This window comes from Protomyctophum bolini (assembly GCF_963924005.1).
Source record: "Protomyctophum bolini genome assembly, chromosome: 6".
NCBI classification, from domain to species: domain Eukaryota; kingdom Metazoa; phylum Chordata; class Actinopteri; order Myctophiformes; family Myctophidae; genus Protomyctophum; species Protomyctophum bolini.
Genome location: NC_137867.1, coordinates 32,242,762 through 32,314,850, shown reverse-complemented (window position 1 = coordinate 32,314,850; position 72,089 = coordinate 32,242,762). Strand labels below are relative to the sequence as shown.

Below are 72,089 nucleotides of genomic sequence, written 5' to 3'. Positions count from 1 at the left end.
ACCCAAGGGATCCACTCTCAAGCCACTGCTATACCTTTTTTCATTGTGTCTACTGCTTTCCTGACCTCCACCTACCACCATTATGTCCTTGATGCTAATAAAGATGGAATTGGTGTTCTTCATCTTGAGTAGGATGGTTCCAGGGTGTAAGCCTCGGCTGCACCAACGTACGTTATCATCCTTCATGCAGTTTAGAGTGGCCCGCAGAAAAGCCCTTGATGTACTTCTAGTTGTTCTGTGGAGAATATAATGACAATAAATTTGAGGCAATTATAATAGTGATGCTAAGCATTTAATGACAATGGGCAGGGTTGCTGAACAAACAGATATTTGTGATTAAGTCATTTGCCATTCGGATCCTTGCTTGTTAACCACTTCAACCGTAGCGTCCCTATTTTGGACATGTCACAAAAACAGCAGATCCATACGTTCATAGGCCCTCATTTATCAACGCGATTTACACCCAAAAATGAACGTACGCCGAAATCACTGCAATTTTCATTTATCATTCAAAGCGTGACTTTGAACTTTGACGTACGCCACGCCAAAACTCATGTCTCGTCTTGAGCTGTTGTTCTGTCGTATAGACAAGCGGAGCAACATTGTCTGACCAGCTGTCACAGGCATCTAAACATATGTCAAATGTTTAGCTAAGCTAAGGTAAGCAATTACGACGTGACCGTACGCCAAAACCCACGCTCAAATGCAGAATTTACACTCCATTGATAAATGAAGGCCATAGTCTCGCGTAGCCTATAGTCTCGCGTATCCAGACAACTATTCCACAATCTCCGAATGCTAGTCTGGAACTACACCTCCCGAAATCCGAGTAAAGAAGCTTTTACCAAGCTATATATGCTTAGATGATTTCGATTTATATTAGGATATATTTGTGATATGACTGATTGTGGGGGTTACCAGAGATGGAGTACTTGTAGAGAGGCTGGGGAATTGGGAATTAATTGGCTTTACTAAATTGGGACTTGAAGGGGAGAAAATGGTTTTCTTTTGTCTTGAAGGGGCATGTTTTGCCCAACAACATAGTCATTTATTTCATTATGTCTGCCCATGATCTCTGTGATTTATATGTTTGTTACCTCTGAGTCACTGACACTAAAATCTGATGTTTTCATTTTCTTTCTTTCTATGAACCTGTGACTTGACATCCATACCGTTGGAAAGATGAAACGGAAGTTGGGAGGAGGATTCACTTCCACTTTATCGCTTGCTCATGATCAGAGCTTCCCAAAATTGCGAGAGGCAACAGTCTGGCAAAGTAAGAGGCGAGACTAATGGGGGGAGAGCATTGTGACGCGTTCAGTAGGATTTTGGTTTATTTGGGTGCCATCTTGCTGCCTACATGTAGGCAAGTAGGATGCTAGACTACTTGGCTGCCAGTCTGTAGTTCATACATTTGCTTGTCAGTGACACTGGTGTGTATTCTGTCACTGCAGTACACCATCTTCCATCTCTACTATCTTTGACTTGTCACAACTCTTCTACTCTATGGCTCTGGATCGACGGCGGTATTATTATTATTCATTGTTCGAGTGTTCTGATCTGATAGCCGCCTCCCCTCCCCTCACGTCAAAACAGTTCTCAATGTTTACATCTTACTTGACGAGAAGACATGTGGACATACTGTATCCTTATGGAACGAAAAACACCACGAGAGTGACGAGTGATGAGTGATGTGTTCTCTCCACAGTAAATAAATAATCTGTCTGTATGCGATCTGACCATTATTATTTTTATTACACTGTCCTCAAACAGGTAGGACAGGTAGATCTAGCAGGTTTGAGGACAGGTAGATCTAGCAGATCTAGAGCAGAGCATACATGTGTTTGGGAATGTTGCTGAAGGTTATGTTATTTTGTCAGCTGACACCCAAATCAAATAATTATTTGATATATCCGACAGTCAACGCACTGCAAGGCTACAATGGAAGCATAATTCTGACGGCCCACGTGGAATGGACAAGTTAGGGTATAAACTAACAGGGCAGACCCATTACTGTTGTGGATCAGGTTATGTTATTTTGTCATCTGACACCCAAACCATACAGTGTTTATTGAATTATTTTATATCTATAATGGTCTATGTCTCTACAGTGAGGCTGGAAAATGTAGCCTCGCAGCCTACTAGGCTAGCCTACTGGTAGGCAAGAAAATGTCAACCAGAATAACCCGTTCTGAGTGAAACTCCTTATATGCACTGGCCCTATACGCTCATGATATACTGCGTTGTGGCAAATGTGATTTGCTTGTAAATTGGCTATTTTCGGCGAAGAGATTTGGTGTCGAGACAAAAAAGGAAGGGGCCAAGGATGGACCCCAAGGGGACCCTGGTCAAAGAAGTATAGGCTATACAGTTTAAGTGGTTAAGTATTAACGCCATCTCTAAGAAATATATATGGGCTGTATTTTGCGTGTCTTAAGTACCAGGTCTTATTCCCTAACTTGAGTAAACTAAAGACCTGGAGGCGTGATCAATGCTCTTTGGCCACTCAGAATAGCCAAATGGCATTGATCACGCCTCCAGGTCTTTAGTTTACTCAAGTTAGGGAATAAGACCTGGTACTTAAGACACGCAAAATACAGCCTACACCAAATACCTCAATGCAATGACTTATGCATTAAAATATTTATAACAGTTCTCTCATAAATCAGATGGTAACTAGCCTTATAATACAGTTGGATAAATAGAAGCACCCGAGGTATAGTTTTTCTTCCTCTTCAATTAAATTAATACAATGAACAAAGGTTGCAACTGAGTTATCTGGTGCCAAGTCGTTTTTCGATGTTCAGTGTGACTTTTGAGATATAAATTTCAGGTGCAAATGTGGTTCCTCTCAATCCTCTGTCAATCTATATAGCAACAATGGAAATGCTTTCTCTAGAATCAAATGAACTTTTCCCCATGTACTTCTGAAGCTTGTATAGACCAATTATTTGTTTACAAACATTGGGATCTGGGCCGGTGAGCCGGTTTAACGTGAGAGCAGATCAACTTGAAATCGCCTCGCCTCGCGACGGAGGCGCGCCGTGTCTGGTGGCCTTGAGCCACGTAAGGCACCGCCGAGCGAGGCGCTAGCCGAGCGAGTCGCCGTGCCGAGCGTTGCGACGGCCACCAGACCCGACTCAGCGCCGTCCGAGTTATGTCCCGATAGGCAGAGAATAGTATATATTAGTAGCCCCTAGTTTCATTTGCGAGGACAGCTACGCGTTCTGTCGCCGTTAGAACATCTGCGCCGAAGACGCCGTTTCCACGGCGACGGATGATGTCATTTCATTTTGATCTGATTTCATCCAAATCTGATACACCGGCGCACGGGTGACTGTTTCATGTAATCAATTCCCAACAGATCTCAAAACCTGTTGTTTTGGGGAGTGCTGGTTTCAGTCCATTCAACTTCAACCTCCTCTTGTGAGTTGGCTAGTGAGATGCACCCTAGGAGAGACAATTATACTTCAAAGCGCAACAATTAACAGTGTTGCGCACAGAGAACAGCTGATATACAAGTCACATCGCATGATCGCATCACAGATGCAATGCAACTGTTGTGCGCGTAGAGGTCTGCGTGCGCGACACCATCACGGGACCGTCCCGATTCGCCCCGTCGGGACGAAGCATAAATTATACCGTGGACAAACAAACAGGCACTGCTGCCGTGATCATGAGCGCACCTCCCGTTCTTATGACAGCGCTATCTCTGGTGAGTCTGGTCCATAGCCTTCTACTGCTAGCATTGCTAGGTGTGGTTTTGAGGACAACTGTTTTGAATTGCTATTATTGTTCAAACACAACAGAAACCAAGGACTATTATATTTAAAGGGCGAGAGATCACAATAAAAATCCTAATCATTCTTCCTCCACACTGGGAGAAACCGCATCTGAAAGTTTGATGGGGCATTTTTTACACGTGAGTGCAGTTAGAACTTTTCCATTGCATCTTATGAGAGGAAGGGTTCTTGTGCTGCCGCTATGCGTGCCATCCTGTTTCTTATCAGTGTGACGTCGTCTCTTGTGTCTGTCTCTGTTCCTTTTCCCTCCCCTATGTTTTTGTCTGCCTTATTACAACTAGTCAGTCCAGTTCATTCAATCAGTCAGTCAACTCCGCCTCTCACCACCGGTTCGTCCTCTATTCACCGGTCCACCAATTGGTGGACTGATTTAAATAGGGCAATGGCTGTAGCTGTTATGTAGCCTACTTTTCTTTCCCCCCTTCTGCCATGCTTCTACCATTCTCTAACAAAGTTTTCTGTTCCCTAATTTGATGCCTAACAAAAACATTGACAAGCCATCCATCCCTTTAAAAATGTACACAAGTAGGTGATCTTTCTGTTAGTTTACATCAACTCTGTTAGTTCATGTACACACTATGAGTATGATGGTGACTGCCACAGGTTGTAACTTCTGTTTGTTGTTGGTTGGTGTAGGAAGCGCGGTTTCTGTTTCTGTTTTGCTACGTTAGCTCTTTATTTTATTTAGACAGTGGTTTTCGCACCACCAATCCCTTTCCCTGTGCTTTTCCATATTGGCCTTACAGTTACAATAACAAAAAGCACTGCTAACGTACCCATTTGTTAGCACAATTTACTTAGTATTTAATTAAACACATCTGTCTTGTTTCAATCTATCCTTTTGGTATATGTTACTGAAATGTCCCTCTTCCCCAGACAACAAGCTGAACCTCCAAAAATAAATTGAAGCAATTATTTATTTACTGTGGTGACATCTTATTATTCAACAAACCACAATATATGCACCTCTTAGTGTTTGTGGAATATTTCTTTGGTATGTTATATGAATAAGGGGAAATGAAACGGGTAAAACAAATCATTGTGTTGTGTCACTATTGCATAATTGACTGCAAAGCGTCATAAAAATACACTGTAGACGTTATGAGCTACTTTCTGTCAAAGAATTCCATGCAGATGAACACCAACACAAAAAATAATCACCTGCATGGAATTTCTCAATGTGTTGTCAATAGAGGGTATTGCAACTCTAGATTCAAACCATTATAAAACATATAGTGTTTCAAATTGTGGCTAGCAGAGAGACTGGATCACACAATTGATTGATTTGTTTTGTTAACAAAAATGCGCAGCTTCATGGTCCTGCAGAATATAGACATACAAAACATGTAAAGTTTTCTAATTCAGATTTATGATTTGAAATGGATTTTTACAATATAATTATTGTAAAATACTAGTTTACAATATATCTAGAATTTCATCGGAATTCAACACATTGTTGCAATATCTTATGCACCTGATCATGAGTGAACATACCACTCACCAATGTATACATTCAAAGTGTAACATCTTAACCTGTTTAATCCCAATGTAGTTTGATAGCCATATCATTAGTTTTAAAAGCATTTGAAAATACAAATTACAGATCAAGTACTGTAGAGTACTTTTTGACGGCCCTAAGTTGCTCTGTTGTTGAATATATATCTCTTGTCAATGATCCCATAAAAACTACGGTACCTATTTACCCTATTGACTGGCTGGAAATTAAACATTTTCAGTGACTGTACCTGTATGTTTTGTCAGAAAACAGTATATGCCGTATGGAGGATGGAGGTGACTAGAGATGCTGCTGGAGGGCTCGTCCTAGGATGAACTAGAGAGAGAGGGGGCTCTATCTCTTTATCCATGGGTTCCAAAGTTTTACCCTCGCCATCACTTACACAACTGATGATGTGAAATAGAAGACTGCTCAAAGTAGGAACCTACTTGTTTTATATTTTCTTTCTTTGCTGCTGCTGCTTGTTGTAAGCTGTGTGTATATTAATGAGTTTCAAGTTGTACTATTGTTATTTTGGGACACAATGTCTTGGTGGCTGATGTTCAGTGACTGTTTTGTTTTCTGGCCCTGGAATTGAAGGCTGAAGTGAATCTACTGTGTGTATGTTGAGTTGTATAGGCGTTGAAGGTAGTGAGTTGTAACAAGGAACACTGCATGTTCACTTGGAATTTAAGATGATGATGTGGATCTGTTGTGGCTATTGTCGAAGCTTATGAGTTATGACAGGATGGCTGTATTGGTTCATGACTGGCTTGGTGGCAGAACCTATTCCATGTCATTACATCACGGGCAGCTGTTGCTCAGGAGGTAGAGCAGGTCGAAGTGTCTTTGGGCAAGACACTGAACCCTACATTGTCTCCAATGAGTTGGTCGGTGCTAGCTTGCCAACCATTGGTGTGTGAATGTGGGAAGTGAGGACGTTGGCGTCGACTGTTCGCCACTTCATCTCCCAATGTATGAATGAATGAACCATTGTAAAGCACTTTGAGCACTTGGAAAAGTGCTATAAAAATTATTATAAAGTCCTAGACTTTTTTATTGTGTCTCATTCTCCAGATGGCTCTGTGTTATTACTTTTAAACTTAACCAAACCAAAACAGTGGTCACAAATGTGACCGGTGGGATTAAACCGGTTAAAACATTAGTTTTAAGTGTTCCTGAACACCCTTTATATGCAGTAAAATCCTCTGTTAATGATGTGCACAATAAAAAGCTATTTAACTCATAGCGGGCAAGGGATGGTAAAATCAGAGGGTTGAGCAGTTCTGGGCTGGCATTCACCATGATCCAGAGGTAATGTCCACTGTTGTCAGAACAATAGGGAGGCAAATTAACTAATTACTCGATAAACTAATTACTCATTGTTCTCATAGGTTATGTTGTGGTAGGGGGACTGTTGAAGCAGCATTACAGTAGCATGGATAAAAACCCTTGGCATTCAAGTTAATTTTAAAGGTGACATCCAGTCTGCAAAAGGGTGGAGCTAAATAACGTATTTTTTGCTGTTCAGTGGACAGGGTAACTTAAAAAATGAAATAAAAAAGTTATAATTCACCTATATAATAATAGTATTTATTTCATAATACTAAACTTCACTTTTAAATTGGATTATTCATGTTCGACAAGAAAGAAAGAAAGAAAGATAGAAATTAAGAAAGATGGAGTCTCTGCATGGTGGTTTTGGTTCAGACTACAAAACATCTATAAAATAATAGTCTCCTGTCTGTCCTGTAAATACTGAGTGAAGGTCAGGTCAGCCTACGAGGAGTAACTTTTGATTGGTATCCCTCAGCAAGTTTGAGGCGATGCACCGGTGGCTCTTTTCCAAGGCAACATCCATACAAAGGTCCATCAGTTTGTTGTCAGCATTACTTAGATTACTTTAGTAGCAATTTGATAAAAAGGTACAATAAATATTAATAATATAGCTATACAATATGCATCCATTTTTCACCACTGTTGTATTTGACAAGCTCACAGCACGTTTCAACGCAACACATGAGCTTGTTGATCACCTATTTTCAGAAAAAAGATTTCCCCACAATACGGATGCTGGGGTTTAAGTGGTTAAGCTGTCAGGCTAGACAGAAGTTCTAAATGATGTCAAAATGTAGCATCACCTTTCAAAAGGTTAGACGTTGGACGGAGCATGTATTGCACTTAAAACTTAACATACCCATGCAAAAATTTAACCATACTACTAACCCCAGGCTTCTTGTGCCCCACTGACCCCACCCAAGGTCTTCCTTGGCAATTATAATAGATGAGTTAGGATGATGTCTTGATGTGAGGTATCATGTTTTTATTGATATTCTACCAAGCTGACTTTCTGTGCACATTATGTTTGTTCATTGTTTTACTCAAACTCAATTTCTGGTCTGAGTGATGTTACTGAGCCGTGTTCGGGATGTATGTAAACAGCAGGTGTCTTGTCTGTTCTTTCTGGGACACAAATGGCCAACATATTTATTTGCTGGTGCCACTACAAAAACATGGCTGTGCTGACTCTGAATCAGCACAAAATAATTATGTTAAGAATCTGCTCTATACAATTGGTGTAGACTATTTTACTCTTGAAAGGCAAGAAAGAAAAGTCAGAATCTACAGGCTGAGAGACCCGTGTAAAGGGTCAAGGTACTTGCTATCAGGGAAATATCACCTAAATTCCTCCTCCTCCCTCCTTCCGTTTGCTTACAGGGAGGGAAGAAAATTAAAATAATCCATGGGGGGTGTGTATGTGTTATACCAAACAGGATAAGGGAGTTCCACTGCCAGCAGAGATATGATACCTTTTATTATCCAGCCGATCCAAAAATCAAGGATTTATTAATCTGATGCTTGAGAATCTTAATTCAATCCCTTTACCTCTTAGAGGGCTCATCAGACATACCAAAACTGCCAAACTCCTGCTGGTAGACATTGTCAATAGTCACGCTATACCACCCCCCTGTTATTGGTCAATAAGGACTTCTTGTGCTAAACTAATTTATATGCATAAAAAAAAATAACAGACTGACTGGAGTTTGTTATGAAGTAGATGTATGCACACCATAATTCACTTCTTCTCTAAACATGAGTCACGATTACTTTCGCTTCCAGGCTGACGTAGGAGTTCACTGCCAAGGGGATTTATACCCATGTATTATGTTTCCAGCACTCACGTTTATGATGGATTTCTCTGAAAGACCAATGGAAGCGTCTATGGGCCTATACAGCAAAGCAAATATGACTATGACAAATGATTTGTTGATTTTCTTTGACAGATATTGTAATTAGTGTTTGATTTGTCAGGCCTTGAATGATGAAATGCTATTTTCTTTGTTGTTGTTTTTTGAGCGGGGGGTACCCCATTATGCATTATTAGTCTGTAAGCATTGTGTAACTGAGGAAGGGATGCTGTCTAGAGAGCAGCAACTAATGATTATTGACAACTTGGATGAAAAATGGTGGAAAGGCAGAGTTGAGTTATTGAGTTAGTATAAAAAACAAGCACATTCCACAGCCTATACTCTGAGCTTGGCATTGAGGTGCAAATAGGATTCATCCTACCATGCGAAACCACAAGACACCAAGAACAAAATAAGGCCTGTAAAAATAAGGGATGGGACGAGTGATTAAAAACCCACTCACAATAATCGTATCGCAGAGATTTTAATTGTTGAAATCGCTTTTGAGCTTCAGTACCACTTAAACCCTCTATACTGCACTTGATGAAACAAACCTGTAAAGATCCAATTTGATACGCTATACACAAATATATTCGCCAAAAATAGCCAATAGGCTAAGTATGCTCCTTCTAACGTCTGAACATTTTGTTCTGAAAGGGAGGTAATGTACCTGTAACTACAAATTGACAATAGTCAAGCTCATGCACCTCCTTTAATTTGGGTGATACTGATAGCATGCTTCTGTTTCAGCCCAAGTATCACCCCTAGATGTCCTGACTCTCCAAACAATAGTTAGTAAAACCTGTCCGAACCCCGACGTCAGAAGGAGTATGTATTTGCAGACGGTGACACACAGTCACAGACAGGCAGACCTGACCGACACATTTCAACTGGTCACGACTGTGGTGAATGTTGTGGATTTTAGCCTATAGGCGTGAAGCCATTTCAGTCGTTATCATGACAAAATTTCAATAATGAGAATATATTTTACGGCCCGCATACGTAAACATTAGACATGTTAGGCCTAATATTTCTATTGCTACGAAACCTGTGGCTATAGTCATCTGGACGTAAGCAAGATAAGAAGTTAATGTGTAAATTTAGATCTGATAATGATAAACCTTGCATGTTCAAATCATGTATACCCTGTATGCATACCCATTACCCAATGTATGCCACTGATGGTTGCTTTTAATTATTAAATCATCATTTACATGTATACTGACATAATCAAGGATTTTGTGTCTTTTGTCAATATTTTTAGGAATAACATTATTATATGAACCTTATATGCTGTATTCAGTAGAATGAAAAATTCTCCTTTGAAAATTTCAATCCTGAGATTATAGATTCACACAAAAATATCACTTTATAGTTCATAAATGGAACTGAAATGCAGCTCTGACCCTAAAAATGGATCGCAGCAGATTGAAAAGAGGAAAGTGTCTCATTTGAGGAAAATAAAACATGGAAGTATCTCAGGACTGTCTCTCTGTGTGCGTGTGCATGCGTGTGTGCGTGCATGCATCGGTCGCAGTAAAATTATAATGAAAACGTATTTGTGGACATAAAAGAGCTGAAAATGAGATTTCTGAAGCAGAACCCACGAAACCCATCTGCCATTGATTTCCACACACTCCCACATAAGCACATAAACTCTGAAATGTTTAGGCAGCAACACAACATGACAACATGACACAACATGTTAAAAGTGCTTGTTATTGTATGTAAAAAACGGCTTGTTGCTCTTTATTTGTGTGTTTTTGAGGGACGTCTGGCTTTCAGACATGTCATGTTGGCAGCCAAGTCTATGGACTTTTAATGTTTTGTCTTATTCATGCTCCCCCATCATCAAGCCCCCACAAATCAACATGCCCCCCCCAAAAATCTGCAAAAAAGCAAAGATGTGCTTGTTGCTCTTTCAGGAATGATACATAAACTTCCCTTAATGATTACATCTGGTTTCAGTATTTATGATGTATTCTCTATTATTAAGGTTATTGTAGCGGTCAGTTTGTATTGGGGGTGGGGAGGGGGGCGGAGCAGGGGTTGTGAAACATGGCCAAAGCAGTTAGTTCATATTGTGTAGTCCTATTATAGCCAATGTACTAATGTCAAATTTCAGTTGCACTAATTTCTTAACAACTGCAAAATGAACAAACTAATGCAATGATAATAATAATAGATAAATGCATTAGCTTTCTATTATTATCAAAACAATTACTTGAAAGGAAAGAAATTAAATTAAATTTACCTCTGGCTTGCAATTGCACTTTTTGTCTTTTAAGATGTAGTTGACAGTTCAGACCTCACACTCTATGGATCCTGATATAGTACACGTGCATGGCCTTGCCTCAGTCACCAGAGAATCCAAAGTCTCAGAGTTTGAATGGTAACTCAGGTAGTACTCTTGCAACTGCGAGTTAAGATCAAGTTCCTTCCGGGTCTTTTTCCTGCGCTTATGGTTGACCGAGTGCTGTTGCAGCTGCCTCATGGCATTGGGGTAGCGCCTCCACGAAGCATAAATAACAAGCAGGATCAATGAAAGTGACAGAAACAGGGCTACGCTGCCCGCAATGATTTTATGGAAGGCCATGTGCTCAAAGATCTCTGGGATAAATGGCGTGGATGTTTCTAGAGGGATAGGCTCTGTGGAGATCACGACCATGGACTCTATTGCCTTCCTGTCCGTCACACTTGGAGGGAGTGGCGGTGTAGGGGTGAATCTATGTGTTGGTGTCTCAGGAGAGCCATGGCTTACAGCGTCTGGTGGAGGCGGGGGAGCTGTAATATTTGCTGACATCTGCGTAGCCAGAGCGGTGGTTGGGATCCCACTGGACACTGTTGAGTAGTTCCCCACGCACGTTGAGTAGTTCCTCACCACATCCACCACCCTGTCTCCCTGAACCGACTTGGGGCTGCTACATATCATGCTGATGTCCTTAGAGTCTTTGAAGGTTTTCAGCCAGGCCATGAGTGGGCATATGCCAGGGCTGCAATCCCAGGCATTACCTGCCAAGCTGATAGTTGTCAATGAGGTCCATGCCATGACAGCTTCCATAGGCACATTGCTGAGCTTGTTAGATTCAAGATTGAGTATTTGTAAGCTCGGCATACACTGGAAAATGGCAGGATCCAAGATCTGGATTTCATTCCCTGAAAGATCTAATTTCTGAAGCTTCTGCCAGGTCCAAGGCAGGCCCTGATTGATGGCTCGTATGCGGTTCCACTGCAAGTAAAGGGCCTGAAGGTTAGTAAGGCGCGGGAAAAGAAAGAAATTAATCCTGGAAAATTGATTGTGCTCCAGATGCAGCTCTTTCAACTTGAACAGCCCTAAGAAGGTGGTGCGGGTGAGACTCCTCAAACGGTTATAACCCAAGTCTAAGAACTCCAGGCTGCGGCACTCCAGGAATGTACGGACAAGGATCTGCTTGAGACCGTTCGAGCGAAGGTGGAGGTTTTGAAGCTTGCGTAGGCCATAGAAATGACCTGGATGCAAGACCTGTAGCTGATTATATGACAGGTCAAGGTTGCGGAGGTTGGGAATGGCAACGAAAGTGTTGTTGTGCAGATGTGTGATCTTGTTAGAGCTCAGGATGAGCTCCTTGAGCCTCCGCACGCCATGGAACGCTAACGCATCAATAATACTGACAGAGTTGTGGTCCAGGTAGAGCCAAATGAGCTGGTTCAGGTGAGCGAACTGGTACGGCAACAAGACCAGCAGGTTGTTGTAGCGCAGCGACAGACCCTGACAGCCAGTGGATACGTTTTCCGGTATGTCTTGGAAGATGCCCGATTCGCAATAAACAATTTTTCCCTCACAACGGCAACTTACAGGGCACATCCTCTCTCCCTTGCTAAGCAGCAGCAGAGCACATGTCTGAAGGAGAAGACACGATAACCGCCAGTCCCACACCAGAGAACCTGTGGGGAAGAGTGAGAGAGAGGCAATGAAAAGGCATTGGACTCACTAAAAAATATACATAGTGTTTCATTAAAGTAAATGTTGTATATATTCTTCTGTTGAATTTTGTGTTGCATGAGAACCAGCTCTTGGTCCCAGTCCATGAAGAATGCATGAAGAATTGATGATGGAGAGTGAAGTTCTTGGTGCATTTGTCCAAACCATTTGAAAGAAATTCACACTTTTGTGATCAATCGTAGCAACTATAACTTGAAATAAGCTGTAGGTTAATATTCTGAATAGTCCTCTAGACTTAAAAGTCTGTGAAAAAAGTAAATAAATAAATAAAATAAAATCATGCAATTAATAAGAGCATGTAACCTTGTAATAACATAAATTGCTGATTAATGTATTGGAATATATTGGCTTACCCATCGTCACTGAAGGAAAGATCAATCCACAGAAATAAATATTAAGAATACATTAAACTCCTTCCATGAGAGCAAATTGCAGTTTAAACACCCCTTTTCCCCTTACAGTAAGCGTCACTCTCCCTCAATTAGCAGAAAAGACAAGTTTACAAAATACAGCTTAGCGTTCATAAAGGCGCTGATCTCTAAGCGATGCCACGCTGCATACTTGCTCCTTACTTGGAGCCACTGATAGTTCAGCCTGCTGCATGCGCAATAATCTGTTTGAGCGCGAATAGACCGCCCCACTCTTCATGCTCTCCCTCTGTCTGTTTCTCTCTCATACTCTCTCTCATCCTGTCTGGCTCCCCTTCTGCCTCACCACCCTCTCTCTCTCTCTCTCTCTCTCTCTCCCTCTCCCTCTCCCTCTCCCTCTCCCTCTCCCTCTCCCTCTCTCTCTCTCTCTCTCACACGCACACGCACACACTTTCAGTTTTTGCTGATGCACAAAGTGTTGCACGTTTAACAGTCCGTAATAGATGATTATAATGTCAGTTGTTGCTCATGTTAAACCTCAGTGCACATGAAGAGTGAAAAAGACAGACTATTATTCATACTGGGGACATACTGTACCGTTCATGCTTGATCTTGGCACTTGTCCATATTTGGGAGGGAATCCAATTTGTATAGTTGTAGCTTGTATTATTGTCATTGAGTGTTAGAATTTTAATAACCGTTCCATTAAACATCTACTTTATGTAAAAATTTGAAATTTGTGTGTGTTATGGGTCACAGCCAGAATCCAATTTCAAATTGTCCATAATTATAGCTCCTTTATCTACAGAAGCAAAAGTGTAGAAACGGACTTGAAATGGTTACCCTCTGAAACTTGAGTTAAAGTCACTAATCGTTAGCCTGGTTTCCAGCCTGATTCGCTGAATTCTGTGATTTGTTTTGTCACTGTGTAGCGAAGTGACAAAACAAATCACGGAACGCAGCGAATCAGCCTGGAAACCAGGCTAACTAATCGTATTAGATACATTAAATTGTGCTCTGTCCAAAAGTATTGTGACTCTAATTGGTCTAATTGGTCTGATAGTTCGAGAAATTAAACGTCACATTTAAAAACGTTATGAAGCTACACAATTGTTTTGTTTTTTCCTGTGTAGAACCCCTAATACACATCTATAGTTACCAATAAGCCTATTCATATCAATCAGAACTTTCTTTAAAATGTATAGTCTAACTCTTGAAGTTATCAATTGTGTTATAATTAAATGATTGACAATGGAACATTGAACCTGGAATCCATGGTCTATGGACTATTAAATGGAGTAGCGGCAGGGTCAAAAAGGTGCCTCTGCAATCATGACCTTATACGCTAGTGAAATAGCCTTTTTCATAAGATGTATATAATTGAAATGTGTTTTAAGCCTCCTAACTTCCTATCATCACCTGGTACCTACTTAGGAATGTTCCTACCTGTTTTGTCAAAGCTTTTGACAAATTGAGACAACCTAAAAAGATAGAATCATGTAATGTCATTTGAACCAACCTTTTTGATTGTTAGCAAGCCATTTCTTATTTGTCATTTCAAGGCAAAATCTAGTAGATTAGAAAATTAGAAAATGCTAAATGGTGTAAAATATTGTGAGGTGGAAATGACATGGCCTACAGAGCCTATATGGGTTGTGTAAAACAATGTGACTATGACCTACATATTATGGTTCAAGACAAGAATTGTATGCCAAAACATGAAGAGGCCTGTTATAGCGCCACCATGTGGCCGATTTGACAAATGTGGAGCAGAGTTTCTTCCTTGGCCTATTGGGAGTGTGCACTCAAAGTTTCACACCGATCAGTCCAATGATTAGCTGTTCACTAGTGTATGCGAGACTAGCTGTTCACGGACACACTGACTAACAGACAGATGGCTGGACGGACAAATGTCTTAAAGAGAGACGCAAAAAAGGGGGTAATCCGGCGATTTGATTAGCTAATATTGATGATGACGCCACGCAGCAGATAAACATTTCCGGCCTGTCTTCTCTCCCCTCGGTTCACTCAGCCTCGCACCACTAAACAAAGAAGTGACTTCCCCTCAAATATGTTAGTTTTACCAACATTGTTCGTGTGAAATAGTTTGTTTATGTTTATTCATTGAATTTATGAGAAACGCTACGCTATGGGTGTCCTGGGGGGCTGAGACGGGGGACAAGCACCTTGAGATTTACGAGAGAATTGCGGCGGCTGGCCGCAATTCAAATGTGCCATCCAAACTACTAGCCTAAAAAGGAAAGGAAAGGTACTATGTTTACCCAGGGTAACTGGACTAAGCTCAAGAACTTGTTTACAGCCAGGCTAGCCCCTAAAGCTGCCTAGTTGCTAGCGTCACGTGCAGTTTTCAGTCAGTGAGACCACGTGATGCACAGTATCATAATTACATTTTTCGGGACGTGTCATTGGACCTTTAAGGGATATCCCACACAGCCAAGGAACCACTTCCTCACATTTCTGTCAAATCAAGGTATAGGCCTTCCTATGATAAAGTACCAAGATGCCATATTTAATCATAATAAATAAATAAAATTCATCCAGTCAGTCATCTGTGGGATTTGATTAAATAATTCATAATTCCTAAAACATTTTTTTAATCTGTTCATTCGTTCAATAATTCATTGCACATTTTCGGATTCCGTTTTTAATTAATAGCCTTTAAAGGCATGGTTTTGGCACACAGCGGTTAACAGCTCCCAGTATCTGCGTTGAAAGTATACAATCCACAGATGACATACACATGAGCTTGATGCAAGGGAGATATAACTATTTTTTATATACCGGTAGTCATTTTTCACACTTCACATACTGTGAATGTTTATCACATTGAACATCAACAGTCTGGAGAACATACAGTAGAGTATGACTCTATGACTCTGTATTGTATTGGAGTTGAACTGAAATGGCCTGCATGGTAACAGCAACCCCTTGTGTATGCAAAGAGAAACGTACTATTACTTGACCATAAGAAGAAATTTCAAGAATTAAGTATAATCATTAATCAGGGAGATTATAAATAAGCATCCAACATCTGTTTTTCCATTTCTATTTGATACGTACTGATGCAATTATATGAACATTTGCAGTGGATTACAGTGGTAATCTTATAATCACGCAAGGGTGCCTAAAATAGGTCATTGGCACTGTGAGAATGCTTCTTCAGGCAAACCATAGCAAGTGGGAATTTAATGAGTGTGAAAATGACTCAGTGTCCTTATGGTGTACATTATCATATTTTGCTCTGAAAGAAAGAGACAAATGCTGTTGGAAGATTACAGTATTTCATACCTGGCTGTCCTCAGAGATAAAGAGTAATTAAAAATGTGATGATCTTATACAATGACATTATGTCTAATTAATAAATAAGGCTAAAATCGTTCTGTAAAATATACTGTACTGTAGATATGTAGGAGTTTGTTTGAGACTGCAGATGGCACTTGTGTATCATTTTAAAATGTGGTACATTTCGCAGGCATACAAAAATGAAACCTACAGTACAGTTAGTGAAGGAAGATTTTACCTCACCTATTTGTCAGTAATCTTATGCCAATACCGGGCAGATTATATCTGTACATCGTAGAGTATGAAGTGAACTGAAGTGTGTGTATGGCTTGCCCTCCCATTATGCCATTCTATACAATACCAATGAATCATTTACAAATCCTATAGCCAGTGAAAAGTGGTGCACAAAAGTAGAAGTGGATAATATACCTCTTACAATACCTCTTTCATGTAGCCTACACACAACTTGCTTCATACCAAGATTTAAGGTTCATGTGGGGTTTGAAGATGTGAATTGCATCCTATTGATTTAAGCAAATGCTTACATCATGTTTGTTTCTAGTAAAAGAAAATGCCTACAGTATTTATTGTTTGCTTTCTTGATAATGCAATTTTGCCCTAAACTAAATTTACAATGTAATTATATTCTGTAGTCGGCCTATAATGGATTCAAACTCATTTGATTTTCATTCGCAGATATTTAATCAGAGATTTGACTTGAACACTGATTTTCAACAGTGCCAGCATCCTTTTTCAAATGTTGAATGGATTCAATCCGTTTTAATGATTAGCTGTTTACTGAGTAGAATAATTACTCAGTACTTAGAGGACCAGGCCTTATAACGTACCACAAATCAGATTTTCATTAAGTTCAGCTCAGACAGAGCTCTTGATGGGAGGAGTGATAATTACAACCAAGTCCTGATTACGTGAAATTATGTGTTTTGAGTTACGTGCAAATCAGAGCGATTTGAGAAGCAGTTTTGTTGTTTGTGAATTTAACCTTTTCTTGCAGCCACCAAGCTACTCAACAACAAATTAACAGATGAGATGATTAGGACGTTACTTTAAATTAATCTTCAGATGCAGTTCTCCAGAGGGAAAATAACGTTTATTTTGTTTTAACCACTTTGTCATACAATGTCCAATGTGAAACTGTGTGGGCACACACTCCACAGCGGCCTGTTATAGCGCCACCAGGAGGCTGATTTTAGCAAAACACATTTTTTATATTACTCCTACAGATTTTGATCAAACATCAGGCAAATCGGTACACAGTATCTCTATAGTCTAGTCTATAGTCCACAGTATCTCTATCATGTGATCAATCCAATTCTTCATATTTCATCCTGATTGGCTAAGATTTGCATATACAGTTTGCAGGCGTGGCTCGTTTTGGCTCAAATCTAGTCGCAGTGTCTGATCGGTGTGAAACTTTGCACATACAAATCAACTCATTGTGTCTGTGCAATAACTTCGTCAACATTTATCCCTCAAATTCTATAGATTCCACTCACCATTATTGTAGCGGTCCCCGCCGAAAGAAGGTCAAGACTTGACTGATGATAATGAATTTATTTAGTCCATAAATCAACGTGAGAACTGACAAAAAATAAAGAACACAAAAACATATACTGTTAATATTAGACATATTTTTCAATACCATTCTGTAGCTTACTCACAAACTTCAAAGGTAAATAGCATATTCAAAAAACACTTTTAAAGTAATTTCAAGCAAAGCCATATTTACTGTAATTAAAGTCCAAACAATTAAGGCACATGACTTATTTAAATCATCGTATTATAGTGTACCCTTTTACCAGCTGTTTTTAACTCCAATAAAGTAACGAAATAGCCTCTTTTAACCCTTTTTAAATGTAAAGGACATGAAATACTTGTAACCATAATGTATGAAATATAGTCCGAAACAATTACCAATTCCTTTGCAAACATAACACAAAAAATAGCAAATTAAACTCTGGCTTAGTTATAGTTTAGTACATTATCCATACTTAACACCATATACTTAGTTGTAGAAATACGTTTCTTAACGTCTTTCAAACTACCATAAGGGTCCTACCCCCCCCATGAGACTTACAAATCCCAAATGTTTATAAACAAATCCCAAATGTTTGTAAACAAATCCCAAATGTTTATAAACAAATCCCAAAATGTTTATAAACAAATCACAAATGTTTATAAACAAATCACAAATGTTTATAAACAAATACCAAAATGTTTATAAACAAATCCCATGAGACTTGGTCCTACCCCCCCGACCATGAGACTTACTACAGGTCAACTGGAAGTGGTCCTACCCCCCCCATGAGACTTACAAATCCCAAATGTTTATAAACAAATCCCAAATGTTTGTAAACAAATCCCAAATGTTTATAAACACATGTGGCCAGTAGCCCATGTAAGGGATACATGAAAAAAAAAATCTTCTCCCTGTGACGAGGCCCCCTCAGTGGTTGAGGCCCTAGGTGACCGCCTAGTTCGCCTATGCCTAGAACCGGCCCTGACCATAACCATAGTTGACGAGGATGTAAACACATAGAGTTATTATACTCTATGTGTAAACAACACAAGCCATACACTTGTACCAATCTTTTCTCCCAAACCCACCCCCCCCCCCCCAAAACGTGTTAACATTCTAACATAGCAAACACAGTCCGTGGTTACTAACCTTATGCCTCTTCGGGGGGTGGCTAAAACTATACTGAAAGTCTTAAAAGACTAATCATAAAATGCGCGGTATGCTTTGTACACAAGCAGCAACACCGCGCCTTCTTTCTCTCGGATTATGTAATCCTTTTTGCGTCGCGCATGCTATGACGTCACGCTTCCTCTCTGGGTCGCACAGGTAAATGATAAGTCATACAAAATTTCTAAATAAAAGTATTTGGCTCAACACACAAAAATAACAGGAAAACGACCTAAAAAACATGTAAGTTTCACAATAAAAGGTCTGATCACCCAGGAATATAATGATTTAGTACAAACTGTAATTTGGTTCGTTACAATTATAATGACTGAATTCTGAACCTTGCTGGGCCACAATAACCTACCTGACCTGGTGAAGAGGTCATCCTTGCTTATATTTTCCATAATGGCCTTTTGTGGCCTCCCAAAGACATAAGCTGCCATGTAATCCTTTGATGAAAGCCCTGTGCCCTGTGGCATGAGACTGCAGGTGGAAAACATTAATCCAGCCAAATGTCAACATGTTTGACATTGTCTTTTTAGACCATCTAGAAGTCAAAGGTTTTCAAACTTTCTACCAAAGAGTGTGAAAGAATACATAGGCTATTCAGTTGGTTAATGGACCACATTGGAGATATGTTCTGTTTTATTTGGCTCAGAATAATAATTTCTAGCAGGTGAGGTACCAATGAAAGCCAATGATTATCATTCCAATATCTACACTAACTGCACTCGAGTCATTTTGAGGATGAAGGTGAAGCCCTGAAACCACTTTCTGTGAGTTCTTGAACTCTAATTTGCAAACCAAGGGGTAGAGATGACAAAAAATGTGCACAAAATGGCACAAATGCTGAATGCAATTTTCCGGTTGCTGTGAAACTTCGCATGCACTCCCACTAGGCCCAGGAAGAAGTGCCACCCTACATCTTTCACATTCAAATTTATGGTGGTGCTATTAAAGGACCACTTCACCACTTTTCAACCTATCTTCATATAATAGGTCCTCACTAATAATCATGATAAAATGGCACGATTTTTTTCTACTCAGTCTGTTTCTCATAGGAGGGCTTATAAAGATAGGTTGAAAAGTGGTGAAGTGGTCCTTTAAAGGCGGTTTCACATTTTGGCCTATAACTCTTGAACCGCAGGACGTACAACCAAAAATCACTTTTCCTTGCATCATGATGCCAACTGCGAGCATGGAATCTTGAGCGGGTTTGAGTAAATGGTGACAACTCCCACTCCGCCAAGGACTCAAACCCGCTGAAGATTCCATGCTTGCGATGCAACTCCCTATACACCCATTCTGCCTGACAATGCGACTACGACTACTACTCCTATAGATTTTGTCCACAACTCACCCAAAGTGGTACACTTTGTACCACTGTACAATACACTGTATTGTATTCTCTGTAGACTTGTGGTCAAAATATATCTATTTTCTGATTCCATTGCAATTGGCTACGATTGGCTTCCTACGTTTTGCACAAAATGCCACAAATCTTAAACTCACTCGAACCTTTGGACACAAATACTAGGCAGAGGTAGAACTGCCACCCTTATGGTGTTGCTATAACAGGGTACAACACAGCTCTGGGTAGGCAACCCGGCCTTGAGGAGCACACTTTTCAAGTATTTTATTGTTGTCATCACTGGGGAACATGGCCCACCAACATTGTGTGTACCTGTCTGTATGAGTGGCAATTAAATCCCTCTTGATTCTATCATAAGCACATGTACAGTATTATTGCATGTGTAATTCTGTGTAATTAAATTAACAAATTTGTAAATTGGGGTCTGCCATGCTTTCAAGTAAACAGTAAATGTTTTGTAGTTGCCACAATTATTTTACAATTCCACACTCTTAAGCCCTAACCACACCAAAGGGTCAAGACAGTTTTAGCATTGTCCCTGCAGTGTGATATGTCTTGTTGCACGTTGACCCACGTTGACCCTAGTGATTCAACGCATGGAATTCAATGGCCCACACCACACCAAAGGGTCGAGGCAGTTTTAGCGTTAACTCCTTGCAACTGTTTGGACCCAAGGAGTTGCATGGTGACCCTTTGGTGTGGTTAGGGCGTTACAGTTGGATCAGATGCATCGAAAATAACCAGGTCAATACAAAAACTGCTACTTTGAGGACGAAAACGAAAAGCACTAGACTTGTTTACATCAGGGTCCTCCATTTTCAATTCATCAGAAGATTTAAAGACGTACAGATATACACAGGAAATCATCATATAAATAAAGTAAAAACTGGAAAAACATGTACTGTATGGTGAAAAGAGGGGTTGGACAGCCATCCGTAGGTTCTCTTTGAGAGCGGTTTTGAAGCAGGCAAGGGATTCACATTTGTTAGTGGCTGTTGAGGGCGTTCCACATTTTAGTGCATAGGAGCGAAATTAATTTAATCCCTTGTTTGAGCCGAATCTGGGTTGGATGTGGTTTGTTGAACTCCCTCTGGTGTTGTGAGAGTGGACTTCGTTGGCATTAAGGAAGTATTTAGACAGGTACATGCGGTCCTGCTCTGCAATTCAGGAGTTCAGTTAGTCACCGTCCTGACAGTCATTAAAGTTTCATGGGAAACAATTTGGTGTCTTGATCGTAGTTGAATCGTAGTGATGTGAGGTGTAGGAAGGCAGTGTATCTTTTAATGTTGTTTAAGCCAGAGGAAACAGGAGTTCAGGCTGTATCTGTAAGGTTTGATAACTGATCAGTCGCATTAAAAAAGGTATTTGTAGTGATCCCCGACCCCGAGGGGAAATTATTTCTCTACACTGACCCCCATCTAAATGATACATATATAAGGCATAAAACATGTTAAAACATACAGGTTTAGGTGTGTTGAGCCGAGTCAAGTTTATATATCTCGCAGGGATGGGATAGAAATAACATTGTCCACAGTCCATAAATAGGCTACTAACCGTAACCTACTGTACATACTGTGTATGTATTCCATGTATATCAGTTACAAGAAATACCCAAAGAAAGATTTAGCATCATGGAAAGTGGGTCATGGGAGATTTCTTCAATGATGTAAATCAGAATCCACGCAAAAGCCACAGGGAATTACACTAAACTTAGCATGGTGTGATAATACAACAGAAGCTTTGTGTGATTTTCTTTTTTAAAGAATAGGATTACAGTAAGATTTATCTGATTTCACTCCATGAGACTCCCTGGCAAATTCTTCCCATAGATTATTCATAGATTTGCATGGCTCTGACTGGTTGATGTGAAATGAGAAAATGTGCTTAACTCATGCAGTCATGTCATTTCCAAGGAACAATATTTCTCTCCAGAAGTCCAAGTAGGGTTTAGAGCAGGGGTTTTCAACCCTTTTAATATCAAGGTCCATTATTTATTCGGCATTTAAGCCACAGACCACCATTTGATGAGATTTAGCCTCTCGGACCCAAAACTAGAGAATATTTTGGATAAGATTTTGTCCACAATTCCATGTTGTATTGATGTTGGTACCATTAGGAGAGATCAAGGAATGCAGATGTTTAACAGTAATTTAACTAATTTATCCACTCGTACGGGTCAATTTGGTTTCATTTTATGCTCTCAAGAGTTAAAGCTCTATAAGGGTCCATTTGGTTACCAACTCCCCATCATTTAGCTGGGGACCACCTGGAACCCCCTCAAGGACCACTGGTTGAAAACCACTGGTTTAGAGGATTAAAGCTTCATCAACAGTATAGCCTTAGGGTCACAATATAATATTTATAGGCAGTGGTGGAAAGTAACGAAGTACATTTACTCAAGTAATTTTGAGTATTTGTACTTGAGTATCCGATACTTTTACTTCTACTCCACTACATCTCGGATCCAAATGTTGTACTTTTACTCCACTACATTTATTTGAAAACTTTAGTTACTAGTTATTTTGTAGATTTTGATTATTATTACAAAACAGACATGAACCACTTCAGCCCTATATACATTTGGGCCATTGAAAATAGCTACTACTATCTACTATTCTAGATCTGCTATTTTCAAAAGAATTGTATACAATTGAGAACTAGAAATAATTCATACTTTTACTTTTGGTGCTTTAAGTACATTTCGTACATATTTTTAAATACTTTCGAACTTTTACTCAAGTGCAGTTTCAATTCTGGATGTATACCTGTAACGGAGTATTTCTATATTGCAGTATTGATACTTTTACTCAAGTAAAACATTGTTTTATTTTGAGTATTTTTTTCCACCACTGTATAATAGGCACTGCATCATGTGGTGACCACAAGGGATGGGTGTGTTGCCTCCCTCCAATTCTCTGATTGATTCTCCCAGTGACATTTAAAGGATACCATTAGTGGGGTTTTTTTACATTTGCTTCCACCAATGTAATTAACACTTCTTAACCAATGTAATTAATGCTTTTGACCAGTGTGATTAATCATCAGCACACTGTGGTTACTTAAAAACAATACAAACCGTCCACAAAGACAAATATTGTGCTGCATCAAAGTAGACACACTTCTGCATGTTGTTAATATCACTGCCTATTTACTACTTTGAAACTTGCCATAGCAAATATGCAGACAGTCTGGTAACATGGGAGTTGGTCAAATGTAGTAGTGCAAGACTAGCACTACTTTGTTTTGTAAAGTTGGATCGATGTTGGCATCTTTTGATTGATTGATTGAAATCTTTATTAACAGTTTGCAGAATTACAGTACATTTCAAGCACAAACTCAATACAAAGACTGTTAACTGTGAGTGGACGACCCAATTAAGCCTTACACTTGTTTACAACAGGGTCCACATTGTTCAATTCATCAAAACATTTAGAGACAAACAAATAGACACTTCTATGTAGTTAAAGAACAGAACAGGAATTCATCATATAGGAAGCGAAAAGGGAAAAAAATATATATACAGTGAGGGGAACAGGGGGATAAAAGAAAACGAAAGACAGAGTGTAGGGCGCCTGCACACAACACCATGCGTTGATGCCATGTGTGCATATGTGCAGGCACCCAACACCACGTCCATACAAAAACATAGTACAATCCATAGTACAAAGACAGAGTGTAGGGCGCCTGCACACAACACCATGCGTTGATGCCATGTGTGCATATGTGCAGGCACCCAACACCACGTCCATACAAAAACATAGTACAATCCAGATAAAAATTCAGCTTTTACAGAGGCCAGTTTCGAATTGCAGCCATCCGTAGGTGCCCTTTGAGAGCAGTTTTGAAGGAGCCAAGGGATTCACATGTCTTAATGACTGTTGGTAGGGCGTTCCACATTTTGGTCGCATAGGAGCGAAAATAATTTAGCCCCTTGTTTGTGCCGAATCTGGGTTGTACATGGTTTGTTGCACTCCCTCTGGTGTTGTGGGTGTGGACTTCGTTTACATTAAGGAAGTATTTAGACAGGTACATGGGTATCTTGGTGGTGTATCTAATCTTGTGGACCAGACCCATTGCAAGATGCTGTACTTCTGGTACTTCTGATCTGGGTGGCACAGGGGTAAAGTTCCTGCACATCGTGGAGACTGGGGTTCGATTTTTCCATGGTGCCTCCGGCTTGGCGGAATGGTCCAAGTAACAAACACAATATATTCACTGGTGGGAAGCCAGCAGGGGAAGGCGCTCTCTGTCATTGGGATCAACATGGTGTGGACCTAGGAGTAATTGCGTATTCCTCTGTCTGTACGTGTTGCATCCTCCCGGTGAAACTCCTCACTGTCAGGTTAACAGAAGTGGCTGGCGACTCCATGTGTATCAGAGGAGACCAGTGATTGTCTAATGTCTACACATTCCCTCAGACCAACAGTAGGGGTTTTGCTGGGATAATATTCATGGGTGAAATTGTCTACAACACAATTGGGAAGAAAATTACATGTCAGTACGTACAACCATGACATGTCACTCTGTGAAAAGTGAAAAAGCTAAAATCATGATTTCCAGTTCATAGCCAGGGATGTATTCTCCCCGACTCAAAAAGAAGTTTACTTGTCACTTACTTATACAGATATACAAGTAGCGAAATGTTGTTTCGCTACTTGTTTAGGAGAATATTTTGAATGGTATGAGGACAGTAGAGTCTTTATTGAGAGACACAGTTCACAAATATTGAAAAACAAAATGTGATAGTCCCTGCACATGCCAATGGGCAATGTCCATGTACAATTTTATATCAATTGGTCCACCCACCCACTGAGGAGAAAGATGAGTAGAATAATCGATTGAGCACAGACAGACGTATGTGTTGCGTGAGGATGCACCTTGTCAGACTGTGCGAGTTGAATTGAGTCTACCAACTACTACCTATTGTGACATGAAACTATGACCTACATCAGGTAACAAACACCGGGAAATGTGCAGCCTTGAGAAATAAAATGGAGGAAGATTTGGACCCGACTTGACTGAAGAGGACAAGAATCAAGAACAAAGGAAAGATTTTCACTACTCATACAGGCACAAGCAGCAACATGTATACTGTAGGCGTGGTAAGGTCCATACTGTGCTAACACAATATAATAACAACAATGATAATAAACAAAGATATACTATCAAGATAACGATAGAGATAATAAAATAAAAGCTAATAATATAAAGCCTCATGAGGAGACATACTGTAGCAGCAATAGGGGAAGGAGGGGGGGGGGGGGTAGCTTAGTGTCTGGGTTTACAGAATGTAAGACATGGGTTGGTAATTCTCCAAAGGGATTTGATAATATCTGTGCCTCAGGATTGGAATGGTTGGTTCAATTTTACTCAGCTGTGATCAAGTCTTTTCCTCTCCACCTCCATAACAGTGCGGTTTGGCACTGTAGGACACGCCGGCTGCAGTGCATCATCAGCTCTGCAGAAAGGATTATTGGACTAAACCTGCCTTCGCTCCAAGATCTCTTCACCACCATACAGAGCCAGGAAGCGGGTGGGAAAGATCATTGCCTACGCCTCGCATCCTGGCCACCATGCACGTCTTTGAACTCCTCCTCCGGAAGGTGCTTCCTTCAGAGCTACACACCAGAACCTCCAGACACAGGAATAGCTTCTTCCCACGCACCATCACTATAATGAATAACTAACCCAGCCATCTGACTGTCATTGGCTGTCCTCAGGACAATGCCTGTCAATCATATATACAGTATATAGTCATAGCGAACAAACCCACAGACTAGTTCAATGTGCAATAATTAATGAATAAATGTCTTATATATTTAGTTAGCTATAGTATCTCATTATAGTTTCCTATGTTGTATTCAGTACATAACCAATCCAGTGCACAAAAACTCACTTTACTGCTGTGCATAATGGCACCACTCACACTGTTGAACCATATATAACCTATACTATTGTTGTCATTGCTGTCATATTGACTGTTTTTAAATAACCAAGTTGCTCAGAGCCTGATTCAATTTCCTTACCTACTTACTTGATTGATTGTTAGTGCCAGTATCCTTTAAAGGTAGGTAGGGTAAGTTCTGTTTGTTTGTTAAAAGGTTGCAGCTCTATTTTATAGTAATGATAGTAATCATTGATACAGTGTTTGTTCAGTAACTGGGCTTCCCCTGTAGATAGAACAATAAAATGTAAGCTCTATCTATCTATCTATCTATCTGTCTGTCTGTCTGTCTGTCTGTAGTTCCTTGTTTTAGCTGTAGCTAGCCTATGTCTGCTTTTACACTTTTTTTAATCACCACTGACACTGCATATGTGTCCAAACGTCCATTAGGCTATCAGTAATGACGCTGCTCATGATCGACAGAGGGACTCAGGGCCCCATTAGAAGAGAAGTGATTACTTTGACCCTGACTCAAACTCCCCTCCCATTATGAGGACTTGAATGCATCCTCTGTTTATTCATGGCACATTTCAGTGAAAATGTAAAGCAGTGGCTGCATCACAGTGGAGCTGCAAGTAATCAAAATTGCTTTGCCGCTCCTGAGTCATGTCCTATACAGCCAGCGTGTGTGCGTGTGTGCGCACGCTGTCTTTTAGTTAGCCTATGTGAAGAGTAGACCACAAAGATAATTGAATCTACAGCAGATACAGAGAGATAGCCTATTGATACAGAAAGCCCAAGACCCGAAGAGGTCTCTCTCTCTCACTGACCAGGAGAGGGCATCTTAAGTCTGTCTCTGTCTGTGTAATGATCCATCACTCCTGTTGCGATAAAGAGTGATTTATTTTAGAGTCCATGGTCAACGCGGGTCTAATCTATAGCAGACACGACTCACGGACTCAGTCGCTCAGCCTCACTCTTGCATGAATCGGACTACACCTGACGCAACGTTATTATTGTCCGGAGACCTGAACAAGGCTATACTTATCTTTACTTGGCCAATTTGGGATGCCGCCTCCTCCTCATACCCGAGTGAAATTCAACAATTGGCTGCTCCGAGTTGCATCTGTCTTGACAGGGGAACGGAAACCATGGTGGCATCATCATCGTAGGCTAATCCATTTAATGTTGTCTTGAATTGCAGTCTGAGCATAGGCTATTATTTAGATGCTTGTACCGTATACAACTACATGAGATACAGTTCGGCTCGCTCCCGTCCTCCAGTCCCCAAATCAACGACAGGTGTGTGCGGCTGTGCGAAAAGCACAACTGGCTATATACGGCGGCAAGGATTCTGGTCCCAGGCAGCTGTCGGGCAGTCCGGGCCAGTAGGCTACATGTCTTCTAACTATTTGGACCGAATGCGGAGTGCGTCTAACATGTGGACTTGGGACGCGTGCAACAGAAAGCTCTAAAACATGAGGAGCCGCGCAGACATGGGTAGGTACCCTCCGTTCCGCACTTAGCCCATAATGGACACAATTGTCACAAAATTGAGGCTTTGAGGGTCATAATAAAGTGCCTATAGTAGGTTGATGGAAACTCATACACCTTGTCCCTCTCTTAACTGACAATTAGTGTCTGACTGAAATATGAAGAATATTCAGGGAAAAATAACGGAGGCAAAAAAGGAGAAATCCTCCATCACTATAAATACACTGCCGACGTCTTTGCTATCTTGTTATCAGTGATTACAGGGGATTTGTTTTACTGTATACTAGCAGGCAGCTCATGCTTTTATAGGCTATAGCAATCCCCATTCCTGTGTGATACATAGTAGCCAACAATATGCCTGGCAGTGTGGTGATGGATAAAGACATGTACGATGTATATGGTACCTATTCAGTCTGAACATAATATATAGGACACTACATTAAATAGGTTACTGCTAAGGCTGCATGCTCACACTCGCACAACACAATTTATCAGCACATGCAATAACTTAAAAAGAGAAGTATCCTGATTGAATTTGACTCCCTTATTTGAATGTCCATTCCATTCTATTTCTTTCCAATCACTACACAAGTTTGCATTTGAACAGTCAGAGTTAAATTAACACTGAGTGTATGCTGTTATTATTTTAAACAAAACCATGTATACAGTCATATGTTATTGTCCTCTTTCACAATAGTTGTGTGTGGGTGTGTGTGTGTGTGTGTGTGTGTGTGTGTGTGTGTGTGTGCGTGTGTGTGCGGGCGCAGGACCTCTGTTGCTGTTGAAATGGCTGGTTATCGCAGAATTGGTGGTGCCTGCCTTGCTGATCGCTGCTCCAAGTGGCATTCGTGAACGTCCCTGCCCTCAGAGCTGTAGATGTGATGGGAAAATTATATACTGTGAGTCCAACGCCTTCCGCGACATGCCAAACAACGTGTCAGTGGGAACACAAGGTCTCTCCCTCCGCTACAACAGCCTGGTGGACCTCAGAGCCAGGCAGTTTTCAGGCCTTAGCCAACTGGTTTGGTTGTACCTTGACCACAATTACATTGCCACTGTGGATGGACAGGCCTTCCACGGGATACGAAGGCTCAAAGAACTGATCCTCAGTTCTAACAAGGTCACTCAGCTGAAAAACGACACGTTCCACGATGTACCAAATTTGCGTAATCTTGACCTGTCTTACAATAAATTGCAGGTCCTCCAGCCTAATCAGTTCCTGGGCTTACGGAAATTACTTAGTTTACATTTGAGGTCAAATTCCTTAAAAACCATCCCAATGCGAGTTTTCCTGGATTGCCGCAATCTGGAATTCCTTGATATTGGCTACAACAGATTAAGGAGCCTCACACGTAATGCCTTTGCTGGGCTTCTTAAACTCATCGAGCTTCATTTGGAGCACAACCAGTTTTCCAAGATAAATTTTGCCCACTTCCCCCGTCTCACCAACCTGAGAGCTCTGTATCTGCAGTGGAATCGTATTAAGTCCTTAACCCAGGGCCTACCTTGGATGTGGACATCCTTGCAAAAGCTGGACCTCTCGGGAAATGAGCTGCAGCTGCTGGATGCCAGCACTTTCCAATGCCTACCCAATGTGCAGACCCTAAACTTGGATTCTAACAAACTCAGCTACTTGTCTCAACAAACGGTGGAGGCTTGGATCTCCCTCACCACCATCAGTTTGGCCGGTAACGTATGGTACTGTAACGCAAGCATATGTCCCCTGGTGGCTTGGTTGAGGAACTTCAAGGGCAACAAAGAGTCAGCTATGATTTGTGCGGGCCCCAATGAGACACAAGGAGAGAGGGTGAACGATGTGGTGGATACACTTAACATCTGCAAAGTAACACCCATGCCCATTACCTCGACTACATCCACCTTCACTTCTCCAACTCGGCCTGAGCTTCCACCTCTTCCCTCACTGCCCACAGAGGAGAAAAAACTGACCTGGAATGCAACAGCCCTCCCCACACCTTCCGAGGTTTCCCCCACAATCCCTCTGCCAGAAACGGAGTATGTGTCCTATCATAAAATCATTGCTGGTAGCGTGGCCCTCCTCTTATCTGTTGCCATTATTCTGCTGGTCATCTACGTCTCATGGAAGCGCTACCCGAGCAGCATCAAGCAACTTCAACAGCGCTCCATGGTTAAAAAACGGCAGAAAAAGGTGCGTGAGACTGAACGCTCTCTAAACTCGCCTCTGCAAGAGTATTACGTGGACTACAAGCCTACTCACTCGGAGACTATGGACATGTTGCTTAATGGGACGGGGCCATACACGTACACCATATCAGGCTCCAGGGAATGCGAGGTATGACCGCTAGCTGGCCAGCAAAAGTCCGTTTCCACTGCGGGGCACAAGAGGTAAAATAAAATAGTATTTTTTTTCTACTCTTGTCTTATCTGTTTCAGGACATAATGGGCTATTCAAATCGAGTATGAACTATCATTCACCATTGTATTTTGTGTGTGAACTCACTCATCCAAACTATTTCTATAGTTATAGTGCTCAGTGTGAATGGCCCCTTTATGTCAGTTGGAAAATAAAAACGTCTGAGTTTCAGAGGCTAGTTTCACAGCGACTTTGACTTGTATTGTAACATGTGGGGCTTGTTCATGTCTATTTGATGGCCCAGTTGCTATTCTGAATTATGTCGTTTTTCCAAAAGATATGGATCTATGTATTTGCTGTCAAACTGTTACTTATAAGCTCCATTGGTTTGCTGTCAACAATAGAATGATCTAAAAGAACACAATGCAAGTGGTCCTCTCCTGCCCCTGTTTGCTACAATTTACTTAATCCAGAGCGATTTACAATAAGCAAGAACAAAAAAGCATGGCAATACATCACATAGGCCTATATAAAAAGTAGTTATCATCATCTACGTAACATGCTATAAGTCTGTATAAAATGCTATCTAAGTCTATATAAAGTTCTATCTAAGGGGCTAGGGTAAGTGCTACGGGCCATGATGTAGTCTGAAAAGGTGGGTTTTCAGACTACGGCTGAAGATTGGGAGTGAGGCTGCAGTTCTGATTGTGATGGGAAGTGCATTACATAGTTTTGGATCCAGGAGGGAGAAGAGTTTGGGACGTGTGGAGCGCTTTCCCGGCGTTTTTAGTGAAGGCACCTCCAGCTTCCCCGTGTTGGCTGATCTGATTGCACGGGAGGGTTTGTAAGGTTCGATCATACTTGCAAGATATGGGGGAGCCTTACCTTTGGTTGCTTTGAATGCTAGCACCAGAGTTTTGTATTCTGTGCGGGATAAAGCAGTAGGCATTCTCAAGTGCTTTGTTGCAATCATAAATGCAAAGGTCACATGAGTCCTCATTGGGTTCTCCTGTAGATAATCACCCAGGAATTTGTCACTAGTGTATCAGACCGTGCTGTAAGCAACTTCAGCCCTAGCTGGCCTATGGCTTGAGCCTTATACACCTGCCATCAGCTGCATAACAAGGGCACTGACATATGTCAGGCGATAATTTGTTTAGCCTTATTTATTCAGAAAGGCAAATAGCAATACTGTCAACAGTTGGCTGCCATTGGGAAGACATTTTGTGAACCATTTAAGGTATGGTTGCCGTTTTCCGCTTTGTGTTTTGCTTCCTTTGTCCCTGGATAAAGTTCAGTGTCTCGTCAACCATGAATCTTAAACCTGATTTATTGTACAAACTCACAACACATCGCATAATAAGGCATTGTGAGCGTGTAGATCTGCTATTTTTATATTTCACGCGACTACATATAAATCAGGCTTTACCAAACATCCAAAGCAACCGTTTTTAGAGTTTCACTAATGTTTGAATGATGAGCTCCTTCAGCAATGTCAATGAAGTAGCTTGATGTTCAGCAACTGCCAGCTATAATCCCATGGGTTGATGGACAGCTGATCACAATGAATTTTGTAATTGTGTAATGTCACCTCTGTATTCTCTTGTCATGCACTGTTTTTGGACATAATTTAGCAACGTGGTAGACAGTGATTAACAGGGACACTATGCTGGGAAAGATGTAGTGTCACTGGAATGTTCACTGTTCTTTGCCACCATGTATTTAACTAAACACAGCTACACTTTAATACGTGGCAACTTTCTCTTGCATTCTCCCTGACAGCACAGCTCAGAGTAGTTTTATCTTCTTTCCTATATATCCTCTATACATCGCTCTAAAATTATTCTGTTGGTTTCCATTTCTGTCTAGTTGTGTTTAAGGAGTTTCAGTAACGTTGGATGTAATATAAAGTAGTAAAATAATGTACACAGTTAACTTTATTTCTTCAATAATATTTTTATAAACTGCCTCCCCCTGGCCAGCCGGGGCGCCTGATGGAGGGGAAAGGAACTGGTTGGAATAACGTGTTCCTTTCACGCGCTACGTCCAACCAGGGAAACTCCCCCCTGTCAGGTGTAAAGGAGCAACTTGGACACTCAAGCATGAAGGAAGCATGAGTTAAGTCCGTTGCTCTCCCCATGTTGGCGGAGGGTGTGTAGAGCCCAGGATCACAGTAGATGATTGACACAGGGGTGAAAAATGGGTTACAAAATCGTGGGATAAAAAATATATTTAGAATAATATTTTTATTGATTTCTACATTTTATGACAAAGACAAAACAGAAAAAAGGCTCAGACACGTTGTACACAGTTAACTTGACCAGATATTTGCCAATCCCCAGAATATCCAGCAGAAAACCTTAAAAATACATTCTGCTGGTGGAAGCTTGATAGAGGGGTATGCGCATGCTTAAAGTGAATGGCACAACGAGTGGCAAATCGAGTGGCAAAGCAACAGGCAAAGTGAGTTTAACATTATTTAATGTTGTTTAATGCAATCAGATATGACCTTTCTGTTTGGATGCATGGGCCGTAAAGGCCAGAAAGTATTTTTTTGCCACTCAGTAGGCATGCATTCCTGCATAACTTCCGCGTTTGATGATGATCGCGCATACACTCTATACTGTAGCTGTCCATGTGAGAACTTGGTGTGGGAGCGTTAAATGGCAGACCTAATGGGGCTTCTGCTAGCTAATAGCCCATCAGGGGTAAGGAGCCGAGACTTCCCTCTGCTTTGTTATTCCTTTCCCTCCTCTACAGCTCATAGGGGAGCAGGCTGATTGTGCTTAAAAATGCAATAGGCTTTTTTTGTTGTTTAGTTTGTTTCGTGCACAATGCTAAGTGTGAGCCAGCATTAAGAGGTCTGTTTTCACGATTTAATGACTTTGTATCTTCTTAGTTTCTATGTGAATTCTATGAGAAAATGGGGCATATACAGCATTTATGATTGCAGTATTATTCCATGACACAAAATGTGTTATTTGTATCAAATTATTTTATTGGGTGTAACTAAATCCTCCAGTTACACATAATAGATTTAAATACAATAGATCTGTGCGGCAAATGAAATGTCTCATGCCACAGACAGTGTAGTATAGACCCTTGCTATTTTGAGATCGAGTTGGACCTGTTGTTTAGAGATGGACAGATTAGTTTGAGACTTGTAAGTTAACTTGTTATTGAGAAACAAACCATTATTTGAATAAATATGCCTCCGTGCTTTGTCTTTAAAGGTCTGTGGCAAATTTACAGCATCATGTTCTTTTTAACATTATCTTATCTTTAATATCACATTTCAAATTATATTTATAACATTAATATGTAGTGCAGCCGTCCCACACTCGACTGCGAAATGATCCAGTGAGAGCTGAAGGTCTCGGACTGATGGTGCCTTCAGGACCATCATCCGCAAAAAGCAGTGAAGCAACCCTTAGCTCACCGAACCATATACCCTCTCCACCACGACTTCGCCTTGAGACCCAGTCCATGAATATCACAAACAGGATATGTGACAAGGCACAGCCTTGGTGGAGGCCAACCCCCACCAGTATTCAAAAGTATTTTACAAAGTGCATTTTCCCTTCCTGGAGATGTAGTGAGGTCAAAAGTTCAATATTTCTCTATGAAATGTTGTGGAGTGAAAGTTATAAGTATCCAAATATATATATTATATAAAGAAAACTACAGTTACTAAACAAAATGACCACTTTACCCGTTTTCAACAAATACTCATGATAATATGATTTCTGGCTTCTCACTCTGTGTCTCATTGGCGGGCTGTGGACAGTTCACAAACCTGCCTACCAGTGACACTATCGATGGGGAATCCAAGCTAATAGAATCTGCAGGCCTTCTGTTGCTGGAAAGGAAAGCATCTATAATAGAAACCATTGTTCTTGCATTAATACAAAATAAAATGTGAAATCTTTGACCAAACCAGCCTGTCGATGATGTCACTGTTACGCAGGTATCGTCCTCTGAGAAACAAACGGTACCATAATATAAGCATTAGTGAGGATGAAGGTAGGTTGAAATGTGTGGAGTGGTCATTTAAGTACACTACTCAAGTAAATGTACTATGTTACTGTCCACCACTGCCAATCAGAACAAGCCTACAGTGGAGCAAATGCTTTCACAGTACATTGTGTGGCATTGCTGCTGTACTGGAAAACACGCAGTAGAAAATGTGGAGAAATGGGATATGAAACACAATTAAGTTTGTACACAGTAAAATCCTCAGTGTTAATGTATCCATTTGTAACGTATTACTTACTAATTGTGATTTTAGTAATTTTACAGTGTACCCAGGATTCAAACCCTCAACTTTACCATCTCATTGTACTGTATGCACCCCAGGCCTGCTGAGCCAACAATGTGCCTCGTAGCACATTACTGTAACCATAGAAGATAACAGACACTTAAGCTTTTAGCTTCATTTTCAATCAGGAGGATGAGCTTGGCAGTATAGCAGCTTGTTATCTTTGGCCCCTGGATGGCCCGGTCCACATTGCAGTTAAACTGTCTTTAGATTTCCTCCAGCACTGCTCAGCTGTTTGCATTAAAAGCTGCAAGCTGAACTTGTAGAATGTAATTTTTAATTGGTGCTGTGAAATATGGGGTTTCATGGTTTTTCCGTGGGTTTTTCATTGTGGCGTATAATGTGGATAAAATGGCCACTTCCTTCTATGCCATCTTGCTCGGCTCTGAAACAGCAGCTGCAGAACATCGTGAGCACCTTTGAATCAGCTGGTAAAATGAGACAATAAACCTATGAGACGTTACCCGATTTAATCAGAATCATTATCTGTTTATTGGTACAGTATATATTCACAAATGTGGCTTCCCCTTAGAAACAGTCGCATATGAACAAAAATGACATAAGAAAAGTACATTATAACATAATGACAAATATAAGGATTATATCGTCATCTGTCGGGGGTGAAAAAGCTTGTGGAAACTAGTATACCCATACTGGGAGGCGGACTATTTTCCGACACCCTAGAAAAAGTGCACAAGTCTCCACCGGGAGGATAGGAGTGTGTGTAATGTTTGGCAAAATGTTTAGGAGGTGTGTGCGTGTGTGTGTGCGTGCGCGCAACGCGACTCGGCCTGTTGTAACTTGTAGCGCCACCATCAGTGACGTAGACTCTGTGGGGGCGGCGGGGCTCGAGCCCCCATGAAGAATTAGACCTGAATATATTAATCTATGGAATATATTCGCCTCGGTCTGTCCCGTTTGTACCTCACCAGGTCGCGCCGCGACGAGAATCGTGCAATTCTCGTCTTTGCATTGACTTTGTATGTAATCGCGCCGCTCTAACCATCCAAGTCTGAACGCACCTTAACACCTCTTTTGTCCTGGCCCGGGGGCAGGGGGGGTGGTTGCCTGTCCTATTGTACACATGCAGATCAGGCATTCAAATGCTAATCTGGTGGATTGTTTTCACCTGCCAGGTAGGGCATGCATAGTACTGTAGTCTGTACTCTGCAATAGGCTACTTGTTCACAATGAGAAGGAGTAGCACTAGCCAGATGACTCAGTGCAATCATGGCATTTAAACATGCTCTTCTGTTTATAATCTAAACACTGACACCTTAAGTGTTTAGAACCTAAACCGCTTGGGTTTAGTGTGAAACGGGGGGTGTGGGGGGGGGGGGGGTGCTCCATGACTATTATAAAAACATTTAGTCTCTGGCCACCATGACGCTGATTTGAAAACTGACAAGTGGCATTGCGTTGAGGAGTTGTGACGATGTGTACAAAGCGAGCGGGCTACTCCTGAAAACTTTAGAAGCCAATCGTAGCCAATCAGGTTGGATTATGTGAAATCAAACAAACCCGTCTTGATCACATGACTATGGAGAGCATGTGTACCGATTTGTGTGAAATTTTGATAAAATCTAGTAATATTAGAAAATGTGTTTTACATATGTCGGCCTCCTGGTGGCGCTATAAAGAGTAGATGTGGAAAAATTCCATGCAAAGGTTTTTCCTTGGCCTCTAGGGAGTACAAGTACAACGTTTTACACAGATCCGTGCAGTTAGAGGTAAAAACACTAATCGGAGTTGATGTTCCAGAGGCATTTCTTCCTCTGCCTAGTGGGAATGTGCGTGCACGGAAATCACACAATGTGTTTATGATTCGCGGCATTTTTCTTGAAACTGAGCACTCCTGCGAACTTTGGAAGCCAAACTTAGCCAATCAGGATGGAGTCTGAAAAATCTGAAAGACCCGTTTCGTTGAATGGCTCTAGAGTCTAGAGACTGTGTACCAATTTCCGTGATGTTTGGACAAAATCTGTAGGTGTAGTCCAAAAAATGGTTGTGCACAAAGCGGCCTCTTGGTGGTGCTATAAGAGGCCAATGTGAAAACCTTGGGGAAGAGGTTCAGCTGTGGCATTCAGGGAGTGTGTGCAGAGTGTGGCTGCGATCAAGCCAACGGTGCCGGAGATTAGCTGTCTACAGACACACACGTCTCCCCATGCCTTCGGCCTGGTGGAGACAATGATGATCGATGATTGAGGAAGACGCCAAACCCCTAATTGCTCCCGATGAGCAGGTTGGAGCCTTGCATGTTTCCTCTGCCATCGGTGTATGAATGTGTGTGTGAATGGGTGAATGTAATGCACAATCATAAAGCATCTTGCATAAAAATTAAGTAAACTATTTAGGTGCTTTACTTGAGTGATTCCCAATACTTTTACTTGTACTCCACTACATCTTGGATCCAAATGTACTTTTACTCCCCTAGATTTACTTGAAAACTTTAGTTACTTGTACTTTGTAGATTTTGATTATTATTACAAAACATACATATACTTTTTCACCATTTGAAAATAGCCGATCTGTAGATCTTATTTTCAAAAGATTTTATACATTTGAAAACTTGAAATGAGACATTCTGCATATAGATCGAGTACTTCTACTTTCGTACATTTTGATACCAATACTTTTGTACTTTTACTCAAGTCAATTTGGAATTCTGGACCTTTACTAGTGTAGTTTTACTGAAGTATTTCTATATTGCAGTATTGATACTTTTACTCAAGTGCAAAATGTACTTTTTCCACCACTGGGCAGTGTGAACAGTGAGGACACATTCTGTAAACAATGCTGAATCATCACAAATCTCGCAAAGAGTTATAAAATATAGCACTTATTTATCGTGTAATTGTCCTTTGGTTTACTGAAACTTGATGAAAATGTCAATACATTTTTAAGTTTAAAGAAAATATATTGCACAGTTCAGGAAATGACTGAATAAAACATAATAAAACACTCAGGCTTCCATGTGCACTTCCGGCACATAGATTAATAAAGAAGGCTGTGGGCTGATGAAAGAAATGAAGAGACAGTAAGATCAGACACACTTGCTGCAGTGGCCACGGCACTTACCGGTAGGCTATTTTCACAGAATTGTACCGTGTTCTACCGTAGTGATATTTGGTTTGTTTTAATTTGCTGAAATAGAGCTTTTTCTGTGTGCTACTGTGATAAGTAGCCTACTTCTTGATCACAACAATGTACAGTAGGTAAGCAATAGCCCAAATTGTGCACCCACACCCCCCTCACATATTGTTACGTATGGTATTCATGATGTGGGGCACCATGTACTCAGTGATTCAAGTCTATCCTCACTACTTGAGAAAAATAAATTACCCTTTAAAGAATGTTTCTAGGGCAAGTATTGCAATTTCTACAATATACTCTAAACAAATACTGTGTCCAGTTGTATGTGCTATATTAATGGCTGCATTCATGTCGGAAATTAGACTTAAAACCCCATATTGCAGTTTAATTTGATATCCTGTGCAAATGTACACTTGATACAGGGTATATGCGTTATTCATTGTGAATGGTCAGATATCGTACCACTGTAAAGTAGGCCTATATATATTTTTTAAGTTGATCTATTAAGTTCATTTTGGCATCCATTTGTTCAAAGTGTTGTGTAGTGCGTTGTGCAATTAAGGAAGAACAAACCGCTGAAATATAATTTCTGAAAATTGTAAGCATGAAGTTTTAATGCAGTTTTAAGGTTACTCAAATCAGCTAGAAACAAGTACTACTACTTAGTAATTCATTCATTTAATTTGGATTCATTTATTCAATTATAGCTGTTAAATTTTGGCTGAGATATTGTAGTTATGTCTAATGTTCTGCATTAATTCCCTGAACAAGATATTGGGGATTAGTAAAAAGATTAAGCCGCAAGCAATGATGTAGGCAACTAGGCACCCTTTGGGGCAGATTTGACCATACTGGTGAACTGGATTGTATAATGGAAACTCACAAGTTTGATAACTTTACATCATTAAGGGCTTTTATACATGCTCAGTAAGTGGGAGCTGGTTAACTTCTTAAAAATAGTTAATTAAAGTGAGCCCATATAAATGGGAGAAAAAGTGTCACAATAAATTCACATTGGCTGAATTCCTGTTGGTTTTAGGCCATATGGCTGACATCAGCTATAGCTACCTACACAATTTGGTACATGGTAAACCCAAATGTGGGGGTGTAATGTTGACTTGGCAGACAATTACATGCCATGGTATGTTGCTGGAATGCTAATTTCTTTGGGAGACAATTTGATTGAGTACTTTATTAATCAAAATTTTAAACAGCACAAGGTACAGTCAGATATTCAGCCTAGAAGGATAGTACAAAATGACTTATTTCCATTTGGGGTCAATTTGGTTCAATTCATCAGCGTAGCATAAAAATTACAATGCATGTCATCAACAAATGTACAAAGAATAAAATGAGGGAAAAATGTGAATGACACCTCCTTTCTATGGGAAAATGCATGTATCCCTCCCTTGTGGTCTCCTGACTCTCCCACATTTTGGTGGCAGAGTAGTAGAATGAGAATTTGTTTTTGTTATGTAGTATCATGGATTTTGATTATTGTTTTCGTAAAATCAATTGCAACCGCTGTGATTTGTCATGTATTGCACTGTACATGTATTCTATCAGTGTTTTTGCTATGAAATGGCTCGGATGGGTGAGTAATGCAGTGCAATAGGAGTGCAATACAGCACTGTTGCCTGTTTTTATTTGGTATCCCTGGTGAGGATGTGGTATAGGCACTGGTCGTTGAGAATTTGCGATGTGTCTTCATTACATTTGTGTCTGTCTTGTAAGAATACAAATATTAATATTTGTGTTCGTGTTTACAATGGAGATAACATTTCAACCATTTCACTCAAATGCAACAAGCATCAGCTGTTCATCTAAATCTTGGTGTTATGAATTTATCTAGTTAAGTGTTTTGAGTGTCACGCAGCATTCTGGTGTAAATATGGCAATGTGTAGTTTGGATGAATTGTTGTCTTATCATTTGCTATGACCAGAGGCATGCACAGGTGCAGGGCAGAGGGGGGCATTTCTTTACTCTGGTAGACCATATGCTCCTCTCAAGTAGAGCAAATGGGGTCACCCCCTATGTTTCAGTGTATTTCTGAGCGGTGCCTCCGCTCCAATACGCAGGTCTGTCTGTCTGTGTCTGTCTGTCTGTCTGTCTGTCTGTCTGTCTGTCTGTCCGGACGGACCGGCCGTCCGTCCGTCCGTGGGAAACTGCAACACGGTAACTGTCATTTCTCGATGCGGGGCTGCTCACCGGAACCGGGCCGGCCCCCATGGCACGTTCCTGGGGGTCTGGATGTTGTGAGGACCCCCCAGGGGCCCCCACACAGTACAATTGCACCGCTCACTTCACACAGGTGTGATTCTTACTTATTTCATACTACTTGTAATATTTTCCACGTTCCGTTTAGGAAAAGGAGCTAGTGAATGGCACGATAAACAGCCCACTGGACAGAGAGATGATGGTATTTGGGTAAATTTAGAATTAGACTGGTACAGACAAGTGAGTTTGATGGTTAGGTTAGAATCAAATGCCTTGCCTGTAATGGTGCATAGCAACGTTGTCAAATCTATAAGATGGATAATGAGCTGTTTACTGAGTGGAACACTTAACACAGATTTCCAAAATAACCCGGAAGTAATTTGGCTGGATATATGTGCCTGGAAGTTAGAGTGACCTGCAAAAATGTTGGAAACGCACAGTACGGTTCCTTTTTTAGCTTAATATGTGTGCAACTCTGGCCTGGCCGGAGAATTGTATGTCCGTTGCCTTAGTGATTGAATACGTTATTAACAGATTTGCAAATAGTACTGTCAGTAGTCGTACAATGGTGCTAAAAGGATGACACAAAGCAATGAGGGCTTATTGTCTCCACCAGGCCGAAGGCATGGGAAGACAATATGTTTCGCCCTCTGACGTCCGCCCGTGTGTCCGTCCGTCCGTGTGTGTGTGTGTGTGTGTGTCCATCCGTGTCTGTCCGTTACCATCTCCGGCACCGCTAACCTGGTCGATGCCAAACTTTGTGCAGACACTCCCTGGATGCCAACGACATACCTATGCTCCAAATATTCGGCCTGTTATAGCGCCACCATGAGGCAGATCTTCACATTTTTACCTATAATAACTGCACCGATCTGCGTGAAACGTTGAATGCACACTCCCTAGAGGCCAAGGATATATTGCCTAATATAGCGCCACCAAGAGGCTGACTTTTGTAAATAATCTTTTTAAATATTACTCCTCCAGATTCTGTCCAAAAATCCTGCACATCGTTACACAGTAGTCATGTGCTCAAGACGGATCTGTCCGATATTTCATATTCCATCCTAATTGACTAACATTGGCTTCCAATGTTTGCAGGATTGGCCCGTTTTGAACAAAAATCATGAACGCAGCGTGCATTTTACGTGACGTTTTTCACGCACTTTCCTACTAGGCTGAGGAATAAATCCCACCCTTTTCACATTGGCCTGTTATAGCACCACCAACCAAGTGTTTTTTTTTAAACATTTCTTTGGAACAAAATGCTTCAAATCATCCAATTGCCATCAAAGACTTAAGAAGAAATGGCACCCTATTCACATTGGCCTATTTTAGCACCACCAGGAGGCCACAACCTGACCTGGTCTGGTGGAGATCTGTGGCTGGCACTTTTTCTAGTTTCCATTGTGGTCCCGTGTATTCAGTTCATACTTTATATCACCACCATTCATGTGTATTTCATGCATTTTATTTAAAGGAAATGACATGCATTACATGCTATTATTACTTTACATTATGTTACATTACTTTGTGTGTCAAGTAATGCGTTATACTACTTTCATGTTACTTTTGCATTGCTTTAAAAAACAAAACGAAGCCCAAAAATAGGATAAGGTACTGTATAATATATTACTGTTAATGTAAGAAAGTACAGTAGGCGCAATAGAGAATGCCACAAACGTATTTAAAAAAAGAATAATCCCACGATTATGTAACCCATTTTTAAAGTGGTGCAACTACTTCATTACGGAGCTTTGTGTGTCTCTGGCTGCCTGCCTGCCTGGGTCTGTCCGAGCACGGGCCGGAACCGGCCCGGCCTGGGCGTGTTCCTGGGGGTCTGGATGTTCCGGGGACCCCCCGGGGGCCCCCACATGGTAACTGTCATTTCTCAACCGTTTCTGCGGGTCTGGAAGTTCCAGAGAGCTCCCGGCGACCCCTACATGGAGTTGCACCACTTACTTCACAGAGGTGGAGCCTGTGTGAAGTAAGTGGTGCAACTCCGTGTAGGGGTCGCCTGGAGCCACCTGGACCTTCTATTTGCGAGGCAACAGCACTACCGACTGTGCCACCGTGCAGTACTTCAAATAATAACTGTAATATTACCCAATTAACCCCAAATAATGCTTACGGCATATTGCTTTAGAGACTCATGAAAGTAATATTATGTAATGTGTTACATATGCAATGCGTTATCCCAACACTGTGTCAGACACAGCAGTGGATAGAGGGAAATTGGAACGAAGTGGAGAGAGATCAATATTGCATGTCTGTAAAGCATTCTCACCACAGATAAATCAGTGGGTGGGATTATCGTTGCAGCCGAGGAGAGAGGCATTTCATCAATCGGAGATCAGGACACTGTATCGATCGTCCAGCCCATGCATGTTTGACATTATTGAGTCCTTTCTGTTTCTGGCAACTCCTTGGGACCTCCATCTCCCAGAGGCCCAGAGGAGTGAGCTTGATTGGGTGGCCCCATGTAGAGCTTAGTGGTCAGGTGGCTCTGTTCTGTGTGGCTCCAGAATGGATATCCCATTCATGCCACCTGCCAAATCATCTCTTATTACTTTGACTGCCATTTATTTTATTTGCAAAGTTTTTGCTTAGTGTAGATGGGAGAGTATATTTGAGAGACGGGAAACTGAGGACAGAGACAGAGACTCATTCATGCCTCATAAGGATACATTTCACCAAGTGAACGCATGGCATGACGATTCCTCTAGTGCCATCCTCAGGCATGTCAACTTTGGTCACAAATCTGGCCATACTAATGGCCAGATTTTCAGGATGATAACACTTGACTCTGTGAATATAAAATATATGCCCTCCTTTCAGTTCTTCTCCAAGAAAGTAAGTAAGCAAATAAGTAAGTAAGTAGGCTAAGTAAGTACATAAATAAATATAATTTTGTTGTTTTTAAAAACCTGAAAACTGATTTTGGTAAAATATCCCAAGTTTGACACTTTTTGATAGTCAAACCTAAGCCACATTAATGCAGCCTACTTCACCGTGCATATAGTTGGAATTGGATGTGACTGGATTCAGGTGCACGATGGAAGCTTTTCCACCTGCTCAGCATTTTTTGCTTACCGGTATATGAGTTGAATTCCTCCAAAACATAACTATTATCAACACACTGCAGCACTAGTGTATATTTTCTAACATCTCTTTTTCACTTGGGCTGACATGTTGATTCCAAATCCTCAGGAAGATGTCAAGGCAAGGGCTTCTAGCGTTCAGACTCGCATACTAGCCTTGCACACCTTGACTTCTCATCACAATGTTTCAACACCATACTAGCACACACTCATGTGTGTCTCTCTCACACATGCACGCATGTGCACACGCATGCAACACACACAGAAAGTAAAAAATGTTAAGCCTCTGTGGGGTTACAGAGCGTTCAAGGTGTGTATCTTGACAGGCAGTCTGCTAGGCCTCACACATGATTGGTTTATTCTGCTTAAATAAAACAACAAACAAATATAAATAACTATAAAATTCATTTTAAATACCTATATTTCGATAGTGATCATTGCTTGATCACAAAAATATATCGCTTCTTGTATCACTCCCCCCAACTATTTATTCAAGTTAGTAACCGTTCCTTATGATGTAAATTTCTGGGTGATTTACAATTTTAAATAATACATTAATAATACATAATTATATTTCATACTGTATATTATGGGGAGATTCCTGGGATTAGAATTATATTATATATATTGTTCTAACCATTATATTCATATTTTGAATCTGGTGGACTTCAGTCATTATGATTTATTATTATTAATCAAAAACAAGAGTCATTGTGCAGAACCCATGTCAACAAGGATTAGGTGAGATCCTTGGTAACTTGTTGCTAATTGTCCTGGCTAACTTGTTTCTATTATTTTAAGCCTAAAATCACATTTTAATAAAAATCTCTTAATAGCGTAATTGGATATGGCAGTCAGATGTCAGTATACTTGTTCTAATGGGTTGTCAAAACCCAGGAATGTTTTGGAAACATTTTTAATGGGCTCATTCATTTTATTTGTATGCTACTGTAGGCTACTCTGACTGATGACAGAGTTGTGGTGGTCTGTATGCAAACTGTGTAGCCTAGTAGCCATCTATTACATAGACTGCAGGCCAGGCATACAGTAGGTAGCAAACCATTTGCTGAGAGCGCTCAGAATAGTGAGAGGCTGAGAGCAGCCACTACACTACACAATGGCGACAGCCAGACTGAAAAATGAGGGTGAAAATAGTGCCCTGTCTGTTTCAGTTTGCCCAACTATACAAAACACTTTTTGTGCTACTCCTAAATAATATGTCCCAGACCAATCGATATTTGGTACACAACTACACATCATCTCTGGAGTCATGTGTTCAGATTTGTCATATTCTTAAATTGTAATAATTCTTACATTGCGGAGGCACAGAGGAAGAGCAGTTGCCAGGGAATGGCTGAGTGTCCGGGGGGCTTGGGGCTAGTGCTGCAGCCCCCCAAGGGAATGGCTGGGTGTCCGGGGGGCTTGGGGCTAGTGCTGCAGCCCCCCAAGGGAATAGCTGGGTGTCCGGGGCGCTTGGGGCTAGTGCTGCAGCCCCCCAAGGGAATAGCTGGGTGTCCGGGGGGCTTGGGGCTAGTGCTTCAGCCCGCCAAGGGAATGGCTGGGTGTCCGGGGGGCTTGGGGCTAGTGCTGCAGCCCCCCAAGCGTACGCTGCTGCTTCCAGACGGCTGGGCTGCTGCCCCTCACTATAGGGGAGCTTTCCACCGTCTCCAGAGGATACTGCTGGTCACCAGGTAGCCTGGCTGGTAGCCAGAGGATACTGCTGGTCCCCAGGTAGCCCGGCTGGTAGCCAGAGGATACTGCTGGTCCCCAGGTAGCCCGGCTGGTAGCCAGAGGATACTGCTGGTCACCAGGTAGCCCGGCTGGTAGCCAGAGGATACTGCTGGTCCCCAGGTAGCCTGGCTGGTAGCCAGAGGATACTGCTGGTCCGCTGGTAGCCAGAGGATACTGCTGGTCCCCAGGTAGCCTGGCTGGTAGCCAGAGGATACTGCTGGTCCCCAGGTAGCCCGGCTGGTAGCCAGAGGATACTGCTGGTCCCCAGGTAGCCTGGCTGGTAGCCAGAGGATACTGCTGGTCCCCAGGTAGCCCGGCTGGTAGCCAGAGGATACTGCTGGTCCCCAGGTAGCCCGGCTGGTAGCCAGAGGATACTGCTGGTCCCCAGGTAGCCCGGCTGGTAGCCAGAGGATACTGCTGGTCCCCAGGTAGCCCGGCTGGTAGCCAGAGGATACTGCTGGTCCCCAGGTAGCCCGGCTGGTAGCCAGAGGATACTGCTGGTCCCCAGGTAGCCCGGCTGGTAGCCAGAGGATACTGCTGGTCCCCAGGTAGCCCGGCTGGTAGCCAGACTGCTGGGTCTCGTAGCCGTATTGCTGCTGCTGCTCCTCGCCAGGGCACTTACACTATCCCCAGAGGATGCTGCTGATCCACACAGTGCTGGGGCTAGTAGCTGGGCTCCTAGCCAGATTGTTGCTCCTCGGCAGGGCCGCTTTTCTGCCTTCAAGGTTCCCAGAGCCAATGCACCCACACACACACAGTAGGAGGGAGTCGATGACAGCAGGATTTTGCCATTCAAACTCAGTTATTTTCGTGTTGCTGCATGCCATGCATCAACATTGGGGATTCAAGATTTTTTTTTTCTTACATGAATGTACACAAAGCTGGGTATAGGAGGAGCTAAAAAATTATGATTTTGTTTTTGTTCCTCATACATTTTTGCCACATTAATACAGTAGCAAAGTAATAAAATGGATACAGGAATGTGAGCACCTAGGAAGAGTGGGCACCTCAATGTCTATTTTTTCCTGAATGTATAAGTGAAATGATTAGAACATGATCAGAATATTCGACAATTAAGACCTAATATTTTAAGTTCCTTTGCTACAAAGTAATTTAGGCCATAAACAAGAACTTGTTGTACCCTATTGCACCTGTCCTGTAAACATTCGTATCATTTGAAAGAGCAAGTTTTTCTTCTATACAATATTACTGTGTGTTTTGTGTCGATATCCAAATTACTTGGGACAAAAGTTTATTTGACTTGGCTTTACTTGCCTCTTTTGGCCTGGGAAGTGCTTGAGACTTCGACCTTACAGTATGTGACAAATGTATGGTTCAATCAAGGTTAACTTAGCCTCACCTCAAAGTACACATCATTGTGTACCCTGCCCGCCGTGGCCATTCATAGACACCATACTAATGATCCCTGGTGAGAGTCAAGGCTGGGGCTAATTATTCATTCTCAAGTGATTGATAGCAGGGTTGTCCACTGTCCAGACTTGCCAAATTAGCAATGCTTTGGGGTAAGAACGGCTAATGAGTCATGAGACTGGAGTGAGGGTTGAAGCTTATAGAATTGAGTATAGTCACAGCTAAACTAAAGTGATGTCAGGTACTGTAATGTTGCCTGGTAGAGAAGTGTTTGATATGGGCGCTTAAGCCTGAGTCATACTCGGTTGCACTGAAAATACCAGATCTACAAGCTGACAAGGCGTCATGCTGCGTTGTGTAGATAGGTTATTTTCGGTGTGACACCAAGTATGAATCGGACATTGTGGTTCTTGTTGACTCAAGCACGTACAACGATGCTTTTACCTTTTGATGGTAGAATCTTCATTGATATTTCCCTCTAATAACAATACATTAATTATAACATAACATTTCTTGGTACTATTTCCTATCGCAAATTTTACACCTTAACTTAAAAGGTGAGAATAATTACATTATTTTACGGCTGATTCTAAATTTCTAACTTAATTTGAGCTATAGAACTGTTTTTTTTAAAGAAATATGCCATTGGATTGGACCACCATGACCCATCTCCATTATGTCCTTGTTGAATGGCTGATTTGCTAAGTATTGTAGATGTGAGCAAAGGCTGGGCAATTTAAAGGATTAGGTAATGTGATTGGCATTTGAAAGCACTGCACTGGGCACCCTGTTCAACTAATAAAGCACAAGTAGCCAATATACGTCCAAGTGTTATTGGTTCATCACTTTACCTTTCTTCATTCTGTACTGCTTCCAAATGAAGCCAATCGCATTTCCCATCAATTGATTTTTCCCCCCCACTTAGCATTAGGTAATAATCTTATCGGTGTAATCTCACAGGACTCTATGAAGCAAACTCTCTGTCATTTGCATCGAAGCGCTATTGTGTATCCAATAATTACTGCTACACAAACTAGCAATAGGACAAATGAGAATAGAAAGGCTCAAGAACCGACCAGAACTTAATTGGCTTTGAGGAAAATTAGAATATGATTCAAAGACGTGCTTAAAGGTAAGATTGTACAATTAAGAGATTGACCAACATCATTATAAATAATCCACGATAAAAAATGAAAATTATCCTTGTCACAGTGTGCACAGTCAACTGCACAGTAAAACCCTCAAAATTTAAAGTCATACTCGTACTGTGTAACATTAATTTTGGTGACACCTCTCATAGAAATGTTATTATAGTATTTGTTTATAATTATGTAAGTACCACAAAAAAGGAATGCTGCAGGGTCCTAGCAACCAAGCATATTCTTGAAAACTGCAGGCTATATAAAACGTTAAATGCATAAATCCGGTTTTTACCAGGAAGTAGTCATAGAGACCTGAAACTCTGCCTACCTGCCTAGAACTTGGAGTTCTAGCGCATGCAATAAACATCTCAGAGGCCCTTGTGTGTTGCGTGCGTAGTATGCTTACATACTAACCATCTCATTGCCGTACAAAATTAGATCTGTGCCCCTTATCTGAACCAAGGTCCTGTGGGCCTGCCTCTTCCATAGTAAGGGAAAAAGGCCACAAGGCTGGCAGAGATCTTCCATGGGCAAGAAGTTCAATTACCTCAGTTGTCATGGAGCAATAAATGACAAATTAAGTGGCTGGCACTGAACACTGCTTGAAGCAGGCTGCATTAGAATACTAATGTCAGCTGTGAGAGAGAGAGAGAGAGAACACAGAAATGGTTTGCTGTTGGAAATGCAACACACACACATTTTATAGGTGTAGTGACGGACACAAACACAGGTTGTTGCAGTCCACCCACTGGCAAGTGGCCATGGCATTTATTAAACAGAAAATATACGTCAGGATATATACGTCCTCTCTGGGAAACAAACTACTGTTCAGTCATGTACTGTAGAGCGCTCCTGCTCTGACCGAAGCGTCCTCACACCCTGACCCTGCCTGCAGTCTAACGGCTGCCTTGATTCAAAACTGGGCCCAGGTTGGCTGCCTTTAGATTGGCAGCAGTTGGAGCCAACGGGAGGGAATGTCAACCATGCCTCTCACCATGTGCCTCACCCCTCTACAATATACTATTGGGCCCCATTCGGCTTAGCCGCTCCCGGATTTCCGCTTAATCACTCACCCACCCAACGTGTGTGTGTGTGTGTGTGTGTGTGTGTGTGTGTGTGTGTGTGTGTGTGTGTGTGTGTGTGTGTGTGTGTGTGTGTGTGTGTGTGTGTGTGTGTGTGTGTGTGTGTGTGTGTGTGTGTGTGTGTGTGTGTGTGTGTGTGTGTGTGTGTGTGTGTGTGTGTGTGTGTGTGTGTGTGTGTGTGTGCATGCCTTCTAAATTAGGACAGTTTTCTGAAAAAAACAGTTTCTATGTCAGTGTTGCTCAACCATTTTCATGTCAAGGAACCCCCAGAATTGTCTGAATTTGGCCACTAAATTATGTTGTTCCAGGGACGCATATATCCAGAGCAAAGATTTTAGTTCAAAGCGTTCGCTCTGAAAGAATATACATTCCACCCATTTTCTTACAAAATATTAATTTTTTCAACACTATGCAGATCTAAAGGTCAGAGGTCTTTTGACAAGCTTTGTGAGCTTCAGTTCCTGAGGGATCCTCACAGCACTATTGCCACATTTTGTGAAAAACGATAGCTCAGAACTGCCAAAACTGCTAAAACGGCAGATTTGTTACTATAACAAATCCATGGCCCTGGACCATGGATATTGGGCAGGATTTTGTATTTTTTTTGTGAAGGAAAGGGCATATGTCATGTCAAATCTGTCATCAAATTTTTCCCACAGTCAAAATGAGTGTACTATCAATCCAGAAGAGCCCTTTCGGTGTAAATTGCTGTGAATGTGATTGCTCAACAAAGGAGATTAATGTTCAACCCTCAATGTGCTTGTGTGGTTTATTCCCCATTGAGAACAGTGCTAAATAATCAAACTAAGGCCAAATCGAACCATTGGGTCTTGTAATGAATTACATTTACTGCCCCAAATCCTGCAGGCCTTTAGGAACAGATGTAGGGTTGTGTTTCACCAACCAAAAGCCAGACAGCCGCCTTATATCACTGCAAAACACGCAGAGCTACAGTATGCTGGCATCTTTCACCCCTTCTCTTTCCACATATCTCTTCATATCGGTTGTTTCAAATGGATCTGTTCAGAAGACATCCAGGTTGCTGACCTTGCATGTTCCCTTCCTTCCCTTCGGCCTGTTTATCTTATGTGATTTATTACATTTATTACATGCACAGTGCATCTTGCAGTGCTGCAGAAGTGATGACGGCCAAACTGAGTCACTGCAGCAGACTTGTCAGACTAACACATTGACACATTGTTTTTTACTACACACTGCCTTGTCCCTCGGATCTTCAAGGTGACCTCTGGGGAGATCCCGTCAAACTACCAGAGTTACCAAGGTGACAGTTAGGCGGGCACCTGCACAGCAACACGTGAGGAATATTCTCCGGTTGAGTGAGGCAAGAAGTCACGTGGACGAGATTCATTCATCTTAATAATGGGGTGTATGTCAAAGTGGTGTGGCTGAAGAGGTGCTAGTTAGGAGGGATGAAATGCAAAGAGAGCATCATAGAGAAAGACAGGGTGGAGTGATGAAGGCACAGTCGTGAGATTTCTCAGAGCGCCCCACAGTGTTCCTTTTGCAGAATCAATCCTCAGATTAGAACACTTACTCTTACCTGTTGAGACTTGACAACACTTTGGCAGAATTGCTCATTTTGTAGCAGTGCTATTTTAATTCAGCCCCTGCCTACTTGGCAACACAGCAATCCTTAAAGCGTGTGACACTAACCCCGAGACAGCAATTTCTCAACTTGTTAAAGAATATAGCTATACAGCAACATCTTTGCCCTATGTTTTGATGGGGCGGGGAATATATAGTGTGACAATGTCGCTTTCGTGCTACAGCTATTGTATCATGGATTGGAGCTCATGCAGTCTCACTTGAGTTGTGCTTTATCCTGCTGCAATATTCACCTCAATATTCATATCTCATCACTGCAGATGAATCTTTGCACGGCCTCAGCCTTCATATATCAGCCAGAACCTGCAAGTATAGACCCATTCCTCTGTGGCAATATCATAGGAGGCCAACAGCTGGCTGCAGTTCATCTCGTGTCGCCTCATATTTTCGGCTACATCAATATTGGACAAAGTCTGTTCAGGTTCAGAAGTCTCAGGCTGTACAGTATCACTTAAACGGATGGCCATCCTCTGGCTTCGTTTGAAAGCGACAATGGAATTGAATGGGGATAAACCAAATGTGTTTTTTTCCTGTTCCATAGTTCATTGCATTGGCTTTGCCAATCGTTTTCCAATAGACAGTACACATAGTGTGTCCGAGAGAGAGAGCGTGCATTTAATTTGTAGGCAGTACGATTAGATCTGTACATAAACAAAAGGTTCACAGAAAGATAAACCATCATTTGTGACACACACACACACACACACACACACACACACACACACACACACACACACACACACACACACACACACACACACACACACACACACACACACATACACACACATACACACAGAGAAGCATGTAATCCTCCGCAGTGTTAAGAGTTACACATACAGCTCATTCTTTAGAGTTATCACCATGGAAACTGGACAGGAGTGAAAGGCCTGTACTGTGGTAGGATTGAGCAATGGCACCACAACATTCTGCCTCTCACTATGGCATTTCCTGTATATCAGAGGGATTTACTCCATATGCAAACTTTCAAACACCATCTGTCTTGCTATGACATAGTATAGACCCCCCCCCCCCCTCCCAGACTGGCATTGCCTGCAGTATGGGTAAAAAAATAAATACATAAAGTGCATAGTTTAAAGAGCAATAGCAATAAAATGGCAACAGATACAGTATAGAAACATAGTCCTTAACATCATTGATTGACTGCACTGAACAGTTGCTAAAAAGCACAGGAAAGTACAGTTCGATACAAGGCCTAAAGAGGATTTTAAAACCTTTTAGACTTTAGAGCGTTTTTTTATGAGAGTAGAGATTCACACTCCTTTATGACTCTATGACCTTATGACTTTTGTGGCATAGCAGGAGAACGAATTGAATCCCTTGTTTGAGCCAAATCTGGGTTGAACGTGATTTGTGGAGCTTCCTCTGGTGTTGTGATTGTGGATGTCATTGACGTTTTGGATCCTAGAAAAATAAGCAGGGGTAAAATGAGTTGTAAGGCCAAGCAGTAGCCTGACCAGCAGCGGATATCAGATATATCAGTGCAAGCATGGTAAGTGGCACTGCCAGTGCGGCATCAGCAAAGTGCCCCCACAGTCTTAACATACACCGAAAAGGTCATCCTGTGTGGTGGCCTGTGTCGTTAGGGCAGTCTGGCAGCAGTTGGGATTCAGCACTTGTTCAACCTTCTGATGGTAGCCAGTTGGAAACTGTTCAGAAATCTGGTGCTGTGGCTTTGGACACATTGGTAGTGTGCTTGCCTGGCCATGGCCACAGTATAGCAGCGTGAACAGACTGTGGCTGGGGTGGTGAGTGTCCTTGATGATTCTCTCAGCTTTGAATGCACACCGCTTTTTGTATAATTTTCACTGGAGGTGAGGGAAACTCTACTCGGATGATGCGCTGGGAACCTCTGTAGGGCTTTTCGGGCCGAGGGCGGTGCAGTTCCATTAGCAGGCAGTGATGCAGCCAGTCAGGATACTCTCGATGATGCTGTCCAGTCTGAGGATGCGGGGTACCAAGTATTCCATATCCTATGAATTATGCATACATTTGGTCCTCCAGAACATTGGGTAATGCAAGAGTATAATCACCAAATTCACCTACAAAAACAAGGCAGTCACTACCTTGTTGACGCAACGCACAGTGGTGTTGGGTTACAGGGCAGTACTTGTTTTGTATCACTGCATTTGTTTCATTGCATGACGCTGTCTTTAGATTGGTGTATGCTGTGTGACATTGCACCGTATTCAGCATCCTTCACCAGACTAGCTCATGCACAATGGACCCCTATGCCAAAGTCCTATAGGGTCTCAGAGTCATCCCACACCTGTGCCCCTGGACGGACTGCAGGCTACTTGCACACCCATCTCATCCCCTTATCTCTTTAGTCCTTCATCCCCCCTATCTCTTCAGCCCTTCATCCTGACATGTCTTCATGCCTTCATCCCATCCCCTCAGCATCACATCATCTCTTCAGCGCTCCATTCCCTTACCTCACCTCACCACACCACACTGAACATTGCCACAATGGCCTGTCATCTCAATGGCTTTCTATACTTATTTAAATAAACAACTTGAATTTGTTTGAAGGTGTGCCCCTTTCTTGTGAACGTGAATGTTATATTGCACTTCAGAAATTATGTAATTTGCAGCATTAGCTTGACATCTCATTCTGCAAAAAACATGAAATAGAGTCTGTTCTTGGTGCAAGAAAGTGCCTTTAGTCGCTCCTAGTATATCCGACAGCCTCTCTCTTCCTAGAGTACTTTTGTTTTTTATGAGAAAGTGAAGAGTAAAAGTAATCCTTTGTTCTGTCTTATGAAATATCGAACCTGTGTGCTTCAGACTCAATACATGAGGTTCATCATTTTGGCTTTGTTCTGTCGTTTCTCTGCTAGCAGAATAACAGTTTTCCCAAATAAATTCCTCCCATACAAGATCACATCATTCACATCAAGTATAGTGTTATTATGCCAGTTCTTTGACTACATGCATGTTTGATTTCTGATTCCTCACAATTTAAAGTTCACACGTTTATATTAAAAACTATGGGCCAGGGCAATTCACCATCTGGGTTATGCTAAAATAAGATCACTATCAGTCTGCATTCATATAAAAAAATAACGTTGTAGTGAATGAGTTTTCATGTACTTTGGATTGTTGGAACTGCAGCAATCCAAGTGATATATCTTTCTTGTTTGTTCCATGAATTAACTATGAATCCATGAATTAATATGTATGTATGTACCACTGTGGCCATAATTATACAAATTGTGTGTGTGTGTGTGTGTGTGTGTGTGTGTGTGTGTGTGTGTGTGTGTGTGTGTGTGTGTGTGTGTGTGTGTGTGTGTGTGTGTGTGTGTGTGTGTGTGTGTGTGTGTGTGTGTGTGTGTGTGTGTGTGTGTGTTTGTGTGTGTGTGTGTGTGTGTGTGTGTGAATCATACAGTTATCTACACACCACATGTCTTCTCTCTCTAATCCATAACGTGATGGATTGAGCCATGTATGAAAAGAAAAGACATTCATTCCTCCTTGCTTTCTACAATCAAGTTTCGTGGTTTGTGTCTCTCCATACATCGGAAAAGAGTCTAGAATGACTCATAAAAGATCCATCCAATCCAGTAAATAAGAAGTCTTGACGTATATTGAAGAGCAGAAAATTGGATGAGCAGCGTTAGGGCTAGATAAACCGCCCCCAGCTGAAGGATTATATTATTTTGACAACAAATAGGAGCATCTGAATGGATCTCTAACATATGGTGTTGTGAACTTGCGTACAGATTTGAAATCTGTTATTCAGAAGCAACGACTTCAATGCGAGCTTGTCTGTCAGACTGCCATGGCATTATGTAGTATTTATTTGTGCACGTTTTTCCTAATAACATTTTCTGATCCCCATCTACAAGTACATTTCCTGCTATCTGTTCTAATTGCCATGCACAGCACGTGGTGCTGCATTTGAAAGTATGTTAAAAAAATTCCTGACAATGTTTTTTTTCACATATCCCATATGGTCAAGCCATTCTGCTATTTATCCATGCGAAGCAAAGATCTACATAGAAGTGGTCTTTTCAGGCATTAGCATGCCATTCAGCATCCATGGGTGTGTAGCTTAATAGCCAGCGATGATAATAGAGGCCTGTCTGTGCTCTCTCTCTCTCTCACTGCAGTGTTGACCGCTGAGTGAATTATCCAGCTGACAGAGAGCAGCAGCGCAGCCAGGGCCAAGGATGTTTTTAAAGGGGCAACACACACACACACACACACACACACACACACACACACACACACACACACACACACACACACCCCGTTGAGATACTCTGCACATATCTATCACACATGAACAGATTTTTCATCGTGAGAGTTAATGACTTAGTTTAAATACAGTAGTTTGAATGCATTCATTCTCCCCATGATATTGTCAAGAAGACACTTCTCCGTCTATAATTTATTGTAATTAGAATTTTGGCATTTAGCAGGGGCTCTTGTCCCGAGCACGATCGGAGTAAATGGCACGAACCCATGGCAAAATACAACAGGGTAAATCAATCGTTACATTAGTTGACTGCAAAGAAAAACAGTTAAGTGCTACAAAGTAACTGGGATGAAAACACCAAACCTGAACAACATGCTAATTCAATAGCATTCTTAGCATTTGTGGTCAATATATATTTTTTGAGTGGCGCTCCACATACACAATTTTGTGTGTGTGTCTGTCTGTCTATCTGACCGTTTGAGCACAGAATGTATGTGCTCAGATTGGCTGAGCACGGAATGTGATGTATGATGATGTATTATAATAAGAGCGGCGTTCACTTGTCACTTCACGCGAGTATGATTTTTAAATACTTTGAAATAATAGAAAAACAATACGTTAAAAAGTAACCATAGTGTGCTGTATCAGCATAACTAGCATGCATCAAAGCGCTCTGAATACAGCTCTGTGTCATTCATTACAAAATGCAATTGGGGTAATTAAAATAATCGCATGACCTTAGGGTAGTATGCCTCGCTGAGGGTACTGCCGGGACTGAAAGACTCTGTGGAAGAACCATTTACTCTGAAGGCAGTGACAAAATTCAGTTCAGATGTATTATGAGTGAAATGGTCCTTTTAATGTGCCAATCTGAGGCATGCCGGCACATCAAAGCAGCTGTCTGTCACGTACTGGAAGTCACTGAGAATCCTTTAGGTGCAACTTGACCCAAATTTACAGCAGCCATAAAGAAGAACAACTTGAGTGAAAGCTTTTATAAGCAATATAAAATGGTAATAGTGCAGGAAATTGAGTTAATGGCAGCATCATGTCCTATTCAAGTCTTCCCTGGGATCCGCTTACTGTGAGCAATTAGCAGAGTACTCAAATTTAAAGGCTGCATCTATCATAAATTCCAGGAATTTCTATACGGTATTTCTGTCCTTTGTATAGCTCGAGAACTGTTCATCGGATCCATTTCACACTTGGCGCGTGGTTGCTGAGGACCCACGGGCCACAGCGTGTCAAGGGTGAAGTTGATAGGATGTGCGGTTCTTCTTCAGAACCAGCCCGTTCCAAGTGGGCATGTTTATCTCACGAACTGCTCATCCATCTCGACTTCACAGTTCACACATTACGAGTGTATTGCTGACGACCCAAGGAAGTGCAGTGCCCAGCTTTGTGTACTGTACCTTGTTTACTGATGGGTGCTTATATGGTTCTTTTACTAGATACTAGATCTTTTTCTTTTTTATCACACCATAATGTGAAGTGAGCGGTGGCTTGGAGTCGAGCACAGTTGTTGACTTAAGCACAAGGGTTGTAATGACCCCTCCTTCCTGGGCTGTGTGTGTGTGTGTGTGTGTGTGTGTGTGTGTGTGTGTGTGTGTGTGTGTGTGTGTGTGTGTGTGTGTGTGTGTGTGTGTGTGTGTGTGTGTGTGTGTGTGTGTGTGTGTGTGTGTGTGTGTGACCTGACCCCAATTAGCACCGGAATGCGACCCCAATGATCTGCAGGGGTCAAAGGTCGTACTCAAATTGACAAACATACATACATAGGATATATATACTGTACATATTGTACATAGAGGCTGACACACATAGTTGTTCATAGGAGACGGTGTGCCACCACTCAAAAATAGGAGTGGATTGAGGGTTTCATCTAACATAATTTAAGGGAAGTCTGGGTGTTTTCGGAAATGTGCACCGGGAGCACACTCTCCTATTAGTTTGTATTGGCAGTGCTTGTGTGTGTGTGTGTGTGTGTGTGTGTGTGTGTGTGTGTGTTTCTGAATTCTGTACTGGCCATATATGGAGCGTGTCTTGAGTGTACAGGGTTTGATGAGGTCGGATCAACATATGAAATGTCAGAACAGGTCAGATCTAAGAGTGGCAGCGGGGGCAGTGTCTTGAGTGTACAGGGTTTGATGAGGGCCCAGGTAGGGCCAGGCCTTAATTTTCAGGCCTGTTGAGAACTCTAGTTTTCAACGGCTGCCGGGCGCGGCTGCACTAATAACTTTGGAGCGGTACCGTCTAGAGTTTGAATGGGCAGGTATCAGTCAAAAGGGAGACATCGAAGATGAAGGATTAACATATGGAATGTCAGAACAGGTGAGCTCCATATATGGAGATCTAAGGATTTGAGGTTTGGAGGTGAGATGTAGAGTTGCTGGCCAATATTGATGACATCAGGGTTCTCCATATACGGGCTTAATATTGATGACATCATGTGATGTCACGAGGCATGACCATATATAGGCCGTGACTGACTGACTGATTGATTGGCTGACTGACTGACCGGAAATGCACAATTTCATAGTTAACTGCGACCTGCAGTCGCAATAATATTAATTTTGTGCCCATCTCAACTTCCCAAGCTCATCCCTTAACTCACCCCCCAGCCTCAGACTGTACAACTCAAAATACATACATCAATACTATGATCTATTAAATCACATTATCCACACTGTACATCATTTGGTGTACATATATTCGAACGGGTAAGGACTAGTTGGTAAAATTCTGCAAAAAGCAGACCACGCAGAATACACCAATTATTTTATTTATTTGTATATTTACTGAGATTTGTGTGCACTGGAGGAGTAAACCAGTAATGCAATTAGTATAAACCTCAAATCTACAGCACTCATTTTCAAAAGAGAACTATTGTGTATGCCGAGGGGGTTATGACTCTTGCTATCATGTCACATTGATACCCCAGGTTTATAAATATGACTTATTATTAAATTGGGTCAAATAAAGGATTGCAATGAGCAGTTTGTTATGTGCATGACACTGACCACAATGACATGTGGACAAATTATGTTGAACTCTTATCTTTTGAATTTTCATGAGGGTAAATTGGTTCAGACAGATCGAGTTAAAACTGTTAACAATGTGAAGACAAATGTCATTACCAAATGCCTATTCCATTACACACTCACAGTAAAATCCAGTGTTAATTTAACTCCGAGTGTGTACATGTGGCATTTGTACACTCTCAGAGACAGTTACAAATGCATATAACACTGAGGATTTTGTGTACCATGGCCAGGAGCCCAAAAGTCAATAGGAAAAAGGAGACAGGGCTTTTCACAGTAGAGTAAAGTCATCGCAACAATCTTACTTTAATATCATTTTGAGTAGTTCAGTAGTACTGTAGATACAGATAGGAGAAGACTTCCTTAGTTTAATGGAAGATGTTGAAATTGCCACTGTTTGCAGTATTCAGCCCTAAAGCTCTAGTGCTGGCTGCTATCCAGACTGTACAAGCCAGTGAGTCATCTCTCTATTAGAGCTTCAACCATGACAGCCAGCTCCTTTCCAATATTCTTGATTAAACCTGGATGGTTGCTTCAATTGATTGGCCAAAAAACCTTTTATTTTATTCTTACACGGTCAAGACTCAAGAAAGAGCCTAGTCCCGTTTTGAAAGAAGGCTAAGAAAAAGGCATATTTAAATTGCGTAGTCTTGCAGAAATAGCGGGTAAGAGCACTCTGCCCAGTGTGAAGGATGCTATGTGGTTATAGGGGATACCTGGTGGCGGTGCAAGCCCCCAAAACGGCAGGGCAACGTTGAAGCCACCGACGGTAGTGGAACTGCAGGCGTACGACAGCATAGCATAGCATACAAGCTCGCATGACTGAGAGGTCATTTTGACTTATTTTTATTTTATTTTGAAGTTGATTATCTTTGCCCAGATCTTTTTACATCTGAAACGTTTTCTAACTATGAATTTAAGCATAGGCTACTTATACCATCTTTTACTTCAGTCATGCGAGTGTTGTGCTGTAGTTCCGCCCTACCAGTACACTGTCATTCAAAGAGAGAGAATGGTTATTTTTGTTCAACCAACCAGCCTGTGCCATGACTCATGAGCTGATTCAAAAGTGTCCACCAATATGTTTGCCTCTCCTTATTTCACTAATTGGAGACAATTTGTTCTCAATGTACTGTAGCCTTACTACATTTGTGCAGCAAGCTTTCAGATGCAGACCTCCCACTGAGCTCATTTTGCATTCAGGGCATTGTTGTTCATGAATAGAGTATTGACTTGCTAAGATGTACGGTTCAGCTGCTGAATTAGATGGCAAGTGCCTCGAAAGTAAACTTTCTATTTAAGTTGTGAACACACTGAATGGAACTATAGGAAAATAAATGTTTTAACATTTTGTTTAACAATAATGATCTCAAGTTCAAAGATCAGAATTGTGGCAGCGTTGTGAAATTGACAAACGGATTCTAGGCAGGCAAATGTACTGTAAAGGCCTTGGGGCATCAGCTAGATTGGAATCCAACATTTCAGTGGTCTGTGATCTTTCATATGGATGCACTTTGAAAGCATTGGTGCAGTTTTTTTCCTTTTTTTCCCGTTCATTCAATCTAATACAGTAGCCCACATTTGATCAAGTGATCAGAAACAGAATTCACAGGAAACAAGAATTCTCTTTTTCAAACCTATACTATGACAGCTGGGGTCTGAATGCAATTATGCAAATGTATTTGTGCCATTATCTGTTACATACATAACTGTGTGCTCTTCAACATGCATGAGTGCATTCATATTTTGAATGAAACATTAACATACACCAAGATAGTCTTAACAGTATCACAAAAGTCTAGATGTAGCATTTTCCATTTAATTGACATAATTCAGAGCGCAGTGGCACATAAAACTTGAATCAGCAAAGTGCTTGTAATGTAATAAGCACTCTCTACTAAATGGAGTCTTGACTCCATTTAAAAGAGGGCACAAAATATGTTTGCACTCTAGCTTAAGGCTTTCATCTTGCATATAAATCACCTTAGCTGAAAGTGGGTGTTTGAACACTATGGCATCCAGGTCTTGAGGGCCTGCCAGGCGGCCACTGTATCACTGGTCTAGCTTGCATTAATGTCAGTCCTGTTGTACCCTCCCCACACGTGTTTAATTAAAAACAGCTCAGAGTATTCCGGAATTTTTAAGAATTGTACAAACAGAACCTTTTTGACTGACATTATTATTTATGTATTATTATACCTTCTCTCTCTCTCTCTCTCTCTCTCTCTCTCTCTCTCTCTCTCTCCCCGCCTCTCATCCCATCCCTTCTATTCTTTTCTTTATTTATTCCATCCAGATACAACAGCAGCTGAGTGCTCTGACGTTGTACCGGTATGAGCAGCAGTCAGTTCCAGACTACTGCCCTGCCCACCTGCCACTGCACCCTCCACTTGGGCGTAGAACCACCTACCACCACTCAGGCTCCTGGGAGGTGCCAGGCTAGCGGGATGCCCCTACACCACAGGCCTCATCAATCATGGCCACCCTTCCCTCTGAGCCCACACTGCCTTGCACCCAGACCCACCAGTCCCTCCTATGGTGAGCTGTGTACAGAGCACCTCTGACTCAACCAGTGGCTGTGGGATGGGCTTAACATTCTTAAGCCTCGGTTATGTTGTGCCATATGCTCCTTATTACGGTTTATTTATTTATTATTTTATTATATATACATATATTTTATCATCTTAAATCTTCCCAGATATTATTCAGCACAGATTGAAACAAAGATTATGCTGATAGGGGTGATGTGGTATTTAGTCTCTGAACTCTGAAGTCAAGAGCACACATAGTTCATAGTCTCTCGACACTCACATTATGTGTCGAGAGCATGAAGCTCTGAGCCGGTCACGGCAGGTATACGGTGAGAACTGGGAACATACTCAAATATTATTGTTCTTATTTTAATTATTTTACATGAGCTAACATACTATGCTACTGCTAATGTTAGCTAGCTGGTAATTAATTGATTGAATACATGATGTTGCCGAGAATTGCCGATATACATTTTTCTTTTTTGCTTGTAATGTTGACTTGTGGTCTGTTGTTCTTATTTGTTTACTCATACTGTTAAAATATTGGTTATTTGTGACTTCGTTCTAGACCCATGGCTATTTAAGTATTGATCACTGGTCCCATTCAGCTGCTGTAGCTGTGAATGTATTACTGTTGCATTGCTTACAGAGTATAAAATAGGCCTAGAAGAAAACACATCGCTGGAAAACCCCCAAATTCTGAAGTTTGGTGAAGGAGATACATTATTCACTATATTTATGAACTGCAGAGACAGATTAAGACAGACTGATGTTACCAGTCAGTCAGGAGGTTGAAGGCTTTAGGGTAGCTACAGGTAATATCCATAGACTGTAAAAACAAATATGGACAAAGCGTTCTCTGGGTCTGATATGGACGTAAAATGAAGCCTGTCAGTCCTTGAATTGTAAATCGCCATCTTTCTGGATCCGTTTTGGCCCAGCTGGTCATTGGCTGGCCCAGACAACGAGGCGGGACTTCCCCCCTTCTTCTTCGTTGGTTTTTATTTTGACTCGAGTGGGTGGGGGATCCCGATCATAGACTGTAACGGTAGCCACGCCCCTCAGAACATACTCGACTTTTTAATAAATGGGACCATAATTTTCCAAAAAGAATATTATGACATTAGAAATGAGACTTTAAACTAGTGACTGGAAGCAGAAAGTATTCATGACCATGTTTATTAAGGTAATACAGTCTAGGTGAAGTTGGGCCCAAATACATGGATCTCTATGGAGCTATGGGGTTTTTTGGGCCCAATGACAGCGCCACAACAGGGCCATTATATGAACTTTCAGGAAATCCCGATTTCCTTAGTGGCTTCACAAAATATCTGTCTGACTGCCCCCCTGGTAATATCACAGTCTATGGGTAATACATGATATCTTATGACTTTATGATAGGCTATATGCAGACACTTCAACATAGGCCTATTTGCCTGTAAAGCATCTAAAAGAAATATCAGTAATTATTTTTTAAATAACTACCTTATTTAATGTGGTTTTCCACACACTACCGCAACCCAAATGTGCAGGTATGAAAATTGTCTCCTAGTTACTCTCAGGGTACTTCAGATTGGTGTAGTTAACACATGGAATTCATAAAGTTTTCTTCCAGAGGAGGACGCCCCTGGACCACACTACAAGGGCTTAGTCTCTCCTCTTAAACTAGAAAAGAGTGCTCCTCTGCACGATGACTTCTGCCAGACCAGGTTGCCTGTAGCTCTGGCTGTGTCAGTCATGGGGTGCAGTCGTCAGTACACGAGGAAGCTGCAGGGGATTTATTTGTGGCTCCTGTATGTGCAGAAGTGAAGGGGCAGAGGGGGTTCTAAGGGAACTGAAATTCGACTGGATACCCTGATGGAGTACAAGGAGACAATTAATCCACCACATAGTAGCCTGCAGCAACGGTCAAGTTAATGAAAATTTAAATGTTTCCCAATGGAAATGGTAGAGGTGCGAGTGGTGGGTGTGGGTGAAGTTATATTGATTGGTTACCTCATGTCCTAAACTGACCCCCTTGATATCTCCTATAGCAAAAGAGGCCCAGTAACAGTGTGTCTTAACCATTTCCAATTAAAACATTCCCATGCCTCCTGAAGAATAATGAAGGACTATAACTGGACTGTCCCTCGCTCTCATTGATGGAACATTTCATTCTGCTAGTAATTAAATGCAGAAATGCCAGTAAACAGATCAGGGAGGCAGCATGGTGTACAACGGAATAGCAGATCAAATTAAAGTTCAACCAAGCTAAAAAGGTTTTGTGATTTTTCTAATCATGCTGCCAGTCAGAGGTCTTTCTCTCCCTCAACTCCCTAGCGTTTTCATCTCAAGAAATGAGCCACTCAAATTAAATTACCCAAGATTATAGAGACAAGTTGGAGAATAACAGGCAGAGTAATCGTCATGTAAAATGTACAGCCCACACATCCTGCCAGCAGTGCATATATTTTTAATGAAGACTTTTGATTACTTTAATGATTTTGATGTTGATTGTAATTAATTTTATCGAGCAGAGAATTAAACACACATGGAAAATAAACTCACTCCCAAGTACAACGCTTGGTGCATTATTCATCAGAGAAGTTTGTTTTTCCTGTTAGATATTCATGGAATTTTCCTTATATCGCTTTCTTGTAACAATGTTCTGTTTTTGTAAAAAAAATGGAGATGATCTTAGTTGACAAGATATGTGAGAAGGGGTGTTGGGGTGGATCATGTTCTGAAGTTAGGAGGGTACCATTTTTTGTTACCAATTTAGGGAGGTTGAAGACCAGGCATGACACCGCATTCTGGATCAGTTGTAGCGTTATGAGTCAGCATACTTGAGTTGGAATAGTCGAGTGAGATGACTGGGCTTAGATAAGGAGTTGAGCTGGGACTTCTTTGTGAGAAGTCCCAGAGTCTGATCCTCCAGATGTTGTGCCTGCAGTACATACCTCTACACTACAGGATGACAGCTGACGTTAGAACAGGAATGACAGCTGATGTTGGAACAGGAACCACCTGGGTGTTCTCGATGGAAGGAGAGGACGAGTGCATTTTCCGGTGGCATCAGCACCACCAACAGCCGCGGCAATGTTTCCTCATTAGTCTGACACGCTACCCCAAACCCTAACCCTAACCTCGCAGGGAAGCCACAGGTGATTTTTAACCGGCAACGCATGTCGGGATCCACAGGTGATCTAACCAGCCACTCATGTCGGGAGCCACGGTACACTGATGTACACGGTACACTGCTACTGTCGGCAGTTGCCGTGCTGGATCGGAGGCCGCCGCACTCCCCAGTCCCCCCCCCCCCCTCCCCGGCAGTTGCTGCCCTCCCCCCGACAGTGCAGCGCCTGAGGCCGTTGCAATCGCTCCTTCTGTTTTAAAGATCCTACAGGTCAGAAAGGGGGTTCAGGAGAAGCTGGTGTGGTTGACTGTGTTAAATGCTGCAGATAGGTCAAGAAGGATGAGGACAGTGAGTGGGAGGCAGCCTGTAGCATGGAGTACCTGTGACTAAGAGAAGTGCTGTTTCAGTGGAATGGGCATGTTTGAATCCTGACTGGTTGGGATCCAAAAGGTTGTTCTGTGAGAGATGGGGAGAGAGCTGGTTAGAAACAACATGTTCCAGGGTTATGGAAAGAAAGGAAAGGAGTGATATCGGGTCTGTAGTTCTTGATGTTGGAGGGGTCAAGAGTCGGTTTCTTGAGGAGCGGAGGAGTGGATTTGCAAGACAAAGTGATCCTCTCAGACAGCTGCCTACTCTTATACAACTCCTTGGGTGGCAGAAGCTCAAGAGCACAGTGCTGAATATAACAGACTACCTCATAATGATGTGTCTGCTCTTATTCCAACTCACCTGCACCTTGCAGCTTTCACATGCTACTTTTCCCCAGAGTGACAATGTATGACTGTTTATTGAGCTCAATGCGATAAACAAGCTTCTTTGAACATTACCTCTTGGTACTGTATCTTTGTAGCTTTTATTGTTTTTCTGAAATGGAAAATACTACAGTATATTTGTGTGTGGAAAACAATTCCCAATTAAGTTATGAGCTATAAAAAGGGGGGGGGGGATCCTGCTGCTACCTTTACTTCTCAAACAAATGATGTCCCATTAAAATGGACAATATTTAACTGAAGTAAATGTGGTATAATTGGGTATTTTGTTGAATTGGGAATGTACGTATGTGTTTGACTTTGAGAATGGGCCTGCAATATTGATTTGGTATTTTGAGTGAGTTGTTTTTGTCCATAATGATGTTGATTGATCACTAAATAATATACAGTATAGTATATTTAATTAACTTTTTTTATATTTTATATTTTTTCTTCCTTGGGTATTTAACAGTTTGTTGTGGTCATAACCTTTTATAAGAATGTACAGTATTGCCATATTTCAGTGCTCATTGTTTGTATTTGTGCCTGTTTGTATTTAGTTGATTTGGCTTTTGAAATAAGTTGTGTATAGCTATTATCATCCATCCCTCAGGCTTTGCGTGACTTGTCAATAACGAACATTTGTAAATGTTGGTATTGTGTTCATCTGTTTAAGAACATGTGTTGTAGACGTATCTACCTACAGCATCATATTCAGTGACAAATATGTGCTGCTAGAGGGAGATTTACCACTGCAGAGCTGTACAGATGGAACAGTTTAATGACATTGATTGATTGCTCACTCCACTCTCCCTGTAGTGCTTTATTGGGTTTTATTTTGGATGCTGTGCGGTGTACACAGCAAACTCCTGAGTGTTGATTTAGCTCAGAGAGTGTAAAAATGGACCCATGAGAGTTCAATTTAAAACTCAGGATTTTGTTGCAAGTTCATTCGATGCTCAGTAGAGAAAGTGCCAACAACGTACGGGGCACTGGCCTGTTTTTTGTTTGTTTTTTTAACAATATATTTATTGCATTTTTCTTTTTTGTACAAACAGACAATACAACAGAATAATACATCAGACAATACAATTACTTAAAAAAACAAAAAACAAAAACATACAGTACATACAATATAATAAAATAAGGGCACTTAGACAACACAGTCCTTATGGCCACAAGACCAAACAGCTGCAGAGAATACAATTAGACATTTTCAGTTTCCACCATTAAATAAGATAAATCATTAACCGTAATATATTGGATAAACCGTCCCCATATTTTATCAAACATTGTTTATTCAGAGTATAAGTGATTCTTTCCAGAGGAAGGCACAATGATAGCTCCCTATACCACTGAGCAATACTGGGTTTGCCTATGTTTTTCCACGATAAAGCTATAGCCCTTTTGTACTGGCCTGTTTAAAAAAAAGCTGTGCTGTACGTAACTAAACGTTGAGTTTGCCAATCAATTGTGAAGTATTGTTAGCCAATATATAGAACATACAGACTTGTATAGTACAGACTTGTGTTGAGTCAAACTGAAGAACAATTTCCATAATGACATACAGTACCTATCATCATCGCCTGATCTACCCTATAGGCATGTAGTTCTTTCTTTCTTTCTTTCTTTCTTGATTGATATTTGCTAGGCTGATATTTACCCACTCCAGACCTACACAGTACAATCCTGTTAATTCTAATCTGAGAGTATAAAAATGGACTCAAATGGCAATTTTACAGTCTCAGAGTTAAATCAACACTGCAGATTTTCTTGTGTAACATTGATTGATTCTTGACAATGCAGCATCAGGGAAAGTTTGTTGTTATTCAGCCGGCATTTTATCTGTTTGCACAATTCATTGGTTCTGCTGACACTTTGTTGGCACTTGGAGAGCAGACGCTATAGACTTATTTACTTTCTCTTCAGCGCTGTCAAAGTAAGCCAGATTACATAGTACCTTTTTATTTGGCTTAAATCCTTCCCTGCTTTCATTCTGTGTTATTAGTTTTACTTTCTGTATGATTCTGGATCAGTAAAGCTACAATTCACAACTTATTTTAATCTACTGTATAAAACATTATTTTAAGGTTAATACAATATATCTTAGCATATCTTCTTTCTTCTTCTTTCCTTCTTTCTTCTTCTTTCATTCTTCTTTTCTATTGAGAAACTTTGACAATAAATTATAACATTTTTAATAACAGATGATACACCGGATTGGACACTTCAGTACTGTAGATGTGCCAGGAGACAACAGGCATAGAACCTATGGATAGTTTTAAGAAGACATTAAGACTGTTAGCAAAGCACAATAACAATAGACAAAGGCTATACAGGCCAGGGATTTAAAAAGCCATGATAGGTCTTTACTGTAGTACTGCACACTACTTGTGCACATTTAGATGTGATACAAATAACTACGGCTTAGATCTTTCTGGCAAGCTGGCTGAGCTGTAACAAACGTCACTAGACTAGATTTATTTTTCTTTATTTATTTTTCTCTCTTTTTTTTGCACAGTGTAACTTTATAATATATTCCAGCCTGCCTGGATGTAGAACAGTTGACATGGAAAATAGCCAATTTGCAAGCTCACAATGTGTCATATTACAACTGTTTTGAATATAATAATAATAATGATTATATATATATATATATATATATATACACACACACACACACACACACACACACACACACACACACACACACACACGCGCACACACACACACACACACACACACACACACACACACACACACACACACACACACACACACACACATACATACATACATACATACACACAACTTGAACTATGTGGCTTTGGTATAGATGATATGGCACAGTTGATGTCGTTTTTCAGTAGAAATTCGGCACAGAGTTCTAGCCTGACTTTGTCCCCAAGTACTCTGCCATGTCATTTTAGAGTTGTGTTGCAACTCCAGGCAGGCAGGGCAGCTGTGAAAGCTCCTGATTTCCCAGGGGACTTGCTGTGGCACTGTGCCAACACTTCCAGATTACCTTCACCATCTTACAGACCCAGTATGGCACTGGTCCTGCTAGTATATTTCTAAACTCTGAGCACTTCACGGCACGCTGTCTCTCTAATCAACCGGCAGTCCTCGACTTGATCGCCGATTTCAGGGTCAAAGCCTTAGTTTACACCCCACTTTTCTAATATTGCCACAGACTGCGGTCTCTGTTGGTATAATGCACAGTTGCCTCAAGCAAGGATTTCTCCAGGCATAATTTACCCTCATCCATTCCCCCCCCTTTTTTTAAATCTATTTTTGGGCTTTTATGCCTTTATTGATCGGTAGTTTGACAAGAAACGGGGAGAGAGAGATGGGGGGGGGGGGGTGACACGCAGAAAAGGCCATTGGGTTCGGGACTCGAACCCCTCGACTCGCTGTCAGGCTACATTGAGCTTAGACTAGGGGCATGGACTGCTACGCCAGTTGTCTGGCGTAGCATCCAAAACATATTTTATCATATATATGCTATAAATATTTTATATCTACAAACTCAGTGTTTATCCATTACTTGTTACATTAATACAGGTGAACATCTTTTTATGTTTTTTTTTTGTGGCTTTTGCCTTCATTTTATATATTTTTCATGGAGGGACAGACAGTATAGTAAGTAGGCTGACAGAGATGGGGGGAAGACATGCAGTAAAGGCCAAATAAGTAAATAAGTAAATTATAAAATGAATACCTTATCTCTTAATGGCATATGAAACCTAGATTTGTTTTTTATTTTTTATTTTTTACATTTTGCCTTGATTTTGCACATTCAGAAGGCATCAAAAAAAGTGGAAAAGAAAAACATTAAAACAAAAGTTAATTTATGCTGTGTTACTGAAGAATAGCATGGAATGTTTGGCAGCAGTGGTGACTAGTTTTAATGCATGGCTGCCATTCTAAAGCCCCCAGTCAACAATATTAAATTAAATGTAAAATCACTGTCTGTGATCAGCTACTATTTTTACACACTAGGCTGACACTGACTCTTTGAAGCTGGTGTAGTCACGTGCATATAGTTAATGCTGGTATTTTTAAAATTATTTTCTTCCCCAATGCCGGTATTTAATTCTGTAAATACAAATCAATTATTGTACACATGTCTTTAATTAAGCCAGCAATGTTATTGCAAGGTTATTATCATTATTGGCTGAATGCAATTCATATTAACAGACAAACAGATTTCAGGATTATGTTAGATGTAGTGTCTTATATAAAATCACCTGTGTGAAGTGATGGGCGCTCTTATCATCATACATTGTCTCATTATAGCCCATCACAAATTGCATCCTCACCTTTGTCTTCAATGTTTGTGCTTACACAAACACTCAAAGCTGGCCATTCATTGTCAACGGAATTCAATGTTTGTGTTAACGCAATGTTTGTGTTTACACAAACCGTCAAAGCTGGACATATGGGGCTAGCGCCCCTCACAAATATAAGCATTTTCCATCTGTCCATTCTCCATAAAGACGCTTAATCCAATTTTGCAGTTAGCTGGAGTTGAGATGAAAGGTAAAATGAGGTACTGTAGCTCACTTCAGGGATTTTTATTTCCTGTAGTTAATCCCCCCAAAGCAGTATAGGCTCTGTGCCGAATCACCATACAACTGGTGAAGGGTGTTGATTGACATATTGGATATTGCTTATTCATTTATACTACATCATACGATGGTGCTGCAACGGAAATAGCAGGTCTACAAGATCACAATGCGTTCCATAATCGTGCATCATGGAGCATGACAACAAAGTCGGGCTTAATCATCCTACAAATCAAACAGCCGTTCACCTCTCCAGAATAAGCTTTTATCTCTCAAACCGCATTGCAAAAGCACAAACAATATACACATTTGCTAAAATGAGCAACGTACAGTACTGAGTTTTATCACCACTTATGTATAGGCTATGCATACTGATTTTTATCACCACTTATGTATAGGCTATGCATACTGCAACAAGCGTATGTCAAACAGTTGCTTTCATCCTTGTTGGCAATATTGTCCTTCAGATCATAGCGGAGCTAGTACTGTAAATTCTTGTAGGACTATTGTTTTCTCAGGGAGATATTTGTGCTCAAGAAAATATTTCTAAAGCATGCAATCTATTGATATCTAACAATAGAGTAGGGAAGGATTAAGACTCATGGAGGCTTCTGCATGGGCCAATTATCTTTCAGAGCCATATACCCAAGACGGGCAGTTGGGACACGCAAACACACCACTCGCACCACCACGAGAAGCATGGATTTTGGCATTGAGATACAGTAATCATTTATAGGCCTACTTATAACTACTGTATAACTGTGATGCTCTCAGAAAATAACAGATTTTCACCAGAATTTTCATTACATTAGGCTTTAACATGGGTGCGGTGATTGCGCCCCTGGTGATATCTCGGTTTTTTTTTCTCTTGCAACATACTCTAAAACATTATTTTTGCAACAGAGTTTGACATTTGGTGGCTGGCTCTTTGCCTTTGAACGCGTATGAAGAAGCTAATTTATTATACTGAGTTGGGTGAGACGCACACACGTGACGCAGGCAGGCACGCACAGACGCATGCACACACACTCTTGGTCAGTTGATAGCATCAATTGAGCAGGAGGTGGCGGGAAGGCGCGTACATACAAACACACATACCAGTATATGCGGGCACACACACACACACACACACACACACACACACACACACACACACACACACACACACACACACAAACACACAGAGAGAGAGAGAGAGAGAACATTTCCTACACCACTCTTCTATCAGGGGACTAAAAACAAAAAAAAACATGCAGAATAAATTACACTGTCGGTGAAACAGCAAAAGTGTGTTGGCCCACGTACAGTACGAGTTCACCCACTGTCAAGTCCAGATGGAGGAGATCGAATTCAGCTGTCTCTCAACTTAATTCACAGGTGTGGTCGTGTACCCTGCAGAGTGTGGGGGGATTTATGGAGGGGAAGACTGTAGCTGTCATGTCCCAGCAGCAGCAGCAGCACCAATGCACAGCATCTCTGCCAAGGCACAGTTTACTCTGCCAGTGCTGCCCGTGCATCCCAATGAGCTGCATGCAGGGAACTGAGAATGTTACTGCATCACGCCAAGTACCGTGAGACATGAGCTCAATTAACTCAACATAAACACTGTCAATGGAGATCAAAATGGATACAGGCCTCTTGATTCACCACCGGTATATGCATTGCATACAGTAACAGTCAGCTTGTGGGTGACATGAGCAGAGATTAAAACAAGAAAAACAAAATGGCATCAGTGTGGCAGAAACTTTGAAATAAGCGGTTTTATTTGAAACGTCATTTTTGGCCTACAGTATAATACAACTTTGGCATTTTCCCTGGAGGCTGCTCCTCAGAAGCAGTCATAAAACCCACACACAGCTAGAAGAAGCTCCAGCTGTTTAAGCTTGCTACATTGATTTACTGGACATTTCTCGGACAGAAGACAATTCATGAAAATTCGGAAATCCAGGATTGTTTTTCTTTGTACTTCTCCTTCATTATGGGTATAAGGACTAAAGGAGCTATCGTGGTGGATCTATGTAAATTGGATAAAAGCACTATATAAATGCGCCATTTAATCAGCATGCTGTTAACATTTAATCAAGTATTAATTTGCACACTGAACCAATTCTCTGCATAAATAACTGTACCCCCAACCTACACACATGGATGCATACAAGTGCAGAATAGATACATATATTTTTCATTCACGCGTGCATGCACACATACACACAGTGCAACTCCTATCATGGTTATTCATTGGGGAAATGAAAGGAGCTATAAGTACAGTAAAAGGCATGTTATGCAGGGCTGTGCTTGGTGAATGAGGGTCAGAGATTCTCCAACAATGACCCTGCTGGTAACTGGCAGGTCTCATGTGTTTTCTCTATGCCACCTGCCAACAACACCTGCCACAAAATAAATCCATTAGTGGGATTTGATAGTGGACAAAGATGCATTTTTGTGTTTAGCGTAATTGCCAAGATATGTGTTTCTTCCTTTGTGGTCCTTTGCGGCCAGTATTATGATTATGTAAATATTGCTAATATTTGATAATGATAATTCACCCTTCATAACCCCATTATACATTTCATCAATGGAAAATCTGGCACCAGTCTAAATGTGTTTCATTTCATATTTACGTTTTGTGAGCCTACATGTAGATTGTCTATTTTTACCATTTGATGTACGATACTACGGCATAAGTGGTTAAAGTGGCAAAAGGGGAATGGAAGCAGTTTCAAAACTGGGTCTTCACAACTCACAATGCACTCACCATGTGATCTGTGCACTAACTGGCTGAGCCATCACCAGGCACTCTGGCAAATAGCTAATGAAATTTGTATTGAAATCTGCAGATCTTACAAGTAAATTAGGAAAACATGTTACATAAAGGTTTAATGAAGCCGTCATAATTAGTATAGTATAATATTAGATTAATATGGATGAATATTGTCAATAAGCATTTCATGAGACTTTTATGAATGTCTAGTGTGTATTAATCTGTACTGTATAGACACAATTCAATTCAGAAGCATTTTTCATCTAAAGATGTCTGCTTCTCTCATTCTGATTGCATGTGTGCACTAAATTACATCATCTGCAGCTAATCTTCATTAACTATTATGTTGATCAGAGTAGGGTAATTCATTTATATGCAGTTAAATATATAAAGAAGGATTGCAATGGGAAAATTTATTTAGAGAGCATTGTTGTTGTTTTCTGATGAATGCTAGTTAAAGCCATTTAAGCTATTTGTCCATATTTTCCCTACAACACAGAAGAAGTAGGTCGGGAGTTGCTTGTCAGTATCAGCCAGTATCAGGTGGAAGTCTGTCCGCGTTACAATGCGCTAGATGCTGAGGTGGAGCGCCACACCTACCATCAGCTCCCAGTACTTCCCGCACGACTTTCCACACCCAAGCCGTGCTACTCATACACTGAGTTGGCGGTGCCCGGGATCGAACCTGTGAACTCCAAAGGCGAGAGCTCTACCGACTGGCCAACACAGCACAGGATTAAGTTTATTTATTAAATGATGTTTGTATGATGTGTTTAGGACAAGAAGAGTCTTCTTCTTCTTCTAAAAGTCTGTAGTTAACTATGAGTTGTTTTCTCAATAAAATATTTTATAATTGCGAATTCAGTGAGCACTTACTATGAGACCTAGCAGATCATGTCTGTGTGTCTGTCTGTCCCGCTTTTGTGCCCATATATGGAGCTTTGTGATTGATGCAACACACTCCATATTTGGACGTATAGCTGCTTTGGGGACTCCTTATATGGTTATGGCTAAGTTAAAAACTTAACTTAAAAATAACTTAACTTAAAAAAATAATAACTTAAAAATAAATCTTAAAAAATCCAAAATATGTACGAGCTGCGTTCGCTTCCCGCGTTTGCGCGTCTTACTTGTGTTTAGATGCTGCAATGCAATGTGTTGATGTGTACCCTTCGATCACATTAAATGTGTCAAATGTGTTGTCTCCCAATGGAAAAAAAATCATTTCAAATAAGATTTGTTGCTTCGCCGCCACCACATTACATGCATTAAAATGCATAATATTTCAATAAAGGTGCTTCATGCATTGGATTTATGCAACTCATGCATTGATAATGAGCACTACTGAAGCCAATGTTATTTTACCACTGCTTTTGCTAGTTTTCTTAATGAAAACATTTTGTCTGTGGATTAAAATTGCAATTATAATTCATGTGACAATTTAACAAAGGTATAGAGGATGAATACCCCCAATTAGTTTAATCTCTGTGTTATCTGT

At 41.2% G+C, this 72,089-nt stretch overlaps 2 protein-coding genes across 2 annotated transcripts; one reads left to right on the top strand and one right to left on the bottom strand.

Moving 5' to 3' along the window:
• Positions 1-10,788: 10,788 nt before the first annotated feature.
• lrrtm4l2 (leucine rich repeat transmembrane neuronal 4 like 2) lies at positions 10,789-13,057 on the bottom strand (the record flags this gene model as incomplete). Its single annotated transcript, XM_080766076.1, has 2 exons — positions 12,822-13,057; positions 10,789-12,410 (listed from the first exon to the last, which is right to left on the bottom strand). The coding sequence occupies exons 1-2, from the start codon at positions 12,823-12,825 to the stop codon at positions 10,789-10,791; spliced, it is 1,626 nt and encodes a 541-aa protein (XP_080622202.1). The 5' UTR covers positions 12,826-13,057.
• A 12,099-nt stretch (positions 13,058-25,156) lies between these two features.
• On the top strand, positions 25,157-61,892 carry LOC308316970 (leucine-rich repeat transmembrane neuronal protein 4; the record flags this gene model as incomplete). The annotated part of the gene is made up of 4 exons (XM_080765760.1): positions 25,157-25,170; positions 25,648-25,751; positions 28,364-29,907; positions 59,164-61,892. 4 exons carry the CDS (start codon positions 25,157-25,159, stop codon positions 59,308-59,310), a joined length of 1,809 nt encoding a protein of 602 aa, XP_080621886.1. The 3' UTR covers positions 59,311-61,892.
• Between the last annotated feature and the right edge of the window lie 10,197 nt (positions 61,893-72,089).